Below are 72,089 nucleotides of genomic sequence, written 5' to 3' on the forward strand. Positions count from 1 at the left end.
TTATCAAAAATAAAATATTAAAAGAAAAAAAGTGAAAATAAAGGGTATCCAAAAGTAAAAAAGATTAACTAGGTGGATGTGGTGAACATAAAACGTGGAAGGGTAGATTGGAAGCTTCTAAGAAGGTGCTTCCTTTAAAATTACCATTAATTCTTTTATTTAAAAAAAATACCATTACTTCAATTTATTAATTCTTTTCAATATTTCATTTGATAATCAATTTTAAAATTTAGTTTAGCAATAAAATAAGTCCCATAAAAAACAATAATAATAGGGAATAACCTTATAATAATAATAATAATAACAACAACAACAACAATGACGACAACAACTAGCCTTTGAGCACGTGCTCATGCGTGTGCTCAGAAGCTCTTCTATTTTTTTGGGTAAAGGTTAATAATTTGCATCTATTATAATATAGAAATATATTTTTTTAAAATTTTCAAACAAATAAAAATGATAAACTTTTGAGATAAACAGTAACTATAATTTCTTTTTTGAACGTGAAGGAAAAAAAATCCTAAATTTTAGGAGTTCTCTTTTTGAATTCAAAATATAATTTATATCTATTATAATTTAGATTTTTTTTTAATTTTTCAAACAAATAAAAATGATAAACTTTTGAAATAAGTAGTAACTATAATTTCTTTTTTTTTGAACGTGAAGGAAAAAAAATCCTAAATTTTAGGGTTTCTCTTTTTGAATTCAAAATGAAATTTTTTATTTGACATTTATGACTCTATTTCTAAATGAAATTACCCTTCGTTAATGAGGGTATTTTTGAATCACAAAAAAGTCTAGTTGAAAGAGGATAATCCTCTTATATAATAATAATAATAATAATAATAATAATAATAATAATAATAATAATAATAATAATAATATATTCTATTCATAATTTTGAAACAATGCAAAGCACACATGAGTACCGTAATATTTTGTTTCAGTAGCCAATCTAAAACAGTATCCAAAATAGAATTCAAAACCTTGATATGGATGCTTATTTGGAATTTTTTTTGCCTATACTACGCCCCCCCTAGCTTGAAACCCTAGGTCCATCCTTGGTTTAAAGTCTTTGGTATATAAGTTGAACATCATTATTGTAATATTTGAGTTTATTAATAATAATCCAACTAAGAATGGCATGAGAGTAATACACTTTATATCATTTCAATTTCAATCATGTACTTTTATTAAGAAGGGCACAGTAATAATTTATTATATATCATTCCAATTTTCAATCCTCTCTACTAAGCACACATGATATAAAATACTTTTTTTAATCCTCACAACATTTTCCATACTCCCAATCAAATAGAGCAAAGGTAGGTTATGAGTTACGCTATAAAAATTTCATCTACCTCTCTTATTCTCTTTACTCACCAAAAAAAAAAAAAAAAAAAAAAGGGGGGCTATAGTAAAGTCTTGGAATACATTAATTACTTGTGTTTTAGAAGACTTCTTGTCATTGTTTGCAAATTATAGATTAAACAATTTTTGTCCTGCCATAAATAGCGTACACTCATATAATTGTCAAATTTATTACAGTTGAGAAAAAAAAAGGGTGAAAAACAAACTCGTGGAGGCACATTAAGGGCTTGTTTTGTTTGAGCAAAAAAGGGGTGTATGTTGTATTCATTTTCAATTTTTTGTGGAACCAACTACTAAAAAACTTAAATTTTCACTTTTAGTATCCAAAAAAATAGGATTCAAATATTGAATACAACTTTTTGATGTTTTCATTTTCTTGAAAATGAATAAAATGACATTTTCATTAAAAAAAAAAAAATCAAATCTGTGAGTCCCATTATTATTGACTTGTCACATAAAAAAAAAACACACACTCTCTCTCTCTGCTCCTCTCATCTCTCTCTCGTCTCTCCTCTCTCTTCTCTCTCTCTCTCATCTTCTTCTTCTCTCTCTCTCTCTCTCTCTCTCTCTCTCTCTCTCTGTTGGTGGTTGTCAAGAAAAAAAGTGAAGGGAAGACAAAGTAGAAAATGATGCCAAATAAAAAATAGATGGGAACAAAAAATAAGTACAAGATTTGAGTATAGAAAATGAGTATTGAAAATGAAAATGGAAATGGAAAATAAATACAACCTCAATACAAACCAAACAGACCCTAAATGCATCTTTCTTTGTTTCTTTCTTTTTTCCCGAGTAAGAAATTTGCATAAAAACACAAAATAGGAAACAAAATACAAAGAGGATCGAACCCCATCTCTAACATGTTCTCAAATCGGGAACAAAAGAGATGGGTGTGTTTCCCTCTTTACAATTTAAAAGGGCCCATTTGACTAAAATATGGGCAACAAAGCTAGAGGCTGTTTGGTTAGCTAAAAAAATTAGTGTTTTTTTTGTTTTTATTTTCAATTTTCAGTGGGGTCCATTGCAAAAAAACATATTTGGCTTAAGAATTTGTACTTAGTTTTCATTTTCAGTATCTTAAAATTTAGATTTGAATAAAAAAAATGAAGACACATTTTCAACATTTTCATTTTCATAGAAAACGAATACAGTGGAAATTCTGTAAATATTGTAAAAACGCAAAGAGTCTTACCTGACTAATGTGAGTATGTGTAAGTGGCAAAAGTAACTTAAAAAAAAAAATGCTAAACCCGGTATGATGTATTTTATATCCAAATTGCGTATTCAAAATAACTTACCAAACACTCTCAAATGTAAAAATAGTCATATTTTCTATATTCAATTTTAAAATTTGAAAACACAAAAGAGAAAATGAAAAGTGAATACACCACTTTTTAGAACCAATTTTGTCTCATCAATAATATGTTTAATCGCCCAATGAGAAGATGACCTAACGTTCTATAGGGGAAGAACTACATTCAAAGCGTCTCCTTCACAAATTATGCGTTTGCACCTGAACTCCGCTGCCCTTGTTGTTGTTAGCCTAGTTGCTTTAGCTTATGCTTTTTGCTGGTCTTGGTCTTATGTCAACTATGTCCTTACAAAAGTAATTATTTCTTCATTTCTTGTGTTCTACCGATCACTACTAAGCAAGCTTTCTCCTTATTGATGGTTGCATCAAAGTTTACTTTCTGGATTCCAATAAATACTTCTAGATATCTCCTCACCTGCAAACTCCTATGACAATAGTTTGACATTGCATGTTTTGCTAATTTCACTACTTAAGAGCATAGGATCATGAACTTCCCTGTCATTTTTCCTCAAGATGTGATTTCTTTTCATCCAAATTATATCGCACTAAATTGCTGTGAATAATATAAAGTCTCTCTATTCGTCGTTTGGCACCTTCAAAGTTGCATCTAAAATGTAGCACACCTCAACCCATTCAATAATGGAATTAAAATACAACTCAAAGAATCTGAATGACAAAGGTGATTATACTCATACTATTTTAGCAATTGGACAGCCTATAAAGAGGTGCTTCATGTTATCTTCCTCAGCCCCACTCAAGATACATCCCTTTCATTAATGTTCATTCTTCTTGGTCACGTCTCTTGTAGGGATAATTTGTAGGCCATTTTCCCAAAAAAAAGTTTTAATCTGTCTTGTATTCTCAATTTCCACAACTTTTTTCCAATATTTGGCTTCGAATGGAGTTTTCTTGTTGGGATTGAGGCAAATGGATCGGGAGTATTTTTCTTGCAGATTCACTATCAAACGTGTCTCTAATCTTCCTTTCATCCCATATAACTGGATTTTGCATGATAATTTTCAAGACACAAGTTGGGTTATTTTGGATATTTATTCTAGATTTTGGTTTTAAAAAGTTTGGCTCAGGGACCCATGGAGCATTCCAAGTGTCTAATACCATACTGTTTCCAATCTTCCAACATGCCCTTTTTACAGCGCTTCTCTCGATTCCCATGTGGTTTTTTTCCTTCATTATTTCCCAACCATAAGTCTCTTAAGTTTTGAGTCAATTTTCTCGCATGCTTTTTTTTGGGAATCTAGATGACAGCATAATTAGGTGCCTGCAAGCTGCAACTACTGTTTTGAGGTCCGGTCAATTGGTGCTTCAGGATATTTGTTAAAAGATTATTTTAGAAAAGTTTTAATACTATTTTTATAAAAAATATAAAAAAAAATTATTAAAAAATTAGTTACTTTTTTCTTTTCTTATAAAAAAATTTTAAAAAAAATTTCCTAAATTAACACCCTTAGTAAATCCATTAGTTTTCCCATCTTAATTAGGCAAGAACTAGAGGCTTAGGAAAGTATTTTTTGTTTCCACCCTTGTACTTTGTGTTGTACTTTTGCAATAACTTGCTCTAGGGTGTTACTATTTGAGACATGTGATTCAGAGGGAGATAGATATCTAGAGTGCGAATCCGTTGAACATTATTTTTGCTGAACATTATTGTAGATTTCTTGAAATTTACCATTTGGCCAGGCCATTCCTTATTCACTGATAAGCATTCCCAATCTTTAACTACATTTTCATGTGTGGCCTCAACAAAAATGATTAGATTATCCGCAAATGGTAAGTGACCAACATCTAAGATTCAAATTTCCCATTGCCTTTTGTAATTATCAAATTATAAATAAAATTTTAAAAATTAAAAAAAAAAACAAAAACAAAAACAAAACTATAGGGAACCCTAGGGCTAGGTTAAACTTGTTCCTATGAACATAAATTAATAGATAAAATGAATTTCATAATTTACAAACTTATACTATAAATTATAATATCCCACAGAAGATCAATTTCACCACAAGATGGAGAAGAAAAAAAAAAGAAAAAAAAAAAGAGATGTTACCTCATTGATACTTCAACATATCTTTTAACATGAAAAATAGAAATGTTATTGTTAATTCCATGAGTTTGTGGGTGACCAAGTTGATGCATAGACAATGTTGCTTTCTTGAGATGATATGTGTTGTTTGCATAATATTTTATCAATCGATGCAACAAACTTTTTAGAGACACCATCTCCAAGATACAATAACTCGGCCACCCTTGCCGTTATTTTACTAATCTGGACTACTTAGTAAAATAGCACTCTCCTTCATACTCAGAAGTTTTAAATTTTTTTTAAAAAAAAAACTAGGTTTTACGTAAGGAATTGGAGTGAATAACACAAGAAACAAGAATATATATTAGACTAATGGTGTATCTATCTCAATAGGTGGAGGAGAAGAACCTTTTTTTCCCCCTCGGAGAAAAGGAGGAGACGAACCTATTTATAGGTTTAACGGATTTGTTAGTTACAAAGAGATTAAATAGGCCAAATAAATTTAAAACAATGGGCATAAAACTATGGATTTAATATGGTTATAAATCTTAAACCTCAATCTATGTGTAAAACCTCATGGTCAAATTTTCACTTAAATATTAGTGGGGAAATAAATTATAATTTTATTATTATTATTATTATTATTATTATTATTATTATTATTATTATTTTTAAAACACACCAACAAAACCCCTTAATGATACCTTCCTATTTTGGAGAAGTCTCAAAAGGACCTCAACCCCAAGGATAAAGAGGAATGGAGAAACAGGGTCTCCTTACTTCAAACCTCTTTAGGAATAATCATACCTAAGGGTGAACCATTTATCAATTAGAATGTGGTTGAGACTTAAAATCCATTCCTTTACCATATTAATCCATTCATCAAAAACCCCAATTGTCTCCAAAATGAAATCTCATTGCATTTTATCATAGGCATTTTCCATGTCAAAATTTTAGAGTCATAAATCCTTGCTTTCGTTTCATTTTTCTCATTGCCAAAGTTATCTCGTACACTATTATTTATATTGTTGTCTTGTCTAACTCTTCCCCATACAAAGGCTCCTTTAAGGGGATATCATTTTAGGGAGATTTTTTTAGCCTATTTGCATAGGCTGATAAGTTTATAACCTTCCACTTTGGCAATTCCCTCAACTTTTGGAATTAAAGTTATGAAGGAGTGGTTAAGTTGTTTTAACATATATTCTTTTTTTATTATAGAAAGAACATATATACTCGTAATCTTTGTGGAGCTCTTCCTCTTGCCTCCCAATCATGTGGATAACAAATGTTAAGTCTATGTTTTCTGTTGGCTTAATTATGTGTCAAATTTACTTATAATTCTACTTAATTTTCATGTATTTTGGAATTACAATGTAATTGGATATATGTACTTGAGTCTTGGTCAAATTTGTTGTGAACAAGAAGTTGTGACCAAGTCGTGCTCGCAAGATTCAAGCCTTGCATGCAAGATGGGAACATGGCAGACAAAGAAGAGACCTTTTTCTATGCAAGTCATGACCAAGTAGCGCTCACTATTTGCTCGAGGATAGAATCTAGCAAGTCATTCTTATCACCTTGGCCAGTTCATTCCAATCAATCTCAACGCATTCCAATCTGCACATACTATGTGAGAAACCCTAGAGAGTAGATTGTGAGAGCAACAATGTACTCATCCCTTTGAGAGAGAGAGACAGAGAGAGAGAAAGCCTATGTTCCTTGAGTGAATCTCTACCATTCTCTTTTCTCTTTTCTTTTCAAAACTTCCATAGCTTGAGAGGGGATTATCCAAACATTCCATATTACCTTTGAGTGATTTTTGGTGATTGATTGATGTTGGAAATCATTAGAGAAGTAATACCACAAATCCAAGAGCACTTGGTGCTTCTTGTTGATCACTCAATGTGTGGACTTTAGAGACTAAATGAAAAAAGAACTCAGAATAATTGGTTGTTAGCTAGAGCTTAAAGGGCTCAAGTATTAGGATTGCTTTAGGCTTAGAAAGTCTATTGTAGACTTATACTACAACTATTCACTAGTGGAGATTTGATGGTGATGCCCTAGAGAGATTTTTTTTTTCTTTTGTGTGTGTGAGAGAGAGAGAGAGAGAGAGAACTCCAACTTTTCTCTTTGAAAACAACTTCGTTGTTTTTATGTGTTTTGCATATTTTTGGTCCGCTTTTCATATTGCTTTATTTTCTTTAGTTGATATATTAATATGCATGCAATATGAAATTGATTATTCACTTATATTGGGACTTAATGTTAGTTTAGGTTAAAAGTGATTTTTCAATAGAGAAAACTTAATCTAGGAGTATTTAGGTAGTATCTTTCAATAGAGAATAGACCTTCAACAAGACAACTTAATCTAGGAGTATTTAGGTAGATCATAGCCCTTTTTCCTTACCCAAATGGCTAATACAATATTGATAAAAAAAAATTTTGTTTTCTATTTTTTCAAAACCTTCATTCACAAAATATACACACATTATGAGTGTTTTTTTTATTAAAAAAAAAAAAAAAATATATATATATATATATATATATCTCATCCATACAAAGAGTTATTAGAATCATTATCTTTGAAAACCTTACTATTTCTAGAGGTGTGTGTAGTACTTTCGTCTCACTTACACTAGATAATTATAGAGAAAAATCCTTGGAGGTGGTTCTAAAATGTTGACTAGAGGTTTTGAAACAGTTCAAAATATTGGGTTATTCCAAACCCAAATAAAGTGTGCCGAATAGTGGGCACAGTCCAACCTATTGCAAAATGTTGTTTATTGACAAAGATTTGCATCTCTTATCTTTGTACCATTTGGTTGTCTATATAAAAGGGGTTAAGGATCATTGGTGCAAATGATTGAAATAAAATTAACACATAGCATTGCATGGAACAACACCAAGAGAAACATATCTCAATCTTTCTTATCAACTTCATAAAAGCATATGGGATTGTGGATACTGTGTGTTTCGATCTTGTAACAAACACCACCATTGAAATCTCAATTTGAGAAAGACATTGATTTTCAACATTAGTATCGGAGCTAACTTTCGATCTTAGAACTTGTGGGTTAAGGACCTCATGGATCTCATGAGACCATAAGAACCATTGAATCTAGACCAACCCCTTGGGGTTCTTTCTTATATATAAAAATTTCACATTTTCCCCATAAAATATACGAAAGTAACATTTTAAATCGTATACGTATAGTTTAATGCATAATTAAATCTTGTATTTTTATTTTTATTTTTTTATATACAAGATAGAAATTATACTTTAGTCTAATCTAAATATATATGTATGTGAAACTCATTTTTGAAGACTTGAATCTCGACCATTGTCCCTCACACCCCACAAGCATTTAAAATTGTATTTTCAAAAGTAACAAATTAAATCCTAATGTTTCAAAAACTAACAAATTAAATACCAACCCATTTAAGTGGAATAATATTGTCTTTTAGATTTATTTTATTATTTTATGAAATCTTAGAATTTAAAATTTGCTAATTTTGAAATTATATGGTCTAATTTGTTGCCTTTTTTTGGAGATAAAAGATAATAATTTATTACTTTTAAAATTACATAGTTTAAAGAAATCTTATAATTTAAATTTTGTTAATTTTGAAATCATATATTTTTTGGGAAGAAAATACATTATGTCATATTATTAAAGAAGATTGTTCAAATGAGTCTGAAGTATATATGAAATGTCTAGTGGAATATCTTCCATCTAGACTACTAAATAAGAAGAAAAAATAGTTCTTCGTGCTAGTAAGTATGCAACTGTATTACAAAGCATATGTACATGAGAGAAATTAAATCAAATCATATGGTTTATACTTTAGGGGTTTACCATATAAGTTCCCCAAAAAAAAAGTTTTCCATATAATTCAAAAGAAAAGAAAAGGTTTACAATATACTGCTTTCTACACACACACATATATATATATATATATATTTTTTTTTTTTTTTTAAAGAAAAGTAAAAACAAAAGTCGTGGAGACAGTGAGACACATTAATGCCCTGAAGCTAGTGGACAACAAACCTCCAACATTAAAGGAAGAGTTGAAGCAACTGTAACCTGCTTGGCGGATTATAACCTCTTTTCCATACCCGAATTGCTAATACCCCAACGTCATTTCATAACTAAAATTAAAAAAAAAAAAAAAAGAAGAAAAAACCAATTCCTCTCTTATATAAATAAAAAAAAAAAAAAAAAAATCACTTCCTATGTAAAAAAAAGAAAAAGAAAAACACTAAAATTAACCAAGAAGACCCTGTATTATATATTAGGGGAAATTATTATTCAGCCGTATTCACAGCATCTCTATTCATTTCCCTTTCCATTTCCATTTCCATTTCCAAACACTCACTCCCGCGATTGCAGGTGTTAGGTTCTCTCTCTCTCTTTCTCTCTCTCTCGCTCGCTCGCTTTCTTTCTCTCTCGTATTCGCTTTGTGGATTCGATCCAATTCCATTCGAATCGGATTCTAGGGTTTTCGTGTTTCGATCATTCGCGCGCGGCGATTCATTGGGCTTCGCCCTAGGGTTTCCGAGGCTACGTAGATCTGAGACTGGTTCGTTCCCTTGGGGGGAGATTTCACTCTACAATTCCAAGATGTTTTGGCGTATGGCGGGCTTGTCCACGGCCTCTCCCGTGAGTCCTCGGTTTCGTTTCAGTTTCGGTTTCGTTTTGCATTTTTTGTGCGCAATGAGATAATTTTGATTTGTGTGGATTGTTCCCTGATTTTTTATGTTTGGTTGCTGAGAAAATGTAGGGAATTGAATTTGTGAATCTTGTTTAACAATGCGCACTTTACAGCTATTTAGGAGTCATTGTAGATTTTGAGTCTTTATTTGTTAAAAGCGTTATTTGTCTTCTTAGGGAATATAACTCAATGAATATCTTTGGTTTTCTTTTTTGGGGGTTGAGGTTTAGATTGAATGGTTCTTTCATTAAAGGTTGGATTTTATCAGAACTAAGGTAAATTGGCAGTTGGAAAGAACTTTTATGCTTTCGGAATTCTTTGTGAGAGTGACATTACAATGTGGTACTGTGAGGGAAGACTAAATTTAGGTGTTTTGTTCATGTTCTTGCTTTGATGGGTGTCACTGCAATCGTTGCCCATTCAAATTTGAGGATAGTGTTGGTGAAACTTGGTTGGTACAAAAAGTATAGATGGGCTTTGATAATGGGGAATTATATGAAGCTGAGGAAATGGTCAAGGCAGTATGTCAGTTTTTGAAATTTTAGCACACAATATGGAACAGATACATTTTTAGTGTGTGTGTGTGTGTGTGTGTATGTAGAGAGAGAGAGAGAGAGAGAGAGAGAGAGAGAGAGAGAGAGAGACGGGCTTTATAATGGGAAATTATATGAAGCTGAGGAAATGGACTAGGCACAGTATGTCAGTTCTTGAAATTTTAGCACACAATATGGTACAGATAAATTTTTATATATATATATATATATATATATATTGAAATTTTAGTGCGCAATATGTGTAAAATATGAAAATAGTAAAATTTATTTTGAAGCTATAAATAACAAAGTCCACATGACCTGTACTTGACATACGTAGATATTGAAAATATGAATGTTTCTCACTTTTGCATTCGATCCCATAGCTTACATTTAAGCCCTCTTTTGTTTTTTGGTTAATGAGAATCCAAAAATTACTCCCAAACATATCCATGCTGTATCCCCCAATTTGGTTTCCCCATTTCCCCATCCCTTAGGGCAGACACTAGTTATCAAAAAAAAAAAAAAAAAATGCCATTTCTCAATCATATTCAATCTGTATCCTACCTACCATATCCTATGAATATTTTTTTTTTTAAAATTATTTACAGCTATGGATCCAAATATGTATTTCCATCGTTCCCTGCATATATGTACAGGATACTTACAGACCTCTCTCTCTCTCTAGAAGATTCAAAACTTATTGCTGACATATCCGCACAGTATCCCAGTCATAGTCAAGTTATATCCTACCATATCCTGATAAAGTTATTATTTCTACTTACTGGTAGGTTTTGAAATGTGTATTTTCACTGTATATGCATTTCTGTATTTGATACTTAAACTTTTTTTTTCCCCCTTTAAAGACTTAAAAATTGACCACTAAACATATCCATGCATAATTTCATCTGTAATATGAGCAGTATCCTTATTTTGATAAAATTACGCTTTGTTATTTACAGGTACATATTTAAATATATATTTTTATTGTTACCTGCACATGTGTGCTGGTTACTTATTAGATTTGGTAATGATTGGTACTTTTGAAGTAAGTACGCCTCTTAGTGTGGAACACTTAAACAAATAATGAGAATTATGGATTGTGCTTATAATCATAATAATGAATATAACCAATAAAAATTCAAAAAAAAAAAAACATAGATTTTTTAGAAGTCCATCATCACACAAGTATCCAACCAAAATGTTACTTATCAAAATGTTTCTTGTATTTGTTACTTATTTATTTAAAAGTTCCCTGTATTTGCTTTTGCAGTTCGACTCTATTGCGACATTTTTGCAATCGCTGCCCTTTTGTACATAATTTTCTTTGTAATTCTTTAGGTTTATTCATGTTGCTCATGAAGTAGTCTCTTTTTAATTGAATTATTCTTATCTATCAATGTATATATTGATAGGTAAATAAATTCATTAAAATAAAAGTGCAATCCCACTACACAGGATGTTTAGGATGATGCTTTTTGACGCACGTACTTTACACTGATATGGTCTTACTTATCAAAACATTTACACCAATATAGTCTTAGTTGATGATATCAAAACATTGGAATGTAGGGACCTTTGGTTAAGTAGGATGGGAATGTTTGGATTGCAATTTTTTTTAGCCCTATGCTCTAACACGAGTGGAGGTGTTAAAACTTTATTAGAGAGGAAGAGACCTAATAGTGATTATTTTCAATGTGTTAGAATAATCATTCTTATTGAAGGGGAAACTGAGTAGGATTTTACCTTGAAGCAGGGTGGATGATGTGTCTAGAGTGGTGTCATATAGCTACAGTGGATATAATCCTTTCACATGCTGGAATCTGGATTCCAATTGACCCATCGTGCTGATTTTATATAAGCATTCTCCTTCATACTGATGTAACATTGTATTTTTTAAACGATGAGAATCTGAAGAGCATATGTTGGAATAGCCTCTTTAATTTGAAAGCTATGTAATTGAGTTATTGGTACTTGGCTGTGCAATATTGGTCTTTATTAACCTAAATTTATGGAGTTGAGGCTTCATTTCCTACAGTCACCATATGTATGGATAAAGACTAGTTTGTTTGTGTTTTTATTTTATTTTATTTATTTATTTTTTATATAATATATATTGGAAGTCATAGACTCATCAAATTTTAGAGGATAGTTTTTTTTGGTGTTTCTATTGTAGACTTCCTGTGTACTAGGGTTGCACCTTTTTTGTGCTTATTTAATGCATTATAAGCAGAAATTAACTGCTTATAATAAAGCTTAGGAGAACGGAGTTTCATTTTATGAGTAAACCTGAGAGCACACTAGTAGGGTTGGCAATTTTGTCATCTCAACTTTTGTCCGAACCTAGGAGTGGACTAATAGGGTTATCATTTGCCATGCCTCTTGTAAGAGGGCTGGATTGATTTGCTGAAATAACCTTTGCTTGTTGCTAGTTTTCTGTTGAGGAATTTCACCCGTCCTTTCTTACCTTACTTGGTTGTTGGTAATTTGGATGGTAACATATATTCTTTGTGAATGTTTTTTCCAAATGTGATTCTTATTCTTCCATTGTCTTTGTTTTCGATATATGCTCATTGCAGGTGGAGACTATATTGGATAAGGAAAATTTTACATTGGAGGAACTTCTTGATGAGGACGAAATTATTCAAGAATGCAAAGCTCTTAATGGCCGCCTTATCAATTTGTAATGCTCTCTTCATTTTCACATTTTTCCCATATCTTTTAGTGTCAAGATGTACTGTCTGTCAATGAGTGATTGATGTCCGTACTATGTTTTCTGGTGAAAGGCTTTTAACAGGATTTTGTATGATGTGACATTATGCTTTGATAATTTGACTATAAATAATGAAGGGTTAAAATTTTATAGTGTAATAAATTGCCCTTTTGCCACCTGTTTTAATAAAAAGATTATAAAAAAAGTGACAATATTCAAAACAATTTTTTTTTTGATAAGTGACTATAAAATACATTCATACAAGTATTGCCATTTATTTATGCATTTTGGGAGCAGTTTGTTTTTTAAGTGATCAATTTTTTTTTTTTGATAGGTAATATGAGTACTATTATTGATGAAATCATAAAAAAGAAACATACAATGTGTTCATGAGGATGAACAACAGCAAAGCACAAAACAGAAAACAAAAAGAAAAACAATCAGGAAAATAAACTAAGAGAAGAGAAAAACTGTAAAAGAGAAGAACAATCTGTAAATTCCCAGAACCGAGACCAATTAAAAAGGCTACGTTGACACAAGCCTTTTAACTCAACCAAAGACTTCTCAGAATCTTCAAAGTAACGATGATTCCGTTCCATCCAAATAGTCCACATCAAACAACTTGGAATCAAATTTCAAATATCTGAATTATGTTTCCCAAGCCAATGACTCCAACAAAATAATACTTCCGCCATAGAGCCTGGCTGGACCCACTGAATACCGAAAGCCTAACCCATAAAGAATGCGCTACATGACAGTGAAGAAGGAGATGGTTTGAATTCATATGGTAAAAGTAGTTGAAATTGTAGACTCTCATGGTTTGAATTCATATCTTGTCAAGTGGATGAAGATTATGGTTTTCTAAGTATGTGTTTGAATAAAATATTCTGATTTTAAACCAATTAAGGATCCAATTATTTGTTAAATTAATTGTGATAATAATTTCCTTTGTGTGAGGGACATGATTATACCTTTTGTAACAATGTTGCCATGGTCAAAATTTTCAATTAAGGCAAAGAGCCTTGTAACTTAACTGACATCTCCTAGTGTTTTTAGTAGAGCCGTCTATGGTTAAAATCTCCTCTCCCCCATTGTAACTATTGAATTATCAAAAAAAAAAAAAAAATGTCAGTTAAGGTTATTGGATGGCTGTGCCATTACATGATTAGATTTTTTTTAACAAATAGCTTATTTTTTTCCGAATGCCTTCTAAACTGACAATTATGGCATGTTAATGACAACAAAGCTTATGTAATGGCACAGCCATCCAACAACAACTTATGTAATGACACTGTCGGTTAATTTTCACAGTTCGATGAGCACTTGCTCTAGTGGCACATATTTCCCTTGTAAGAGAAAGATGGATGGTGAGGTTGTGGGTTCAAGATCAAGCTATTACATTTGTAACTTACCAATAAAAAATAAATAAAGAAAAATTTTACTCAATTTTTTAGTAGAATAGTGTTAATGATGGTCAGATGTTAAATTACTTTATCAACTGAATTTTGTTTTCATCCTTTTTTTGGCTTTATTTGATATTCTTGTACTGTGTTTTCCACAGTTTGCGAGAAAGAGCTCAAGTTGAACAGCTCATACGATTTATCGTGGAAGAAGCTCTTGAGGATGCTGAAAAGAGGCGAACTTTCAAGTAGGGTGCTTTTGTTTCCCAGATGCTCTTCTTTACCCTGATGAATCCTGTGATTGATTTTGTCAAATTATTGTTTTCACAGGTTTCCTTTTATTGCCTGTGAGATTTTTACTTGTGAAGTTGATATTATACTCAAAACACTGGTGGAGGATGAGGAGGTGAGAAACATTAATCATATAAGCCCCTTTTTCTTTGAAACTATACTTCTATTACTCTTTGAAAACTTATTTCTGTTACTGATTTCTTTTGATCATTGGTTGTTGGCAGTTGATGAACTTGTTATTTTCCTTTTTGGAGCCAGAACAGCCCCATAGCACACTATTGGCTGGGTATTTTAGCAAGGTTGTTCTTTGTTGAACTTTTAGAATCTAGTTTATCTTCTACTTCAGTAGGATGGTCTTTTTGTAGATATAACTTTTACTACGATGCATTCTATTTTAGCCCTGTTATATCTTTAGTTTCTTTTTTGTTTCAAAGGAATTATCAATAACATATTACCTGGGTCATTTGTGCCCTAATTTCCTAATGCTAGGTTGTCATATGCCTGTTGTTGCGTAAGACAGTTCCTTTTATGCGTTATATTCAAGTAAGTGTAATGTTTCTTCTTCTTTGATGTAATTATCCTTAGATTTCATGGATTTTTTGTATATTAGCTAGCTTTTCTTTCTCTATTCTTTCATATTCTTCTTTTGTACTCTTTTGTGTTATTTAAGTACACATCCTATGTATTGGGTATTCACCTTTATTTACCTATCCAAAAAAAGAAAAGAAAAGATAAGGGTTGAATTGTTCTTTTTGTGCATTCATCCAGGCTAATCAGGATATTGTCAAGAAGCTAGTTGAGCTGATTGGAATTACATCTATCATGGAGGTTGGTTGTTGATACCGTCCATTTATTGCTTTTGATATTAAACTCCTTGCATAAGTGTTTATTCATCTTCAGTTGCAAATATATGTTATCTGCAGTCTCTGTACATGTGTATTCTTGTGGCGTTATTGACTATTTGTGGTTTATATATTTTATTTTTATTGTTTGTATTATAAGAATTAATATTTGCACATGTTTCATAATTATCATCATCATCATCATTATCATAGTTTATTTTTTTTAGTTTGCAACTGAATTACTGAATTCACCTCCTCTTATCTTTTAAAGTTAAAACAATGATTGGCATTTTGAACTTTTGACCCCATCAGCTATTAAAAGAAGCTGTTAAAGTTTTAGTGTACTTTTGATTGACTCTGCTCAATTTGGCAGTGTAGTTTCTGAGACCTATTTTCCTGCTCAACAGGTTTTAATACGTCTGATTGGTGCTGATGAACATATGTATACAAACTATATGGAAGCAATGCAGTGGATTGAAGAAACAGATGTGCTAGAGATGATAGTGGACAAGTTTAGTTCTTCAGTAAGTAATATGCATACCAAGAACCTACAGATGTGAATGGTTCTGTCTCAGTGCTTGGTTGATCTCTTTTTATTTTTTATTTTTGTAATTCAATAGTTACAATGGGGGAGGGGGGGTTTGAACCCTAGATGTCTCAATTGGAAACATCAGGAGGTGCCAACCAGTGGAGCTACAAGTCTCTTGGCACTACTTTATACATGTTACTCTGTGTTCCATTTCTTGTTCTCATTTTATTTCTTTGCACTCTGATATCTAGCTTAGACATTTTGAAAAACAAAGTAGCCTTTATCCTTCCTGAATTTAAAGACCTATCTGCAATCACAGCTCAAAGTTCCTCAGGATTATAACCATTTTCCAGCACTCATTGCCAGCACTCATATCCATCTCAGTCTTAGCCTTTCCTTTCATATCATCCCCATATGCCATACCCTTTAGCATTCTTTTCTTATTTAAGAGATTTGGTGCAACAAGGTTTATTTATTATTTGATAGTCTTTTAAGTAGGAAACTTAGTGAAATTGGATGGGTTAGATAACCTGCCTATAAACTTATGAGTGTTTATATGGTGGGCTATGGTTTGTGATGGCTACCTACCCATGATGGATGGGGTTCGCCTGTTAGCCCATGGGCGAGGAAGACGTACCAACAAGCCAGCCACATCCCAGTGATCACCTTGGCAAATCTAACATAGATCCAACCACTTTGATGCCCCACTTGCTGACAAGTCTATATTATCAGGCTCAGCAATCTGAGATGTTTTAGTTTAAGTGCTTGGAATTAGAAGAATGTGCACATGGTTTGTAGATTGATTACAGGTTAGAAAATATATGGAACAAAAGCAAGAGGGGTTGTTCCTCTAAGAAATCAAAATGCTGAAAATTTGAAAAATGTAGCTCATTAGAAGGGTTTTTGAGTATGATTTAATAGAACATTTGGTGGCTACAGTCTGGGGAATTAAGGGATTTAAATGATTAAGGAATAGAGTTCTAGACTTTAGCTAACATGATTGCAAGAAAGATGGTCTTGGAAACTGTAATTAGTGCTTTGAATGTGAAGAGGAGAGAGAGGGGGGGGGGAGAGAGAGAGAGAGAGAGAAGCCAAGCCCAAATTTTGGGGTTGGCTATGGGTCCTCAACAAATTAGTAAGGTTAGCCACATGTACGTAAGCACAATTTTGGTGAGTTGGTGTTGTATGTGCAAAGGGGCTGGGGAGACTTGAGATCATTTGTTGCTGCATCATGCTATTGCAAAGGAGTTATAAAATAAATAATAATAAATGATGTAATTGAAATATCATGATATTTAGATATATTGTTTAGATATTTCTGAGTACTTGAAATATCTATAACTTTTATATACTATTTTTTAGGTTTGATTTGCAAAGACAAGATTTTCTATTCAGTGATGCTGTGACTGCAACATCACTTGGATTTTAAATATTCTTTGATTGAATGTAGATGCTGTACTGAAAATTCAATATAGGATATGAATATGTCATGAGTGTGTCTATCTAGGATAAAGGAGTTTTGAATGAATTGATGGAAATTTGATGTTACACGTTTATAAACCCATGTGCTCATGTATGGACACTTGAATTTGGTATGCCTCTTTTTGTAAATTTTGTTTGCTACTACCTGCTGATCCTTCATTGCACTAAAGTGCTGATGAAACTTCCTTTTAGGAACCAAAATCTGGTTTCTTAAGGTCTGTAACTGCAATCTTTGCCCACAAATATGAAGAACTGAGGCAGGATAATCTTCTTGTCAGATAGTTATTTGGTATCATGCCAGCATATACTGCGCCTTTTTTCCTGTATTGCTTGTCTCATTTTTAGGATAATCTGTTTAATGAGTGTGATTTATTTTTGTAAGAACTTTGTACTGATGTTAAAGAAATGTTTGTGGGACATGGTTTTTACAGGACTCTCCTGAAGTTCATGCTAATGCAGCAGAAACACTTTGTGCTATTACACGATTTGCTCCACCTGGGCTGGCTGCTAAAATCTCCAGCCCAAGGTAGGGTTTGCTTTTGTTCTCATGTTGCATGGAAATATGTATAATTCTACTCTGGCTTTTCCATTATTTATTTAAATTTGTCTTTCTGGTTGCAGTTTTATAGGAAGATTATTTCGTCATGCTTTAGAAGATGCACGACCAAAGTCCGTTCTGGTTAACTCTTTGTCTGTATGCATATCTTTGTTAGACCCTAAAAGGCTAACCTTGGGAATATATCATCATACATACAACCGCCAGATAACTCAAGGACCTCCTGTAACTGCTAATCCTGAGACAGTTGAAGGCATGCTGGAAAGCTTAGGTAAGGGTACCTCTTATATGTTGGTGTCTTTTTTCTTTTTCTTTTTTAATTATTTAACACTAACTTCCCCTACTTCCCTTATTCCTCCTCTTTGGGAATTAATCTCCTGGAAATCTTATGAGCATTTTATTTTGTTAAAATACCTGTCAGCAAATCAAGTATTGATCAGATTTATCCCGCAGGTGATTTACTCAAGCTTTTGGAGGTCTCATCTGCGGAGAATGAGTTGTTAACTACTTATGGAAAGTTACAGCCACCTCTTGGAAAACATCGTTTAAAGGTATTGTTCATATGAGTATTTAACATCTTTTTTGGTGTGTTAGGAGTACTGACTATTTCGTATGTTTTCTTTCGTATATAATCATGGGCCGTTTTTTATGTTTGATTGTCTTAATTTGTTTGAATTTTGTTATTAACAGATTACCTGTACACATATGGTATTGATTATATTAACAGATTACCTGTACAAATATGGTATTGATTATATTAACAGATTCTGATTAGGGATTTTTGCATTAACTGGTAATCACTGAGCATAGAATTTTTTTTTTTTTTTTTTTTTTTTTTTTTTCAGATTGTAGAGTTCATCTCAGTCTTAGTGACAGTTGGTAGTGAAGCTGCTGAGAAGGAATTAATTCGCCTTGGAGCTGTACAAAGAATTTTAGACTTGTTCTTTGAGTAAGTTAATTTCTTTTTAAAATTTTAAATTTTTATTTATGAAGGGTGGCAGGACTCAACTCTTATTTATTTCCTTGCTTGTGAAGGTACCCATACAATAACTTTCTGCATCATCATATAGAGAGCATTCTAGTGTCGTGTTTGGAGAGTAAGAATGTTCCTCTTATTGAACATCTTCTTCATGAATGTAATCTTGTTGGGAGAATTCTTGAAGCTGAAAATAATTACAAATTGGCAGCTGATTTGAACAAGGTAGTGGTGCAGTCATCTATAAATGATTAATGTCTTCATGGCAGTACAGGCCTTAGGATTTTTGTTTTTTCTTTTACTTCTTTTAAATCTAAATATTCTGGAGATCTTGTTCCAGATGTGTAAAAAGTATTTGACACTATATTTGTTTGATTCTTTTCTGCAGCCAACTGTCCCTTCTGAGGGTAGATTGCCACCCAGAATAGGGAATATTGGCCACTTGACACGTATATCTAACAAACTTATTCAACTGGGGAATAACAGCGCTAAGATTCAGGCATATTTGCAGGTGTAGTCCTAAATCTCCAGTAGTTGTTGTTGACATATTTATCCTACCAATATTTGTGGGGCTATGATTCAGTGTAAATGCTTTTGTTGTCTATCTGACATTTTGTTTTTTGATAAGTAATAAGTTTATTGATATCAAAAAAGGGGGAGCACCCTAGTACACAGGGAGTGTACAAGGGTCAAACAATCAAGAACAAAGATTACAAGAATCTAGGAAATCAAGAAAAGATAAAAATGATTGGTTCCGCAATGCAGCCAACCAATCCATTAAAGTTCTAAAGAAAAATAGCTTCAAGTCTGATATTGATCTCTCCTTATCTTCAAAGCACTTACTATTTCTCTCTCTCCAAAGACACCACAATAAGCAATGGGGAACAATCAACCATATATACCCATTTCGATGACAACCAAATCTGCCTTGCCAACATGCGAAAAGCCCCACTACAGATTGCAGCATAACCCAGCTCACTCCAAACAATCCGAACATCATAGCCCACATATCCATTGCAACCGGACAATGAAGAAAAAGATGATCAACCGATTCACCATTACACTTGCACATTTAGCACCAATCCAATATCCAAACCTTCATTTTTCGTAAATTGTCAATCGTTAAGCACTTCCCCAAAGTAGCAGTCCAAACGAAGAAAGCTACTTGAGAAGGAATCTTCTGTTTCCAAATACTTTTCCAAGGAAAACAATAGCCCACTAAGAGACTATAATAATCTTTAACCAGAAAGCCCTTCTCTCTATCAAGTTTCTAGCACATCTTATCCTCACCAAACCCTTTCACTGAAGCACCATAAATGGTATCCATGAAACTGGCTAGTGCCTCTAATTCCCGAGCATGCACACCCCTAAAGAAACTTACATTCCAAAAAAGGACTCCATTATCAAGCTTCATAAGCTCAGCCACACTAACCTCCTTGTCTCGGCAAACTCTAAACAATTCAGGATAGCTAACTACAAGAGAAGTCTCACCACACCAATGGTCTTGCCAAAATTTCACCCTAGACCCATCCCCAATATCATATAGAATGTGGTGAGAAAAAGAAGGCTATCCCCGAGTAATATATTTCCACAAGACAACACCATATGGACCATTAATAGGCCTAGTACACCAGCCACCCCATTCACAGCCGTATTTCACCTCTATCACTTGCCTCCAAAGGGCAGCCCTCTCCATCCCAAATCTCCATAGCCACTTCCCAAGCAAAGCTTCATTAAAAAGTCTTACCTTCCTTATCCCCAAGCCCTTGAAGCAATGGGACTGCAAACAGTAGCCCATTTAACCAAATGGAATTTTGGTTCATCTCCAATGCCACCTCACAAGAAATTTCTTTGAAGTTTCTCAATTCGGTTAGCCACAACTGTAGGAATAGGAAATAGAGATAGAAAATAAGTGGGTAAATTAGATAGAGTGCATTTAATTAAAGTGACTCTACCTCCCTTGGATAAGTAGAAACGTTTTCATCTTGCTAATCTCCGTTCTATCTTCTCCAGAATTGGGTTCCATATTGCCTTATCCTTGAATTTAGCTCCCAAAGGAAGACCCAAATACTTCATTGGAAGTGTACCTTGCTTACAGCCAAGGACATTCAACAATAAGTCCAAATTATGCACCATACCAACAGGAACCAACTCTGATTTACCCAAATTTATCTTTAGACTAGAGACCGCCTCAAACCAAATGAGGATCATGTGGAGAAATAGAACCTGATCCAGATCAGCACCACAAAAAATCAAAGTGTCGTCCGCAAAGAGAAGATGAGACACCGCCAATGATCTTCCCTCTACACAACCCACACCAAAGCCTGACATGTGACCATCATGGACAACTTTATCCACAAAAGTCATGCTTTAAAGTGAATTTACTTTTGACAGGAAAATAGCGAGTGGACTGATTGGCACACAAATGTTCTATCCAAGCGGAATGCAGTGGAAAATGTCTTTCAGTGGGCATGTGGGTATGTTTTCTTCATTTCAAATGTTGCAACTCTTCTCACATCTGCAGCTCCCAATATTCTGATTCAAGCTTAAGTAAATGAAATTAAAGTACTTTCATATAGTTATAATTATTCCATGCATGGCCCGGACAGGCAAGTTTGATATTCTGATGAATCACTCTGCACTGGACCATGCATGGAATAACTTGAACTATATGAGAATACAACCAGTCGTATTGCAACTAGTGGAACAGCTTGTTGAAAACCACACTATGCATGTGCCAATGAGCTCTTGCTTAAATGGCAATAAATCTTCAAATAAGAGCAGGGTGGAGGGTCTTGGGTACAAAGACCCAATAGATGCTATTGTAACTTACTAATCTAAAAAAGAAAAAGTATCTATTGTGTGTTTTGTGTCTGCGTATTGTAGTATCATTTAGCTACATATGTATGGAGCATAATTGTTATAATCGATTGTATCATATATCGTATCAAACAATGGTATGGAATCATTTGTAAAATAATTTTAAATCACTTGGGTGTATCAAAAAAGCTCTCAAATCATGTTATCCGTAAGGATGCGTTGTCACTTTCTCGTGAGTCTTTTAAATGTGAAGTGTGAATTATTTACTTTATGCATTGTAACTTGAAAATAAAATAATTTTCTAAATTTTGAGTGTGGTAATATATTTTCATGAATTGAAATTAGTTTTTGTGAAATATTACTGCATTAATGACCATAAAATAAGTGATTGATTGATTATGTCTGTAGTTTGTAATAAATGTCATTTGTACTTGTGTATCTATTATTTTTATTGTTTTCATGTACTCTACAATATATAATGCAAAATATGCTAATGATAATGTTTAAGATGATTTGGTTTGTCGCTTTGCCATTGGAACTTCAATGGTATGTCAGAGCAGCCACTGATGCTTGCAAAAGCCAATTTTTTTGTTTTGTTTTTGGTGTGTTGCCACTTCTTCAGTTGGTTTTCTAGTTATTAGATTTACCTTTTGCTTTGCTCACAGTTAGAGCTTTTTGTGAGGCAATATTGCTTTTCTCTCATGAATGGTTATCAATATTTGAGAGGTATATCAGGCATGGGTTAGAGCCTTAAATAACCTACTGAACGGTAAATATTTCATGCTTTACTGTAATCTCTGAGACTTATGAGGTGAATGAAATTGGAAGTGAGCTGGTCATATCTTATAGAATAATGAGCCTTTTTTTTTTTTAATTATTTATTTTTTAAATTTTCTCTTTCCACATTTACTTTTATATTTATCATGATTTAATCATTTTTAATAGGCGGCCAACAGCACTGCAAGATCGGAATAGGGATAGCGACGACGATGATTACCAAGATAGAGACTATGATGTTGCAGCTCTTGCAAATAACTTAAGCCAGGCTTTTCGATATGGAATTTACAGTAATGATGATATTGATGAGGTTCCTTTTAAAACTTTCACATAATAGCTCATTTAGTTTTTTTTTTTTCTTGGTTTTCTTTTTAGATAAGAAACATATATGTTAAGTGGAAGTATGAGAGGTACAGCAATTTCTTATAATCTCATTATCATTTAAAAGAAAGGATTTTACCATAGCGGCAAGGAATAAAACAAGTTAGCAACAAAACGGGATGTATGAGGTATAAGTCTAATAAGATGGGCATACCTCAAGACCAATCTTATGGCTATATATTAGCTTTTGGGCTAGGATCCTGAGGAAAAGATTCAGTAGAGATTTGTGAAATTAAAGTTTATGTATATAGAGTGACGAATGATTCTGCAAAATCATGTGAACCATGGTCTCTACAAAAAATCTAGAGATAAACAAGTAGTAAGCATAAACTAAAATAAAAAGATAAAAAATGTGGCTATCATCCCAAAAGACCAGCTAAGCATCAGTGGCTTGGTCAGTCTTTACCTGTTTAGCTAATATCACAGTGTGTTGTGTTTTCTTCCCCTGAGCTTTTATTGAACAGCAACTTAAGATTTTAATAATTTTGTATGTTACTCTTGGTAATAAGAATTTAACCCAACAAAGCGTAATCAAACTTTCTGTTTACTTTTATTTCTTAAACAATCATTGGAAGGCCAGTGTCCACACTAAATGCAATTTCAAGTACTCACTTTAACTTATGGTGTGTTTGGATAGCAGGATTTGTGGATTTGGATTTGAGTGATTAAAATCCAAATACCTTGTTTGGATAGCTTCAAAATATCAAGGATTTGGATTGGACCATATCTACCAGGGATTTTAAACTTTTAAAATCGTTGGATTTGAAATAACATCTAAAATCAAGGCATTTCAAATCTATTGATTTAAAATCCAAATTCAAGTTTCCAAACGCAACCTTAGTGTATTTTAATTCAGTCCTACTGTCATACTATTATCATGTGTACATTGCTATGTCCAGTTACAGTTCATTTGGTTGATAATTGTTCATTTACTTATTTGACTTCTTGTTCATACTTTTCAGGCTCATGGCTCACTCGAACGAGATGACGAGGTATGAGATATATTAGAAACTTAACTGGTTTTAGTTAGAAAGTTATAAGTATATAACATGTTGGTTTTGTATGTTGAGTGCTATGTTTTATCATTAGCCTAGTGCCTCATTTGGAAATGATCTTAGGTCTGTACAAGGGATCATCTTTTGGCAGCCTATGAATATCTTTTGCTACTCACATTTTCAGTCAGGAAGGTTGATGTAGTCATCGGAACTGTACATTAAGAGACATTTTAGCTTTAACTTAAATTTAATATAGGAAGAATATGTCTTTAGTTTCTATGAATTGCCAAGTACTTCCAGAAGAGGCCACTGTCTTTCATTTTTCTCTGATTAACTGAATTTAAGTAGTTCATACTTCCTCTTTGGGGATTGACTAGGACATTATTCATTATAAGTTATTTGCTTAACCCTTCTCCTGGGGAGCTATATACAGTTTTTTTTTTTTTTGGGGCGGGGGGGGGTGTGGAAGGGGGAGGGATTAAATGAATAGGAGTATACTCAATTTATATGTTCTTTATTTAAGTTGGAAATCGTACAATTTGATCTTTACTGAATTGGTCTTTTGGGATGAACGCAACAATGTTGGCTTGAATGTGTTGTGCAAAAATTAAATGGGAAATACTACGTTCACAACATTTCCACCTCAAATCCTAGGTGGCAGGTTGTTAATTGCTGTTATTTTTTGATAAGTAATATTAAAACTTCTATTAAGAAAATAAAACAGCCCAAGTACACAGGTTGTTACTTGCTGTTATTGGAGGGCAAGAAAGTAAATTGGGTCATATTATCTGCATTTGTGTCATGGTGAGCCATACATGAGTCATGTTTCTCAAGTCACATGGACAAGAACTTAGATAGGTTAAAGAATTATGTTAAAGCTTGAGTTAGATTACTTAGGTTGCAGTTCAATATGTATTAATGTTAGCATCTCATCCCCGTAAGTGGTGTTTCTGTAACTGAGTTATCAGAGCAGTCAAATGTTTTACCCCTTTTTTTTCATTTCTGAAGTGATTTTTAATATTGATTTTTAGTTTTGAGAAAGAAAATACAAGAAACTTGGTGCATGGTTTGCATGGTTTTGACTGATTAAGATCTCACTTACGCATGCATATCATATGTAGCTACTGTTCTATTTCTTGGTAGCAGGCTGTTTTTGTGGGAAACAGAAGTTTTGTGAATAATAGAAGTTTCTTACCTGGATATTCTTGGCAGGATGTTTACTTTGATGATGAATCTGCTGAAGTTGTCTTATCTTCTCTACGACTGGGAGATGACCAGGAAAGGTACACTTCAATTCTTTATTAGAACTCAGTTTGTTTTGTCGGCTGCGAAGCTGGAAGTTGTCTTTCATCTTTGCTTTCTGTTTTGTTGGATTTTTTTTTTTTTATATTGCGTGTATATGTATCTTGAGAGATGGGGGCAGTGGGTGATAGGTGACAATTTATGCATGTAGGTTAGTATTGTTAGAAGCTCAAGGTGCAGTTAAGCATAAGAAAAAAGAATTGACTTGCGTGAAGTGAAATAGACCATAACAGCGAAGTGAGTATTACAAATCAATGGTCAATCTTAATTGGTTGCTGAGTGAATGATTATTTTTAATTAATAAATCTCATATACTATTAAAAAGTGGCCTTACTACGTAGTACCTTAAGAAAGAGCATGTGCCTAATGTTTGCATGTGCCTTTTGTTGAATTTGATAATGGTCTTAACAGTCCAAGTACAGAGAAGAATGGTTGGCCTTTCGAAAACTAATGTGTTAAACTGTTGATCAGGATGGTAGGGGTGCAGTGTGAATTTCAGCTTGTACCTCAATTGGCAGGGGAGCTATTTTAGAATTTTCTGGAATATTTTGAACCTTAGTACTGGCTAACTTGTGATTTTGGCTTATATGCACATTGAAGATTTAGCGGGCTAATTCTCTTTGGTGGGGCCTGTAATTCAGAGTATAACCTGCTAAATGATATGTTGGGAATTGAGTAGTGTTTTTACTATGCTTTCATTCTTTATATTTTATTCATCTAAACAATGCTGTCTTGGTTCAAACCCTCTGTCCGTATTCTATTTATAGAAACTGCTAAATGATTTGTTGCATTTCTTGGGGTGTGTGCAGTGGCTCACTCTTTACAAATTCCAACTGGTTTGCTTTTGAGGATGACAGAGTTGCCAATGAACGCTCAACTGGCTCACACGCATCCCCATCACCCAACACTGAGGAGATGTGTGTAATTAATGGTGGCAGTGATGATAATGTTATTGTTGGTGAAGATGACGACTTGGTAGACACTGCAACATCTTCTCCAGAAGCAGGGACAAAGTCAGAAGACACTACACATCTTGATAACACAAGAGAAACGGGACACACTGAAACTGATAAACCTCCTGAATGGGTTGAATGGAGGGAGACTACGGATTCCAGTGACCCGACTGATGTTCTACCCAATGGTGAGATTCAAGTTGGATTAGAACTTAGCGAGGCAGATGCAGCTGAAGCTTCATCTTCCACTGATGGATTGGAAAAGAATGATGAAACCGCTGCAGGACATTTGCCTGAATCAGCAGATGCAAACCCAAGTCCTGATCCTTCTGAGCAGTCGGAATCAGCTAATGAGAATTCAAGTTTAGACCCAACCAATTCTGATGATGTGGCGGTGGCTGAAGGAGCAGAAGGCAAATCTATGGCAGAAGAAGAAAAAAAGGAAGTTGATGAGAAATCGGGTTTAGGCCCCACTGATTCGGATGATGTGGTTGCAGCCGAAGGAATGGAAGTCACTTCTAAGGAAGAAGAAGAAAAAAAGGATGTTGATGAGAAATCGGGTTTAGGCCCCACTGAATCAGATGATGTGGTTGCAGCCGAAGGAATGGAAGTCACTTCTAAGGCAGAAGAAGAAAAAAAGGATGTTGATGAGAAATCAGGTTTAGGCCCCACTGATTCTGATGATGCGGTTGCAGCTCAAGCAATGGAAGGCACTTCTACAGCAGAAGAAGAAAAAAAGGATGTTGATGAGAAATCAAGTTTAGGCCCAACCAATTCTGATGATGTGGTTGTGGCTGAAGGAATAGAAGGCACTCCTAAGGCAGAAGAAGACATAAAGGATGATAACGAGAAATCAAGTTTAGGCCCAACTGATTCTGATGATGTGGTGGTGACTGAAGAAAAGGAAGGCACTCCTGAGGGAGAAGAAGAGAAGAAGGATGTTAAGGAAGCCGGCAACTAATGTAAATTTGCAAGAACCAGTTTTATTGGGCTAACTCATACATTGCAACATTGAGCAGGTCGGAAGATGGATTCTGGAGGTTGGGTAGGCGACTGTTACTTTAAGAGCCTTCTGTACATCATCAATGGGGGCAGTGTTTGTTATATAGGGCTGATGATTCTTTACCCCCATCCATGAAAGTTCTCTCTCTGATTTAGGAAAAACAGAAAGAGCAGGTTCTGATTTTCAAACTTTTCTACCAAAAAATTCGATGTTTCATAAATCAAGTACCTTTGTTAGGTGATACAGAGACTGAATTGTCACGTGTTGCCACAAGAATCTGTCTATATTGTACGATTGTCCTTCCTCCAAGAATATCAAGTGTTTATTATTAGAAATTAATTCCACATGAATGTCTTGATTATCGAACTGTACGAAACAATGGCTTCCTAATAAAATTCTGGATTTCAGTCCAGTTAAGGGTCCGCTATAGTTTTTGGTTTCCCCGAAGTTGTAATATAAAGATGTTTTGCGTAATTAGCAAATTATTTAAGACCCTCCTGCCTAGGTTTGTGGCCTATGAGCATGGTTCACGAAATGTGGCACATAATAATGACTTGTTCTTCCCGTGACAGATTTTTCTTAATTTTTTGACTTCCCAAGAGCTCAGGATTTCACTGAAATTGGCTGATATCTCTTCCTTATATTTATTTGTTTATTTGGTTCCTGGGTTTTAGTCGGGAAAAACATATATTCTTTGGGGAATTAATTAATGGTTTAGCAACCGACATCCAATCTTGTGAGGTCCTGTTGTGGAAGACTTATGTCATCAACTTGCAATATATCCAAAAGTGAACAAGTCCTGTTAACACATGAGACAAATATTTTACCCTTGCCCTCCTACGGATTGATCATTATCTTGCATTATATTCACACGTGATCAAGACTCATGCACTCACGAAATATAGGTTCCCTTGCCCTTCACCGATTGATTGATCCGTTAACTACCACCAAAATGAAAGTTGCACAAAGTAACAAATACAAGCTGAAATACAGGACAATACAACTTGCCAAAATAACAATATTACAAGCTGCTGGATCATTGGTGCACAACCCTTATCGATAAAATCTCGTAAATCAACTGCAGTATCTAAATCGGCTTTCAGGATCCAAGCCTCCATGTAAAACAGAAAATGGGATCATTAGGATTCAGTTCTTGATATTTCTACAAACTCCCTTTCTATACCAAATATCATCCCATATCTATTTGAGAGGCTTCTTCCTCTGTCAAGAGTCTTCCATTGTGGAAAAAAATCCTATCAAATAGACATGCATATAACACATGATGGCATATTCTTAAAGTAAGAGAATACTCAAAGAATACATATTTTTGACTCTCAATTAGACAATTAAACGAATAGAAAATCTCCAGTGTAACTCCATTTTGCTAGAGTAGAGAGCCTATCCTTCAGTGCCAACCAATAAATAAATAAATGAGTGCTTAGTAATGACTGTTGAAAACCATATGAGCTTTCACCATTTAATTGTCACAGGCTCAAAGCCTTACTCTTTATTTCATTCTGTGATAAGTGGCAAAGAAACCTCCCTGATTTGGATGGAATCTCATACGCCTTATCTTCCTGATCAAATTTAACTTGGTAAGATTATATTGGAAGTCCACCAGATCATCCAATGTAGCAGGTATCCAATATCTTTGCCCGTCTCAAATGAAAATTGAAATTTTAATAGTGGTAGAACTTCTTGAACCATGCATGTATCACTCTGAATCCATTTTTATGAAGTACAGCACCATTGGATGCTTGTTATCATGCCAAAGAAGGATTCTATCTCCCCTCCCCACCCAAAATTTGATTAGAGGTCTAGCTATTTCTCTTACTCGTTGCATTTTCCCCCTCCCCATGAATTGGCTAAAGGAATTTTGACCTTCCAAAAGATTTTTCCTCTTAATAATTACCTATATGTCCAAGCAACCCATATAGAGCTAGACTGAGAAAATAGGTTTGGTACAGGCTTGAGAATAGCAGCTTTATTCCATAATTTCCATTCTTTGATTCTTTTCATGTCTAAACCTTCCTTCATATTGGATAGACAAAGTTCTTCCAAGCCATGTTTGCTCGAACGGGAGAACCTTGCTTACCACTTCGTAGAAAGTAGTTAAACCTTTATTCAGTAGCCATTATGATCTTCATTGGTAAGATAAAAATGTTGGTCCAATACATTTAGATTTCTTAACGCACAAATTGCAGCATTTGAAGCTTCCCTCTATAAGAGAGTTTCTTTTTCCTCTCCTATTTAGGATGTTATCCTAACTGTAATCTTTTCAACTAGCCTACAATCTTAAGCTTTGAGTTTAGCTGAGATTAGAGGCAATACAAGGTATTACTAACAACCTACCCTCCTTGAATGCAAGATAGAGTGACTCTAAATTTTTGGTTTCTTGTGACATCCTAGCAAAGAACACTGCATTCTTCACGAACAAATTTCAAGTGAGATTTAATCTTTCACGCCCCAGTATGAAACTTAAAGCTCTTTACTTTCACAGCAACTTTCATTAACATTCTTGTAAATACTTTCTTGAATTCAACAAACAAATAAGAATATAAAGAATATCCTTGTATTATTCCTTTTTTCCCCTTTGAAATACCCCACTAAACTTCCATGTATTGCAAGAGAACCTAGGAGAAGTGATGCATTCACTCGTCCACACTACAAATATTTTAGGAAAGCCAATGATAGTGGCACAATTCAGAAAAGAGCTACTGTTTTACAAAATCATATGCCTTCATTGTATCTAGGATCAGGGTGCATCTAGCAAGGCCAAGGATCCTGTGATAATTGATCACCAGCTCTTGAGCAAGGAGTAAATTTTCAGTTATGCCCCTTGCTGTTATAAAAGCTGTATAGGTTAGGCTTATGAGATCAGTCAAGCACTTATCCAACCATTTGGCTAAGATGTTTGTAATTAAATTTTAGATTATGTTGAAACAAGAAATTGCTCTGAAGTACTCATTTTCTTAGGGGCTACAAACTTATAAACCAATATGATACTGGTGGCATCAACTTTCCCAAGTAGCCTGCCTGTAGTGAAAAAGGGTTTTAACTGCTTCAATAGCTTCTTAATGAAGCACATACCATGCTTTTTAAACAAATGGGATGAATAGCCATTAGGAGTCTTGTCCCCTTTCAATGAAAGATAGTCTCCTTGCTTTCTATACCAATCACACCTTTTTGTAGAAAATTCATTTCCTCAGCTACTATAGTAAACTATATTGTTTGATCTAGGCCAGCTTGAGTGATGATTTGATTCTAAATACAACTCCCCAACAACCTTTGGTCGAACTCAATAACCATATCTTTTATCTGCTATCCATCAACAGTTTTCACTCCTTGATCATTATATAAGCATCTGAATATACTTTTTGCATTTCTCATCTTAACTAGTTCCCTTTTCATTTTTTCTTTCTTTTTGTTTCTTTTCTTTTGGGATAAAGGGTCTTGACTAGTTTATAAAAACTAATCAAACTCTGGTTTTAAACTTCAGTCACTGATTCTTGAACCTATGTTGTGAAAATAGCTTCCATAGCTCTTCTTATAGATGAGTAAGCATCATTTTTTTTTATTCTCCTCCATTACGTATATAATCTATACTTGAAACAAAAATATTTTATTTTTGTGTTGCTTCCAATCCCTCCCTTGCCTATTGAACCCCTCAAGAAAGATTACCAAAATTCCCTATGTTAAACTTTTTCAAAGTTAGTTTGAATCTATCCAGGTTTTTATACAATCTGAACGTTGCTGGTTCCTTCTCTTTGGAGTAATCCTTTTTCTTTTTTTCCACCTCTTTTACTTTCATTCTCAACCCTTTGCTTTAGGAAAAGATTTCAGGAAATATTAAGTACAATTCCTTAGATGTTGTATATTTTCCAAGGAGAATTAAATTCAATGCAACAATGTTTTGATTTTAATGAAAGAACTTAATGTACTACACTTACTAAAGTGTACTCTATACTAAGTTTTACCCTTCTTTATATATTCAGCCATAATAGATAAGAAAGTAGTACCACAAAGACAGCTTGGATCAAGTTTTTATAATGTCTGCAGACATTTTTATCATATATACATTAAAAATAAATATACAAGAAAAAAAGAAAGAAAATAAATTAAGTTTTCATATTTGGAAAGAGTTGGACTTTGGTATTGCAACTCAACTTTTCCAATTGAATTCAACCATGTTGAAAGCTGTATACACAAGGAAATGCATTCAGTACCTAGTTTTTGCCAATCTAGAAATGCCAACTCTTCTTTATTTTTTTGGGTCAAATAATTATTAATCATACCATTTGCTTCTGGGAATGCAATTTCGATAATCATTTGTGATTAATCATTGGTTGTTTGGCATGGTGGTGTTGAAGGACAAGTCGGCAGAAGTGGTGCTATCTGAATCCCAAATTGAATCCTCAGGCTCAGGCGTTGGAGAAGCAGGGCCTGTATATTCAACAATGGGATAGTTGTATTCACCAGAAGGACCCACACCATCCTTGCTCTCAGCATCTGCACTCTCTTGCAGTTGCAGTGCATGTTCAAGCTCTATCTCCACTTCACCCATTGTAGGACGATCCACTCCCTTAGTTCAAATACAAGAAGTGGCAATGTCCGAGTATATCTTCAAACACTCTGGAGCTATCTTCCCTATCAGATACGGATCAATCATCTCATTAATGTTTCCTTCTTGTATGCGCTTTCTGGCCCAATCAACCACATAGGATGCTTTTCTGCAACAGAGTAGTTGCAGAAGTACCACACCAAAAGAGTAGACGTCAGATTTTTCAGTCAGCACCCCACTCACAAGGAACTCGGCATCCAAGTGTTGTACCATAGTACCGTGAATCAAAGAAGTTGTATCTTCCCCCCTGTATACAAAACGAACTGTTGACAAATTCGGGGGACACATTTTTGAGGACATGAAATCTGACAACTTGGCCTCCCATTTCTCGTCCAACAGAATGTTGTCTAGCTTCACGTCATGGTGGATGATAGTATGCTTTACCCCAGTGTGAAGGTAGTGTAGTACACTCGCCACTTCAACACAAATCTTTAGTCTTTGTTTCCATGGGAGTGGATCTTTGTCGTGGTCCTTGTAGAGGAGTTTTCTGTAGAGGCATCCATTGACCATGAACTCGCAGAATAGGATATTCTCGTCTTCATCAATGCAATATCCAATAAGAGGGACAAGGTTAGGGTGGCGAAGCTGACAAGGCAATAACACCTCAGTCCTTAATAAGTACTCAAAGCCCTGTCCTGACTTGGTAATCAACTGCTTTATTGTAATGGTTCTGGTACAGTCATCAATAAATCCCTTATATGCTCTGCAAAACCCCCACTGGTGAATGACTAAATCATTATCGAAGTTATTGGTAGCTATCTTGATCTCTGCCAGTGAAAATCAACGGCATAATTCGTCAGGAAGAGCTGAAGATTGTTTTGGTCTCCTCAATAACTTTGATATAGACTGTGAAACAGATTCCATTGGCTGGCTGCTCATAAATTAGAAATAGAAATCGCTTCAAACAATTGAGAATTTGTCCATAATAAACATCATTCATGAGCATAAGGAGTTATTCTTCTCCATGACTATGAATGATTGAGAAAACATTAGATTTAGATATGTATGTTGGCCCATAGGTCAAAATGATAATGTCACGCAATGCAATGATGCCATCATTTTAAAAATAATAATAATATGATAAATTGATAACAGAAAGACTTACAAAAGGAGTAGTTTTTTCAAGAAGAGTTTACAAGATTGAGTGGCAATAAAAGATTCAGAGGCGGATCAAACTGATCAGAAAATTCTCAATCCATGGCAACTTCCTGGTCCTCTGCGGGTAGCACCAGCTGTGGCTCCAGTTACACAATGGTTTGGGTTTTAATTTTCTCAAGATATTATTATTATTATTATTTTTTTAGAATGAATTTTCTCAAGATGTTGATTGAATAGAATACTAACAAGAAATTTTATATATTTTTTGATAAACTAGTTCATATTAGCTGGTACAATTACTAAAGAATTAATTATAGATCTAGAGTGATTTAGGAATTTCTAACAGTTATAAAAAAATATAAATAAAAAAATGTACATTGACAATTCTCATTCTGAATTGACCGCAATTTTTTAATTTTAGGATATGTGCTGCCACTTCAACAACTTTGGAAGCTTCTCATCAGTTGACATAAGCATAAATGGAAGCTGCTTCACAGTCTATTTCAAAGTTATTGAGGTCCAGCAGGATGGGTGCAAACAATCTTCAGCAGCTTAGCTCCACCTTAAATACATTGTTTCTAAAAAAAAGTTATTAGTTAAATACAAGGATGACATCCTAATGTGCTATTAAGGGTTTCTGGTAAACAAAACTTTAACACAAGAAAAAGATTTTCTGTCAACAAGCCAGAATTCTCATTGAGCTTTAAATCAAGATCAGTGGTAAAGCGTTTCACACGACCCCAATCCGTAGAACACAAGGTCCAACTCGTGAGTTGGCCATCAGAAGATCTTGAATTTCATTTCAAGTGCATCTCGATGGATTGAACAACATATGAAAAGTTAACATCACATGGTCATAGATCTTAGGTATCGTGAGTGAATTTCTTGATGTTGCACCCACGAAATATAGAAAGTTCCAAATATTAGGAACTATTTAGGAGTTAAGAACATGAACACCCAAGAATTTTTATTTAACCTAAGCGACAAAATAAAAGATTTTTCCATTCTTTTATTAACTGATTTATGTATAAGATTCCATTCACCTTACATCTTAGAAAGGACTGCATTGTGACTAACCACCAAAATTCTCATCTGATTTCACAGTTCTTAAGGTCCTTCATAAACAGTCTTGATTTATACAAATCCCCTTAAAAACCTTTAGCTTGTCAAATAAATAGAATAAAAAACTTACAACATTTATATGTTTATCGACCAATAGTAGTGGAGAATTTGTAAAAATCAACTCAGCAGCCTTGTTAATACAATGCTTTATAAATTCCTTTACAAGTACATTAGTCTACATCAACAGTATAGTCCCCCGGATCTGTTCAATCTTCCATGAATTTGAAAAACAGATTGTCTTGTTTCTTCTGCTATTTGGAGAAGTAATTAATAGTTTAGCAACCAACATCCAATCTTATGGGGTTCCGTTGTGGAAAGAAGACTTATATCACCAACTTGCATTATATTCAAGTGTGAACAAAACTTATTAACAGATGAAACAAAGATTTTACCTTTGCCCTTTTCCAGATTGATCATTAATCTCACATTATATTCACACGTCAACAAGACTTATTCACACACGAAACAAAGATTTTACCCTCGCCTTCACCGATTGATTGATCCGTTAATAACCAGCAAAATGAAAGTTGCACAACTAAAAATCAACAAATACAAGCCGAAGTACAGGGCAATACAACTTGCCAAAATAACAATATTACAAGCAGCTGAATCATTGGTGCACAACCAACTCAAACATAATCTCATAAATAATTGCAGCAGCTAAATCGGCTTTCAGGATCCTGGCCTCCAGGCAAAATAGAAAATGGGATCATTAGTCTTTCACATAAAATCCTATTTAGGATGATATTTCTACAAAATCCCTTTCTATACCAAATGTCACCCCTTAATAATTGAGAGATTTCTTCCTCTGTCAAGAGTCTTTTATTGTGAAAAAATATCCTATAAACCAGACATGCATGTAGCACATGATGCCATATTCTTTCAGTGAGAAAATACTCAAAGAATATATGTTTTTGACTCTCAATTAGACTTCCACATTAAACGAATAGAAAATCTCCACTATAACTCCATTTTACTAGTCCTCCACGAGTTGAGAGCCTATCCTTCAGTGCCAACCAATAAATAAATGAGTGCTTAGTAATAGTTGTTGAAAACCATATGAGCTTCCACCCTTCAATTGTCACAGTCTTACTCCTTATTTCAATCCCACGATAAGTGGCAAAGAAACCTCCCTGATTTGGATGGAATCCCATACACCTTATCTTCCTACTCAAATATAACTTGGTAATATTATATTGGAAGTCCACCAGATCATCTAATGTAGCAGGCATCCAATATCTTTGCCCATCTCAAATGAAAATTGAAATTTTAACGGTAAAACTTGTTGAACCATGCACATATCACTCTGAATCCATTTTTAGGAAGTACGGCACTATTGGGTCCTAGTTATCATGCCAAAGAAGGATTCTATCTCCCCTCCACACTGAAAATTTGATTAGAGGCTTTTTCTCTTACTTGTCACATTTTCCTCCCTCCCCATGAACTGGATTAAGGAATTTTGACCTTCCAAAAGCGTTTTCCTTCTAATAAATATCTATATGTCCAAGCAACCCACACAGAGCCAGACTGAGAAAATAGGTTTAGTACGGACTTGAGGATAGCAGCTTTTTTCCATTCTTTGATTCTTTTCATGTCTAAACCTTACCACTCTAAAGAAAGAAGTTAAACCTTTATTCAATAGCCATTATGATCTTCATTGCTAAGATAAAAATGTTGGTCCAATACACTTATATTTCATAAAGCACAAATTGCAGCAATTGAAGCTTCCCTGCAAAGGAAAGACTTTTCTTTTCCTATTTAGGGTGTTATCCTAACTGTAATCTTTTCAACTAGCCTACAATCCTAAGCTTTGAATTTACTAGGGATTAGAGGCAATCCAAGGTACTTTACTAACAAGCTACCCTCCTTGAAATGCAAAAGGAAAAAGTTTTGCTTCAAACATGTTTGAAGTTATCTTGCTCCAACCTACTATGTGAAAATTGAAGAAATTATCCATGTGTAGTTTTAGTCACACGACTTTTTAAATGAGTTATGAGACTTGTTTAAATAATATACATAGATAGTCTTATAATCCGCCACGTAATTGGTTGAAAAAGATGGCTCCAAACATATTTAGAACCAAACTTTTTACGAAGCAAAATAGAGAGGATCTAAATTTTTGGTTTCTTGTGACATCCTAGCTAAGAACACTTCATATACATTTTTTTTGCTCTCTCTCTCTCTCTCTCTCTCTCTAAACTAAAAAAACCTTTCCATCATTTACTAACCAAAAAAAGTCTTTCCGTTTTTCAATCTCTCTTTTTCAAAAAGTAGCTCTTGCAATTGTTCACCACAAACTCCCCCCCCTTCCCCTCTCTCTCTCTTTTTGGAGCAATCCTTTCCCTCCCCCGCTTTTACAATTCCTTAGATGTTATATATTTTCCAAGAACAATCAAAATTAAATTTTTTTTTTTTATAATTTAATTAGAGAATTTAATGTACTACACTTGATGAAGGGTACACTATAATAAGTTTTACCCTTCTTTATATATTCAGTCATAAACTCATAGTAGATAAGAAAGTAGTACTACAAAGAAAAACTTGAATCATTTTTATAATGCCAGCGGACATTAAACATAAATATATAAGAAAAAAGAATTTATATTAAGTTAGTTTTCATATCCAAACTTAGGTACTGCAAATTAACTTCACCAATTAAATTCAGCTATGATATAAGTTGTAATTATGAATATGAGAGCACATTCTGTAATCTGTACATGGTTTTTGTAATTCTAGAACCATTCAAATTGCTTCTTGGAATGCGAATTTTGATCATTGTTTGTGGGTAATCATTTGCCGTTTGGCGTGGTGGTGTCCAAGGACAAGTCGGTACTTTTGATCACCAACAGGAATCAGGATCCACATCCTTGCTAGCAGCATCTGCGCTCTCTTGCAGCTCCAATGCATGTTCGAGGCCTACTTCCACTTCAACCATTGTGGGACGATCCTTTCCCTCCTTTTGCACACAAGAGGTCGCAATGTCCACATATATGTTTAAACACTCTGGGGCTATCTTCCCCGTCAGATGCGGATCAATTATCTGATTTATGGTCCCTTCTTCTTTGAATTTTTGGGCCCAGCCAGGCAGGTAAGTCTCTTCTTCTCTCTCCACCGAGACTTCCAATAGCATTCTGGCACAGAGCACTTCCAACAGTACCATACCAAAAGAGTAAACGTCAGATTTATCGCTAAGCCGCCCCCTCTTGACATAGAAATTCTCCGCCACAAATTCCATTTTAATTGAAGCCTTTGAAAAACTAGGGGGACCCATCTCGGAAATCGCGAAAGCTTCCAACTTGGCCTCCCATTTCTCGTCCAGAAGAATGTTTCTCGGCTGCACGTCAGGGTGGTAAATACAACACTTCAGCCCAGTGTGAAGGTAGTGCAGTCCACGCGCCACTCCAATGCAAATCTGGAGTCTTTGTTTCCACGGGAGGGTTTAGTGGCGTAAATGTGGTCGCCGAGGTTTCCATTCACCATGAATTCGTAGACTGTGATCATCTCGCATTTATCGAAACAATATCCGATGAGACGGAGGAGGTTGGGGTGGTGTAACTGGCAAAGGAACAGCACCTCGTTCTTACCCGACCTTAAATCCGTACGCTTTACTGCAACGCTTATGGTACGGTCATCGATAAACCCCTTGTATACTTTCTTCCCATAACGATCCTTACCAATTACTAAATTATCATCGAAGTTATTGGTAGCTGTCTTGATCTCAGCCAGTGAAAATCGACGGCATGGAAGGTTTGTTTCGACTGAACTTCTCTTACCGGACGACCTTATTAACTTTGATATAAACTCTGAAATACCTTTTGTGGGGACCGTTCGATTAATGGGCCCATAGGGCTCAGAATTGATTCAGGATTGTTGGGCCCGTGGCCCATCCGAGGACGTGTACCCGTCCAAGGACACCATAATCCTCGGCAGTATGCGTCCGAGGACGATAGCGTCCGAGGACGATCGGGACGTGGTCTTACTGCGTTCAGATCTCAGAATTAGGTCACCGTAAAGGATAAGATTAACCGACTAAGGATGAAAGAGATAAGGCAAACAAATATCTGTCACTACAGCTGCCTCCGCATTAATGACCTCTCAACCAACCCTCTGACCGCATTAATGTGGAGGTGATACCTGAACAGTAAGGAAGCAGCCTTACAGCTGCCCATAGGAAGTTCCAGGAGATGCCAGATGGGACAGAAAGAAATCCTCCGGACCCAACCTACACGTGTGCGGTAAGGATGGAGCGCAAAGGGGAGTATATAAACAAAAAGAGGAACATGAAGAAGGAGGATCGGAACAGAAAAAGAAAAGAAAAGAACAAACATAAGAAAAGAAGGAGAAAGGAAGAGTAGTAAAAAGAGTGTTGCCCTGATCACTGAGAAAAAGATTCATTGTACCAACTTTAAACCTTTAACGTTCTTAAGAGTGAATTTTTGGGAAGGGAGACCAGAGTTAACCTAGTTTTTTACACCCACGCTCTACAAATCATATTGTCTGGGCCTTTTATGTGCGAACCCACCACTGTTTAGGTTCGTTGCAAAATCGTGTCCTTACAATTGGCGCCGTCTGTGGGAAGAGCTTGTGTTAGCTTGTACAACTTCTGCTACAACGTTTTTCGATGGAAGGAGTGGAACTACCTCATCCCGCGGCAGGACCGCATCAGGAAGATGTCAACCTGCACTAGGCGGAGTCAAGGGGCTCTCAGCATGGTGGTCCTCGAGGGAGTCCTGAACGGAGGGAATTCCGGGAGGGGAGTGTACATACAACTCATACCACCAGAAGCCATTCACGTGGGAAGAGTCACGTCTCCCACGTGAAGCATGGTGAGAATCTACAACGTGAAATCGCAGACTTGAAGAGAGAGTTGCGCCATGCACGGCGGGAACGTTCCCCAACCTGCTCTGAACTATCATCTGGGGAGTCGGATGGAACTAGCTACAGGCGGAGGTCGAGAACTCCGCAAAGCGAGACTTTCTCTCACGAAGAGGAACATCGCCATAGGCGTAGGCGGAGAAGTCTGACTAGCAGGGGCCTGGGGAACGATGCCATGAACAAAGCTCTGAGTCAAATTTCCAAGTCACCCTTTACGAGAAAAATAGACGATGCTACCCATCCTCGGCGGTTCCATCAACCTACGTTCTCTCTGTATGATGGCCATTCAGATCCGGTAGAACATGTGAGCTATTACAGTCAGAAGATGGCTATTCACTCTAGGAATGACACTTTGACGTGCAAGATTTTTCCATCAAGTTTGGGCCCAACGGCGATGAGGTGGTTCAATGGTTTAAGGGCCAATTCTGTTGGATCTTTCAAAGCACTGACTCAGGCTTTCGGTGCTCGCTTTATTACATGCAGCCGGACTCCCATGCCTTTGGGATCCTTGTTGACATTGTCTATGCGAGAGGGTGAAACTCTCAAGAGTTATTCAGATAGGTACTGGGAAATGTTTAACGAGATAGAGGGGAAGAATGATTCTGTGGCTATAACCACTTTTAAAGCCGGTCTCCAAGCTGATCACGACTTGAGGAAATCCTTGACGGGTAAACCTGTCACCAGTGTGCGCCAGCTGATGGACAGAATAGAGAAGTACAAAAGGGTAGAGGAAGATCAACTTCAGGGGAAAGGAAAGGTTAAGATGGTCCTTCAGGAGAGGAGGGACTTCAGGTCGGATCGTCATAATACCAGCCGGCCGAGGAGGGACTTTGCTGGGCAGTCAGGCTCGGTGGATGCCCAGGTTGTTAACGCAGTCTTTAGGGAGCCTGTTCAACAGGTTTTGGAGAAGATAAAGAACGAGCCATTCTTTAAGTGGCCGAACAAGATGGCAGGAGAGCTTAGAAAACGCAACCCGAATTTGTATTGCCATTACCATCAGGACCATGGGCACACGACGGACAACTGTAGGAATTTATGGGATCACCTGGAGCAATTGGTTCGTGAGGGGAAACTAAAGCAACTCTTGCATCCCTCCAACGGAAGAGCGAGCCAAGCAGGTTCCGAGGTGCGGGGGGATGCCTCATCAAGGCTCCCCTTGGGCACGATTAACGTCATCTTTGTGTCCCCGGGAAGGACTGGGTCTTGCCCCTCGAGAGTATTGTCGGTGTCCCGGTCCCCGGCCGAGGACCACTTTCCGTCGTTGAAGAAAACCAAAAGGCGCGTCCCATTGATTTTGGGTTTTTCGGATGAGGACCTGATTGGGACCATACAGCCCCATGAGGATGCCTTGGTGGTAACATTGAGGATTAGCGGATACGATGTCTGAAGAGTGATGGTTGATTAGGGAAGTGCTGTGGATGTGATGTATCCAGATTTGTACAAGGGGCTAGGTTTGAAGCCAGAGGACCTAACAGTTTACAACTTCCCTCTAGTGAGTTTTGAGGGAAGATTGGTCACTCCTATGGGGCTAATCAGACTGCCCGTACAGATAGGCATGGATGTGGTGGAGGTGGATTTTATTGTTGTAGACGTTTTTTCTCCCTACACGGCTATTGTGGGTAGGCCTTGGCTTCACACCCTTAAAGCGGTTTCCTCCACCTTACATCAGAAGGTGAAGTACTCGTCCGGGGACCAAGTGCTGGAGATTGTAGGGAGCCAGGCGGCTGCTCGGCAATGTCAAGTAGCGGCTATACAGCACCGGTCAGAAGCAGAAACCTCGGCTACCGCCGACAATGAGTTATAGCAATTAAAGCCCTCATCAACAAGCTTAGAAGTGCCAAGCAATGGGGTAGAATGTGAAGAGCTGGAAAAGGCAGTGATCGCTGATGATCCAGAGAAGTTCTTCCGGGTTGGGGCCAATTTGCCTTCGCAGGAGAAAGCAAATTTGTTGGAGTTCCTCCGAGCCAATGTAGACGTTTTTGCATGGGACCCGTACGAGGCCCCAGGGGTGGACCCGAATTTCATTTGTCACCGACTCAACGTGAACCCTTCCGTTGTCCCAAAGAGGCAACCTCCTCGACGACCATCAAAGGAGCATGCCGAGGCAGTTAGAAGCGAAGTTGCCAAGCTCAAACAGGCGGGGGCTATCGAGGAAATTTTTTACCCTCAATAGTTGGCGAATACAGTGGTAGTAAAGAAGAAGACCGATAAATGGCGGGTGTGCGTGGACTTCACGGATCTTAATAAAGCTTGCCCCAAGGATCCATTTCCTATGCCGAAAATTGATCAGTTGGTGGATGCGACCGTGGGTCACCCTAGAATGAGTTTCCTGGATGCTTTTCAAGGGTACCACCAAATATCGTTGGCCGCCGATGATCAAGAAAAGACTGCTTTCGTAACCCCGATTGGGAACTACCACTACAAGGTGATGCCTTTCGGGTTGAAAAACGCGGGATCTACCTATCAACGCATGATGACGAAAATGTTTGAGCCACAACTGGGCAGAAATATTGAAGTTTATATTGATGATATGGTTGTAAAAAGTAAAGTAGTGTCCCAACATGTGGAGGACCTCACTAGTATCTTCGGGATACTAATAGAACATAAGTTGCGTTTGAATGCTTCGAAGTGTTCCTTTGGTGTAGGTTCCGGGAAATTCTTGGGGTACATGGTGACCCATAGAGGAATTGAGGTGAATCCTGACCAGATTAGGGCCATTAACGACTTGCAAGCACCTCGGAACCCAAAAGAAGTGCAAAAACTGACTGGGATGACTGCTGCGTTGAACAGGTTCATTTCCAGGTCGGCTGAAAGGTGTCATCCTTTTTTTCGTCTGTTACATAAGTGGCAAGGATTCGAATGGACTGAGGAGTGCGCTGAGGCATTCCAACAGTTGAAAGACTATTTGTCCAAACCGCCGATCATGTCTAGCCCTGAAGTGGATGAAGTGTTGTACGCCTACTTGGCGGTAGCCCCTCACGCAGTCAGTTTCGTCTTGATTCGAGAAGATAATGGCGTCCAGAGGCCAGTTTATTATGTAAGTAAATCCCTCCATGAAGCCGAGATGAGATATCTATCATTAGAAAAGGCCATTCTGGCAGTAGTCCATGCAACGCGTAAACTTCCGCACTATTTTCAAGCTCACATTGTGGTTATTTTGACCCAATTACCTTTTAAGTCCATACTTAGAAGTGCTGACTACATCGGCAGGATTACCAAGTGGGGTACGATTCTGGGTGCTTTTGACATCAAATACCTGCCCCGCACCTCGGTAAAGGGTCAAATTCTCGCCGATCTGGTAGCTGAATTCGCTGAGTGCCCTGAGAAAATTAGTAGAGATCAAGATCACATGGATGAAAAATCGGTTGGCATGATATCCGCACAAGGAGGCTCTGTATGGAAAGTATACGTGGATGGGGCCGCAAACCAACGGGGAGCTGGATTGGGATTGGTTTTGATATCCCCTGAAGAGGTCATCATCGAGAAGTCGCTAAGACTAGGGTTCTCGGCTACTAACAATGAATCAGAGTACGAAACTTTGATAATGGGAATGAGTATGGTCCATAAAATGGGTGGAAAGGCGGTAAAATTGTTCTCGGACTCGAGGCTGGTCGTTGGCCAGGTGACCGGAGAGTTGGAGGCCAGAGACCAGAGGATGCAAGGGTATCTGGACCGGGTTAGGCATATGCGAACTGAGTTCGAATCTTTCGACGTATTACATATTCCACGAGGTGAAAATACCCACGCTGACTCCTTGGCGACCCTTGCCACCTCCTTAGTATGAAATTTCCCTCGGGTGATTATCGTCGAAAACTTGCGTACTCCCACGTCACCAGAAAAGGAGGTTTGCCAAGTCCGTCAAATTAATTTGTCGCCAAGCTGGATAGACCCCATATTAAATTTCTTGAAAATGACATATTGCCCGAGGATAAGGTGGAAGCTGAGAAAGTACGAAGGAGAGCTCCTCGGTATTGGTTATCCGAGGATAAAAAGCTGTACAGACGGTCCTTCTCTGGGCCATATTTACTTTGCGTACCTCCTGAGACAGCAGAATCAATCCTGGAAGAATTGCATGATGGAATTTGTGGAAGCCATACAGGAGGGAGGTCTTTATCATGCCGAGCACTAACTCAAGGTTATTGGTGGCCGAATATGCATAGAGAAGCGTAGGAGTACGTTAAGAAATGCGATCAGTGTCAAAGATATGCTCCGAATGTCCACCAACCGGGAGGAGTTCTTAACCCTCTCTCCAGCTCCTGGCCTTTTGCGCAATAGGGGCTGGACATTGTCTCACCTTTTCCTAAAGCCATAGGAAACAAGAAGTACTTGCTGGTCGGTACTGACTACTTTACCAAATGGGTTGAAGTTGAGCCCTTGGCGAACATCAGGGACGTAGATGTGAAGAAGTTTATCTGGAAAAACATTGTTACACGTTTTGGAATCCCACGAGCTCTTGTTTCGGACAACGGGCTGCAGTTCGATAGCAATGCCTTTAGAAAATATTGTTCAGAACTGGGAATAAGGAGCAGATATTCCACTCCAGTTTATCCGCAGGGCAATGGGCAGGCTGAGGCTGTTAACAAAGTCATCGTCAATGGGCTTAAGAAGAGACTGGATGACGCGAAAGGAAAATGGGTGGAAGAACTGCCACATGTGCTCTGGACGTATCGGACAACACCCCGACGTTCGACGGAGAAAACTCCCTTCTCCATGACCTATGGGGCCGAGGCTGTCATTCCCCTGGAAACCGGATTCCCAACTTTGAAAACCAGTGCATTCTCTTCGAGTAACAATGATGCGATGTTGGGAAAAAGTTTAGACCTGATTGAAGAACGAAGGGAGAGCGCGATGGTTCGATTAGCTTATTACCAGCACAAACTCAAGCAAGGCTATGATAGCAATGTGAGGATGAGGCCGTTAGCTATAGGAGATCTGGTGTTGAGAAAAGTCCTAGGCGCCACTAAAAATCCAAATTGGGGAAAACTGGGACCCAATTGGGAAGGGCCATATCGGATTACTTCTGTAGCAGGAATAGGTGCTTACTATCTAGAGGACCTAGATAAAAAACCTGTACTCCATCCTTGGAATGTAAATAATGTCAAGAGGTATTATTATTAGTAAAGAAATTTCAATTCAAATATTCTCTTTTAGCTTACGTCAATTATGCATCCTGTAACATCTTGCATCCTATCATATTGAATTGTTAAACAGAAACTAAGTTATGCCAGGTCCTCGGATCGCAAACCTAGTGGAAATTAACATCCTATCATGCTGAATTGTTAAACAGAAACTACGTTATGCCAGGTCCTCGGATCGCAAACCTAATGGAAATTAACATCCTATCATATTGAATTGTTAAACAGAAACTAAATTATGCCAGGTCCTCGGATCGCAAACATAGTGGAAATTAACATCCTATCATGCTGAATTGTTAAACAGAAACTAAGTTATGCCAGGTCCTCGGATCGCAAACCTAGTGGAAATTAACATCCTATCATATTGAATTGTTAAACAGAAACTAAGTTATGCCAGGTCCTCGGATCGCAAACCTAGTGGAAATTAACATCCTATCATGCTGAATTGTTAAACAGAAACTAATTTATGCCAGGTCCTCGGATCGCAAACCTAGTGGAAATTAACATCCTATCATATTGAATTATTAAACAGAAACTAAGTTATGCCAGGTCCTCGGATCGCAAACCTAGTGGAAATTAACATCCTATCATATTGAATTGTTAAACAGAAACTAAGTTATGCCAGGTCCTCGGATCGCAAACTTAGTGGAAATTAACATCCTGTCATTCATACTGTATTGTTAGACAGAAACTATGTTACGCCAGATCCTCAGACCGCAAACGCGGTAGAAATTAACCTTTTAAGTTATGTATTGAGTTATTAAATGATAATAGGGTTGTGATGAGTTTTCTAAATCATAAACCTGACGAAAATAACGCCCTATGAACATTCATTAAGGAGTCAGAAAGAGAGAGCTTCGAACGCAAGATTGGCGTACAATGAAAAAGGTGGTTGACATGAACCCATGCAAAATTGCGACAACAAAATAAATGAGTGTAAAGATAACTTGGAGACGTCAGAACGATAAAAAAGTGAGAGAAAAAGTCCTCTATTAAGTGTCTGTTTAAAAAGTTACAAAACAATTTTTACTTTTTTACTTTCAATTGGTAATGCCCCCAGTTGACAGAACTGTGGAGTCCAATTCTTGTTGAAAACCCTGTGAGGCCGTCTCTGCCTTCGAAGCAGTGGTGGGCTTGTGTGGGGAAGCTCCTGGAGGGGAATTGAGAGGCAAAACCTCCTCGATAGGGTTAATAGCTGGGGAAGGAGTATCAGCTAGGTATGGTTGAGGAGTTGAAGAGCGTATCGCTTCGGGGTAATATATGTTCTCTGGCTTACGTAGCTCAGATAGGGCTTTAACCCCAGCACGGTTAAGAGCCCCGCTCCAGGTTCTCTCGCAGTAGATGCGGCACACCTCTGGAACCTCGGCTCTTAAAGCTTTCTCAGCTTCAGCTATCCCAATTTCGTAGCCCCTCTGCTCGGCTTCATTCATTGCCTGTTCGGACTTGATTTTCGCTTTCTCGGCTTGTTCTCTGAGCTTTTCAGCTTGCTCCCTTAGCTTCTGAGTTTCTTCTAGATGCTTCTTAAGAACAAGAACTTGCTCTTGAGTCTTCTTCAGTTCGGCATTCGCCTCGCGCAGAAGCTTTGCTTGTTTCTCGGCCTGCTTCTGGTAGCCTTCTGATATTGATTCAGCGCTCTTGTGAGTTTCTTCTTCGACTTGTAGTTTTTTCCTTGCGTCGACTAAATCCTGTTCAGATTTGGATAAGGTCTGTACAGCCATTACCCTTCTTTTCCTTTCACCATCTAGCTGATTGGAGCAAGCATTGAGCATCTCATCTAGCTTGAAAGTATTTTGGATGATCTATAAAAAATGGGGGGGGGGTAGTTCCATTATAATTAATGAAAAGTACGCATTAGTAAGTGACAATCATAGAATGAAACAGTGTAAAAAGACAGCCTCTCACCATGCCCAAGTATCGTTTGTTGTCAAGGATGATTTGATTCTTCCTCATACTCTTTATCTCAGCCATGTCTTTTGGGAGCAATAAGGCCTCTTCTATGGCCGAGGCTACATGACACCCAATGCCGCTGTTAAAGTCCCTTATAGAGGCATTATCTCGCAGGGGCTCCCCACCGAGCATAGGAACTGGCAGCCACGCTTGTGACTCAGGATGTGGGGAATCGGATTTCTCTTGGCCCCGCATAACGGGTTGCCTAGTTTTCTGCTACTTTGCAGCTCGTTGGACATCCTCCTCTCGAGTGGGACGAGACTTGCTCGCATCTGCTACCTCCTTGCCCTTCCGTTCCCTGCGCTTTTCCTGCTCGGCAGCACTGGGCGGCTCTGGTTGCGGAGATGATCGAGGAGGATGGCGAGGAACTGGAGGAGGAGACCTGGCTGGAAGAGATGAAGCCTGGGATGGTATTGTTTTGGCAGGTGCAGACTTTCCCGGTTGACCTTCTATTAGCTCCATCAAGCTTTTTTGGGGTTTCCTTTGTATCCCCATCTCCTCAGGATTTTCCTCGGGGCTTGTGGGCTGATCGAAAACCCCGAAATCGTCCGCGGATTCAGATACTGTTACAACGACTTTCTCGTCTTTTCCCTTTTTCCTTCCCCTATTGGTTCCATTTTTCTTGAGGGAAGATGAGGGTGAAAAAGGTCCCGCCGAGACGCTGGCCACGAAAAGAGACTCTGTGTGTGGTGTGTATTTGGGAAGTAGAATACCCTCTGGAACAATAAACCCTTCGTAGGCAACACTGATACGGCGAAGCCGAGGATCGCGTGCCCTAATCACGCACTTCGGCGCCTGAAAGCCAAAAGAAAGGGGGGTATAGCCAAGAATTAGATGTGCTGCTCGTAGCTGACCATCAGCCTCGTTCATGTATATTTCAGCTTTCAATAACCTATCTAGGCTCGCTTTGTTGACTAATCTGAGATTGGGCTTCGTATAGCGTCTATCTGCAAAACCGTTGATTCTAGAATTAAAGTTGTAAAACATGAAAATAATAAAGGTAACTAAAATGTGTTCGCGAGCTAAATAGCATAGGTCTATAACTTTGCACCCACCTGGTGTTCCCTTTACTGTCGGGCAAGGTAGACCATCGTGCCATTCCCCAGAAAAAATAAGAAAATCTTCTTTTAGGTTCTTATTTGAAGTGGGGAGGCACTGAATTAGCCTTACTTCAGGATATCTCGACTTGAGATAGTAGTCCTGGTCAGCTAGGTGGTGAAGGCTGTACACCCAATTCACGTCGTGATGGGTTAGCTTTAGATCCATTCTCTGATTCAGAGCGTCTACACTTCCCAGGACCCTAAACATGTTGGGAGCACATTGGGTGGGGGATAGCCTAAAGAAGTTGAGGTAACCCCTAGTGATACTACCCATGGGGATAGTCATCCCGCCCTCAATAAAGGCGATCATGGAGATAACTACTTCCCCAGTTTGCCTGGCATCAACCCACTCCTCTTGGGCTGCATATCTCATCCCTACTGTTGGGGGGATTTTGTACTTAGAGCGGAAGTTTCTAATACCCTCCTCGGAGTCAACGAGACATCGAAAAGGATTCTTCTGTTTCCCCATTTTTCTAAAAACTTAGTAGAAAAGACTTTTTGGCTTTAAACAAAAATGGTAAAAGCTTCAAGAGGACTTACAGGATCAAAGGAAAGACCTCGGACAACGGACGATTATTTGTAGTCGCTAGGAGAATAGCGAAGACTGGAAGAAGGCAGATTCAATGTATAAGCTCTGGAACCATGTAATCATCAAGGGTAAGGTGCAGGTTTAATTAGGGAGCGCCTTTATAGTCATGTGAGGATTGTGAGCGGTGAAATTCCCGCTCACAAAACGAGAGAAGCCCCTTGCCGTTTAATTTAGATCTCACCGTCGAACGTGGGAGACAAGGGAGTTGTCAGAATTTAATGCTGCCAAAATCGGGGTGCTGAAGCGTCAGGGGCATGCCCCAAAATGCGCACAGGTGCAGGCTTATGACGTCAAAATCCACCTTTTCTCCCGAGGAGTCGAAAAGTAGGATTTTGAGGGGCTATTGTGGGGACTGTTCGATTAATGGGCCCATAGGGCTCAGAATTGATTCAGGATTGTTGGGCTCGTGGCCCATCCGAGGACGTGTACCCGTCCGAGGACACCATAATCCTCGGCAGTATGCGTCCGAGGACGATCGGGATGTGGTCTTACTGCGATCAGATCTCAGAATTAGGTCACCGTAAAGGATAAGATTAACCGACTAAGGATGAAAGAGATAAGGCAAACAAATATCTGTCACTACAGTTGCCTCCGCATTAATGACCTCTCAACCAACCCTCTGGCCGCATTAATGTGGAGGTGATACCTGAACAGTAAGGAAGCAGCCTTACAGCTGCCCATAGGAAGTTCCAGGAGATGCCAGATGGGACAGAAAGAAATCCTCCGGACCCAACCTACACGTGTGCGGTAAGGATGGAGCGCAAAGGAGAGTATATAAACAAAAAGAGGAACATGAAGAAGGAGGATCGGAATAGAAAAAAAAAAAGAAAAGAACAGACATAAGAAAAGAAGGAGAAAGGAAGAGTAGTAAAAAGAGTGTTGCCTTGATCACTGAGAAAAAGATTCATTGTACCAACTTTAAACCTTTAACGTTCTTAAGAGTGAATTTTTGGGAAGGGAGACCAGAGTTAACCTAATTCTTTACACTCACGCTCTACAAATCATATTGTCTGGGCCTTTTATGTGCGAACCTACCACTGTTTAGGTTCGTTGCAAAATCGTGTCCTTACACCTTTCATACCAACTAACTTGAAATGATGCAGTAGGGGAGTAGATCCCCTTCCAAAAATAGACAAACTAACAAGGGAAGGAGAACAATGAAATATAATAACTCAATTAATAAATGAGAATAAAAAGCTGTCTTTTACAGTTGAAAAGAAAATAGACAAACTAAAACAAAGAAAGTTTATTGCAGTTGAAAAGTTTAGGATATTATCTTACTTTTTATATATATATATATATATATATTAAATGTGTTTAAAATTAAATTTTTTATTTTATACTAATTTTTTTTAATTTTAATTAATTTTTTTTTTTACGTTTAATAATTATAATTTACTATCTTCTTTTATTTTCAAAATTCAAAAAAAGAAAAAAGAAAAAGGTAAATGCAAAATAAATTATATCGATACAATCATTTTTTTTTTTTTTTTTAATAATGCTCTAGAAAGTCAAGATTTTTTCCCTTTTTACCGGCTGAGAAGGTAAGGGTAGGTAGGCAGCTCTGCTGTATGCCACCGTGCCATAACAAGTTAACAGGGAAATATAGAGAACTCTCCCGAACAACGAGTGGGGGTGGGCTGTTGGCTACTTCAATTAGTAAATTTTTTTTCACCCATCTAAGAACTATCATCAAAGCGTACACAATTTAAATTTAAATAAATAAATTTATAACAAATAATAATAACAACAATATAACACTTTCATTTAATGATATGACATTTTTTATTTATTTATTGCTGGTGATCTGATCTATTGCAATTGGAGCTTCAAATCAAGATTAGTGGAAAAGCGTTCTACATGACCCCAATCCGTAGAACACAAGGTCCAACTCGTGAGTTGGCCATCAGAAGATCTTGAATTTCATTTTGAGTGCATCTTGATGGATTGAACAATATATGAAAAGTTAACAAAACATGGTCATAGATCTTAGTTATCATGAACGAATTTCTTGATGTGGCACCCATGAAATATAGAAAGAGCCAAATATTAGGAACTACCTAGGAGTTAAGAACATGAACATCACCTAAGAATTTCTATATAACCTAAGCAACAAAATAAACGATTTTTCCATTCTTAAATTAACTGATTTATGTATAAGATTCTATTCGCCTTACATCTTAGAAATGACTGCATTGTGACTAACCATCAAAATTCTCATATGATTTCACAGTTCTTAGGGTCCTTCATAACAGTCTTGATTTATACATACTCCCTTAAAAACATTTAGCTTGTCAAATAAATAGAATTAAAAACAGAACATTTATATGTTTATCGACCAATATTAGTGGAGAATTTGTAAACATCAACTCAGCAACCTTCGTAATACAATGCTGTTAAATTCCTTTATGAGTACATTAGTCTATATCAATAGTATAGTCCCCGTATCTGTTCAATCGCCCATAAATATTTGTTCAAGTCGTTTTCCATCTTTGCTTTCTGTTTTCTTGGATTTTTTTTCTCTCTTCATCTGTGTGTACATGAGTCTTGAAAAGTGAGAGAAGGTAAAAGGGGGAAGGGGGCGGGGGAGAATTGATTTGATTGTAGTGAAATAAACCATAACAACGAAGTGATTATAACAAATCAATGGTCTATCTTAACCCGTTGCAGAGTGAATGATTATTTTAATAAACTTCATGTATTAGAGCCTTGAACACAGTTTTACACACCCCATTTTTTAGCTGAAACTGTGATTTCCAAGTTCAAAATCATGACTTCAAATCACAGTTTCAGCTCAAAATTGGATTGTGTGTAAAATTGTGTAACAGTTTGTGTGTATTAAACACAAATCTGCTTTGCTTAATTGAAATGCAGCTCGCTTTAAAAGGTGCTTTTTCCCTCCACTCTTCTGCTTTGACATGCTTTTAATAACACTTACAGGCTACAACCATACATTTGTAGCCTTTTGTTGAATTTGATGATGGTCTTCACAACTCCAAGTTCGTACAGAGAAGGATGGTTGGCCTTTTGAAAACTAATGTGTTCACTGCTGATCAAGATGACAGGGTGCAGTGTGAACTTCAGCTTATAATTATACATCAATTGGCCAGGGGAGCTATTTTAGAATTTTCTGGAATATTGCAACCTTAGTGCTGGCTAACTTGTGATTCTGGTTTACATGCACATTGAAGATTTAGTGGGTTAATTCTCTTTGGTTGGGCTTGTAATTCAGAAAATAATGCTTTTGTATTTCAAACTCTCTGTCCATATTCTATTTCTAGAAACTGATAAATGATTTGTTGCATTTCTCTTGGTGTGTTCAGTGGCTCACTCTATACAAATTAGAACTGGTTTGCTTCCGAGGATGACAGAGTTACCAATGAACGCTCAACTGGCTCACTTGTTTCCCCATCACCCAACACTGAGGTGACTGGTGTAATTAATGGTGTCAGTGATGACAATGTTATTGATGGTGAAGATGACGACTTGGTTGACACTGCAACATCTTCTCCAGAAGCAGGGACAAAGTCAGAAGACACTACACATCTTGATAACTCGAAAAACGGGACATGCTGAAACTGATAAACCACCTGAATGGGTTGAATGGAGGGAAGACTACAGATTCTGGTGACCCGTTTGATGTTCTACCCGATAATGAGATTCAAGTTGAATTAGAACTTAGCAAGGTAGATGCAGCTGAAGCTTCATTATCCACTGGTGGATTAGAAAAGAATGATGAAACTGTTGCTGGACATTTGCCTGAATCAACAGATGAAGACCCGAGTTCTGATCCTTCTGAGAATTTGATTATCGTACCTTACGAAACAATGGCGCTTCCTAACAAAATTCTGGATTTCCGTCCAGTAAAAGGCCGGCTATAATTTTTGGTATACCCAAAGTTGTAAAAAAATGACTCTTGCGTGATAAGAGCAAATTATTTAAGACCTTCCAGCCCATCTTTGCAGCCTACAAGCATGATTCACGAAATGTGACACCTAGAAATGACGTTATTCATATAGTGATATATTTTTTCCTTTATTTTTGATGACTTCCCAACAGATCAGAAATCCACTAAAATTGGAATTCCTTTTTTTCTTCTTCTTGTTTTTAGCCTGAAAAACGGATTGTCTTTGTTTCTTCAGCCGTTAGGGGAAGTAATTACAGGCTGAGCAACTAACGTCCAATCTTATGGAGTCCCGTTGTGGAAGACTGATGTCACCAACTTGCGTTATATCCGCACGTGAACAAGACTAACTCATAAAATAAAGATTTACCTTGTCCTTTACTGGATTGATTATCTTGCATTACATTCGTACGTGAACAAGACTTGATCACACATGAAACAAAGATTATACCCTTGCCCTTTACTGGTTGATGGACCCATTATTTACTAGCAACTATGTGAAGTTGGACAACAATCAACAAATACAAGCTGAAATATACACGAACCAAAGGACAATACTACTTGTTGAAATAACAATATTACAAGCAGCTGAGTCATTGTTGCACAACCAACTCAAACCAGAACAAAATCTTCTAAATCAATTGCAGTACCTCAATTAGCTTTCAGGATCCAAGCCTCCATGCAAAATAGATACAGGGATCGCTAGTCTTCCACTCAACATCCTATTTAAGATTCAGTTCTTGATATTTCTACAAACTCCCTTTTCTATACCAAATATCCTCCCTTATTGATTGAGATATATCTTCCTCTGTCAGGAGTCTTCCATTGTGAAAATAATCCTATCAACCACACATGCATGTAGCACGTAATGCCATGTTCTTCGAATAAATGTTCTTGATTCTCAACTAGATTTCTGCATTAAACTAATAGAACCTCTCCACTATAACCCCATTTTACTAGTCCTTCAAGAGTTGAGAGCCTATACTTCAGGGCCAACCAATAAATAAATGAGTTCTTAGTAATAGCTGTTAAAAACCATATGAGCTTCCACCATTCAATTGTCACAGCCTTACTCCTTATTTCATTCAATGAAAAGTGGAAAAGAAACCTCTGTGTTTGGATGGAATCCCATACACTTTTATCTTTCTGCCCAAATTTAACTTGGTAATATTATATTGGAAGCCCACCGGATCATCAAATGTAGCAGGCATCCAATATCTTTTCCCATCCCGAATGAAAATTGAAATTTTAACTGAGGCAGAGCTTGTTGAATCATAGAATTTTATTGGGATTCTGAATCCATTTTTGGGAAGTACAGCACCATTGGGTGCCAGTTATCATGCCAAGGAAGGATTCTATGACTCCCCACAGAAAAGTTGATTAGAGGTCTTGCTATTTCTCTTAGTTGTCATATTTCCTTCATCCCCATGAACTGGCTTATGGGATTTTGACCTCCCAAAAGCTTTTTCCTCTTAATAAATACCTGTATGTCCAGGCAATCCATACAGAGCCATCTGAGAAAATAGGTTTCGTATGGGCTTGAGGATGGCAGATTTATTCCATTCTTTGATTCTTTTGATGCCTAAACCTTTCTTCATATTGGATAGACAAATTTCTTCCAAGCCACATTTGCTCCAATAGAAGAACCTTCCTTACCACTTCATAGAAAGCAGTTAAACCTTTTGTTCAATAGCCAATATGATCTTCATTGGTAAGATAAAAATGTTGGTCCAATACACTTAGATTTCATAAAGCACAAATTGCAGCAATTGAAGCTTCCCTGCAAAGGAGAGACTGTTCTTTTCCTATTTAGGGTGTTATCCTAACAGTAATCTTTTCAACTAGCCTACAATCCTAAGCTTTGAGTTTACCAGGGATTAGAGGCAATCCAAGGTACTTTACTAACAACCTACCCTCCTTGAAATGCAAGATAGAGTGGATCTAAATGTTTGGTTTCTTGTGACATCCTAGCAAAGAACACTTCATTCTTGCTGTAATTTATTAAGAGGCCAGAAATCTCATGAAACTCCTTTGACATTCTTTAAACTATTCAAATGGATTGCAAGTAAGTAGCAATGAAGATCATTAAGTCATCAACAAAGTTCAAGTGAGTTAGATTTAATCTTTCACGCCTGCTATGAAACTTAAAGCTCTTTGCTTTAATAGCAACTTGCTTCAACATTCTTGTAAATACTTTCATGAATTCAACAAACAAGTAAGATATAAAGGAAAAAAAAAAAGATGGCAGCATTACTAATTGAATTCAATTAGTAACTGTAACATGATTATATACTAAGAACAATTTAGGGATACAACAACAACCCACCTCACCATATTCCCGAATTCATATACTACCCAACACAAGGTCTAATGAAAATAATATAAATGCAGAACCTGCTTAGCATATGGGAGTGCAATTTTGATATTTGTGGTGAATCACTAGTCATTTGGCGTGAAAGTGTTCAAATGTATTCCCTCAAGCTATCTGAATCCGAAAGGAATTCCTCAAGTTCAGGCAGAGAAGAACTAGAGGTATATTCAACAATGGCTGGAGAAGCGAACCCCCAAAAATCATTACAGGTATATTCATCAATGGGACAGTAATATTCACCATCCTTGCTCGCAGCATCTGCACTCTCCTGCAGTTCCAGTGCATGCTCAAGGCCTACCTCCACTTCATTCATCGTGGGACGATCCTTTCCCTCATTTTGCACACAAGAAGTTGCAATGTCCATGTATACCTTAAAACACTCTGGAGCTATCTTCCCCTTCAGATAAGGATCAATTTTCTTATTGAAGCTCCATTCTCGTTCCCCTTTTTGGGCCAAGCTAATCAGACGCCACTGATGCATTTTGCCGAGTACTACTTTAAACAGTACGACACCAAAAGAGTAGACGTCAGATTTATCGGTCAGCCCACTGGTAATGCGACATTCGGGATCCACGTATCCCAAAGTATCGAGCATCGTAGAATCACTGACAAACCTGGAGAAATCTGACAACTTGGCCTCCCATTTCTTGTTCAACAGAATGTTGGCCGGCTTCATGTCACCGTGGATAATAGTATGCTTGACCCCAGTGTGAAGGTAGTGCAGTGCACGCACCACCCCAATGCAAATCCGGAGTCTTTGTTTCCACGAGAGGCGATCATGTTCATCGTGGTCCGTGTAGTAGAGTTTTCTGAAGAGGTTTCCGTTGACTATAAACTCGTAGACTAGGATATTCTCGCCTTCATCAATACAATATCCAATGAGAGGGACGAGGTTGGGGTGGCGTAGCTGGCAAAGCAACACCACCTTGGTCCTTAAATCCTCGAAAACAAGACCCTGTCCCGGCTTGAGTTTCAACCGCTTTATTGCAACGGTTTTGTTACAGTCATCAATAAACCCCTTATATACTCTACCAAAACCCCCCTCACCAACTAGTAATTCATCATTGAAGTTATTGGTAGCAATCTTGATCTCAGCCAGTGAAAATTGACGGCATAATCCCTCAGGAAGAGCTGAAGATGGTTTTGCTCTCTTCGCGGACTTTCTGAATAACTTTGATACACCTTCCATTGATGCTTTAGACAACTGAGAAAAAAAGCTGTTGAAGCCGCTATTGCAAAATATGGTTAAATAAACAAGTTTTGATTCAACAATACAAACCCTAAAAAATTAGCAATGACAAAAATAAATAGATAGAGTTAGAAAGATCTCACAAACTATAGAATCACGCAAATGCGTTGTCTTTAAAGGTTGATTCGTGCCACCCGGAGTAGAACTCGGTGTGAATGGCTCTCTTGGCCGAACAACCCCTCAAGATTAGACTATAATAATTTCTTCAAGTTGATCACACACTCAAATAAGAAGAACTAGGAACAACCTTAATTTGCCTTTCCTTAAAACTAAAAATTTATGCTGAAATTTTTAGTGAAGATGAGCAAAAAGAACAGAGGGAGAAGGTGGCTGCTGTAGTTGAAAAACTTAAGAGCTGTAGAGGGGAATATAGGGTTTTATATACTAACTCATGAAAAACTTAAGAGCTGTAGAGGGGAATATAGGGTTTTATATACTAACTCATGTAAGGGCTAAAGGGCTGTAGTAACAGTCACTGTGCAAGGGTTTTATATACTAACTCATGTAAGGGCTAAAGGGCTGTAGTAACAGTCACTGTGCAAGCCAATGGGCTGCACATTAAATGCCCCAACGGGCTGCTCATTTAATGCCCAATGGGCAGAACTAAGATGGGCTGAAAGCAAAAGATAAGGAAATGGAATGAGGCCCAAGAGAGACAAGCTTAAGTCCAACCCAAGCCTAACTCCAACCCTTAACCCATTGTCTTTCAAGCTATCACTTAAGAGATGCAAAGGTTTATAAACATAAAAGCAAACTCATCTCTAACCAATGTGGGACACAAGCATAGTTTAAGAGTTTGAAATACACATACTCCAATCCCCCACATGTTACAAACACTAAACTAGGAAAGGCAATAAACTCAAGAAGACATGCATCAATATGGTACCCTAAGGTTTTAACCATACTTAGGGTAAATAAGTAGGAATTACTAGACAATGGTAGAGTTGGACTCTTTTAACCAAGCTATTAGATAATCAAACTTATCACCCACATACCTTTCTTTACCAAGGTTGTTCCATAAGCAGGTTGGCGTCTTATACAGGCCATGCACCATTGGGTTTCATGAGAGCTCTAGAGACCTACCCAAGTTTCATAGAAAAGCAGCATAACTTCCACTCCCACATAGGTGGCATCCATTAAGAGTGTGTGCACTACACCCCATCCCGATAGGTAGGGACTATGGATCCATTAAGAGCTAGCTCAACCTCCAACAATCTACAACTTAGCACTGTCTCACACCATAGGGATGGACTCATCACTAATCTCCTCAATGAGATAGCGGAATACATAATAACTGATAATGCCCATATGGACCACAAATGACCTTTATCCATTTAACCCCTTGCGTGGAATCACCCATCATAGAGGTTGGGCATTGGCCATAGTGTTACAATTTGGGTATCAGTCCTATTCCCCTCGATGTCTCACTCACTAGCCTTCTTGCTAGTGGCTTGATCAAAGGATCGGCCAAATTCCTTTCTGACCTCACAAAGTCCAAGGACATTACACCATTATCAATGAGTTGCCCACAATATTGTTCCTCCATCGGATATGTCGACTTTTCCCATTATAAATTTTGTTATTAGCACGTGCTATGGCAGCCTGGCAATCACAACGCATGCAAATGGAGGCAACTGAGTTAGTATACAATGGTATATCAATTAACAAACTCCTAAGCCACTCAGCTTCGGACCCAGCCTTTTCTAAGGCTACTAACTCTGATTCCATAGTAGATCTTGCTATGCAAGTCTGCTTGGATGATTTCCAAGAGACAGCCCCTCCAACTAGTGTGAACACATATCCACTAGTGGGCTTTACCCCATCTATATCAGAGATCTAATTAACATCACAATATCCTTCTAATATAGCAGGATAACCACAATATGATAAATCATAATCAAAAGTACCCTTTAAATATCTCAACAATCTAGATATTGCATCCCAATGTTCAATACTAGGATAATGAGTATATCTACTCAATCTACTAACAGCATATGCAATATCAGGGTGAGTACAATTTGTCAAAAACATCAAACTACCAATAATTTGTGCATATTTATCTTGTGAAACACTATCACCACGATTTTTAAACAAGTGCACCTTTGAGTCAAAGGGAATAGACATAGGTGACATATCAAAGTGTTCAAACTTTTTAAGAATTTTCTCTACATAGTGAGATTGTGATAGTGTAATGCAATCATTATCCCTAAGGATCTTAATGCCCAAGATTATATTTGTCTCACCCAAATTTTTCATTTCAAAATTAAAGGCAAGAAAGTGTTAAGCATCATGCACAACATCAAGGCTAGTTCCAAATATAAGCAAGTCATCAACATATAAACATATAATAACACCTTCATTATTAATAAACTTGCTATATATGCATTTATCGGCACCATTGATCACGTACCCATGTGTAAGCATAACATTATCAAAATTTTCATGCCATTGTTTAGGTGCTTGTTTTAAACCATATAAAGATTTAACTAACTTACAAACTTTATGTTCTTGTCCAAGAACTACATAACCCTCGGGTTGCTCCATATAAATCTCTTCTTCTAAATCACCATTTAGAAAAACAGTTTTAACATCCATTTGATGTACTACAAGTTTGTCAATAGAAGTAATGACAAATAAAATTCTAATAGATGCAATTCTAGTAACCAGAGAATAAGTATCAAAATAATCCACATTATGTTTTTGCTTATAGCCCTTGGCTACTAAGCGAGCTTTAAACTTATCAATTGTACCATCCGGTTTTAATTTCCTTTTAAACACCCATTTGCAACCAATAGGTTTAATCTTGGGTGGAAGCTCAACTAATTTCTAAGTATGATTAGACATAATAGATTCTAATTCATTATTAATTGCTTCCAACCAAAAAGCTGCATCTATGGATTTAATTGCATCATAGTAACTTATAGGTTCATCTTCAATGACATAGGCAAGAAAATCGTTACCATAATCATTTTCCTTCCTAGCTCGTTTGCTCCTTCTTATTTCTTACACATCATCAACAAAGTCATTAGAAATTTCAATATAATCATGCAATTCTTTTTCCTTATTTTTCAAAGGAAACACATGCTCAAAGAATATGACATTTTCGGATTCAATAATAGTGTATGATTCTAATATATCACTTTTGATGACAAGAAATCTATAGCATGAACTATTGCACGCATAACCAATAAACACACAATCACATGTTCTAGAACCAAGCTTTCTCCTTTTAGGCTCGGGTAGCATGACCTTAGCCAAGCACCCCCACACTTTGAGGTATTCCAAGTTAGGCTTACGCCCTTCCCAAAGTTCATAAGGAGTTTTATCGGTTTTCTTATAAGGTACCTTATTTTGAATATGGCAAGCCAAAAGAATGGCCTGCCCCCACATGTTGGAAGATAGTCCAGAACTAACAAGCATAACATTTATCATCTCTTTAAGAGTTCTATTTTTCTTTTCAGCTATTCCATTAGATTCCAGTGAATAAGGTGGAGTTACCTCATGTATTATGTCATTTTTTTCACAAAATTCCTTAAAAGGATTAGACTCATATTCACCACCTCTATCGGTTCTAAGTTTTTTAATCATTTTATTCTTTTGGTTCTCAACTTCACTTTTATACTTTATAAACATCTCCAAAGCTTCATCTTTGGTTCTTAGGCTGTGTTTGGTTCAATGTAAAATATTTTTCCGGAAAATAAATATTTTCTGGAAATGCTATTTTCGGGAAAGGAAAATATTTTCAAGTGTTTGGTTACATTATGAAAATTGTTCTAGAAAATATTTTCATATGTTTGGTCACATTCTGAAAATGCTATTTTCCACCACCACCCACACAAAACCCACCACCACACAACAGGAAAACCACCAAAACACCACCACCCACACCACCACAACAACAACAAAAAAATCAGAGATCAAAGAGAGAAAACCATTTTCCTACAAAATGCTATTTTCGGGAGGAAGAGAGAGTGATCGAAAACTTCAGGGATAAAGAGACGACGACGAGATCATTGGTGCGATGAGATCGAGACGACGAGATCGGCGGCGTCGATGAGCCTTGGGTCAAGAACGAGAACGAGATCGGTAACGACAACGCCGATGAGCAACGAGAACGAGATCGGTAACGATGATGCCGATGAGCAACGAGAACGAGATGGGTAATGACGGCACCAATGAGCTTTGGGTCGAGAACGACGGCGCCGATGATCTCGATGGTGCGAACTCGACGGTGCGTCTAGGGTCGGGCACGATCTAGCTCACTTTCTCTACTCTCTTCTTTCTCTCTCTCTCTCTTTCTCTTTGCGCTTGTGAGCCTGGAAATGGTTTGAAGGTAAAACAGAACTTGCATTCATTTTCCAAGTCAAAGGCCTTAATTTTACGGTCAAAGTAAATGATTTTCCGGAAAACTCTATTTCCATGCGCAACCAAACAGATGAAAAGATGTAAAAGGATTTCCAAAAAACGTTTGAAGCCAAAACAAACGCAGCCTTAGTAAATAAAGTTTAGTGAATCTAGAGTGGTCATCAACAAAGATCACATAGAATCTTTTACCACCTCTAGTCATAGTGTGTTTTAAATCACCCAAGTCATTATGTACCAATCCAAGAAGCTCGGTTTCTCTTGTTATGGATTTACAAGGTTTCTTGGTGATTTTAGTTTCGGCACAAATTTCACATTTGTCCATATTAGCTTCACTTAGTGAGTTAATAATTCCGCATTCTTTTATTTTCTTTATATAGCCAAGATTAACATGTCCAAGTCTACCATGCCAAACATCAATGGAATCAACTAAGTAAGCACAAGAAGATGAACCTTTTTCATTAATAACTTGATCAACATTAAGTACAAAGAGACCTTCATCATCACAGCCCTTACCAACAAAAACTTCATTCTTAGTTAAAGTAACTATGCCACCATCAAATAAAACTTTAATACCGGCCTTACCAAGCAAATGTACCGAAATGAGATTGTGTCGAAAGTGAGGTACATGAAGGACATTATTGAGTGAAAGAGTTTTACCAGAAGTTAGCTTCAAGAGTACCTTCCCTTTACCACTCACTGGCACGGATCTATTGTCCCTAACATAGACACATTCGTTGCCTTCCGCCATAGGAGTGTAGGAGCTAAACTCTTCTTTGAATGCACCAATGTGTCTTGTGCAAGCCGAGTCAACTACCCATCCCTTCACTTTTGTCACCAAGTGTGCCTCACACACCACCGCCGCAATGATCTCTTCGGTTTGCACCACATTTGCCTTATTTGATGTAGAGCCTTTGTTGTTGTTCTTATTGTTGTTGAAGTTGCCCCTCACCCTACATGTTGTCGCATAATGACCTACCTTGCTACAAATAAAACAATTATTCTTTTGGATTTGAGGATTTGGGCCATTTTTATTATGAAATTTTTCTTTTCCCTTAAAATCATGTTTCTTATTATGTTGTGGAGATCTAGAAGGTCCTCCCTCTACAACATTAGCCTTGGAAGTAAATTCCTTAGCTCTAGAAACTTTTTCCGACATCCTATTCGTTTCTTCAATTTGAATATCAACGATAGTTTGTTGAAGATTTAAATAGGTTCTATGGTGGCTATGCTGATGTTTATACTCTTTCCAAGAGTCCGGCAACTTAAACACTAGGCCATGAGCCACAAACCTCTCGGGTAAAACATCACCTTCTTTAGCTAGGTCGGATACTAATTTTTGAAAATCTTCAATTTGGCTAGAAACACTTTTTTTCTCAACCATTTGAAAAGACATAAATTAAGCCGTAGCAAATTTTTTAGCACCCTCATCCTTAAACCCATAACGACCATTAAGTTCATCCCATAAATCTTTAGCACAAGTAAAATGACAATAATGATCAAACAACTTGTTAGATAAACCACATTTAATAGTATGAACACACAATTTATTTGTTTTTTCCCACTTTGCTATATTTTTAGGATCTTCTTTGGGTTTAGGCTCATAAAGAACCTGGTCAAGTTCGGTAAATTCCAAGATGGGCAAAACTCTTTCTTTCCAACGTTTAAAATTATTTCCATCAAAAGCCTCAAGCTTTGTAATTTCCGAAATGACCTTAAGAGAATCAACAACTTGTTTCTTCATTTTTAAAACACAAAAATCAACCTTTAAAATTGTTGGAAAATATGGCTAAATAAACAAGTTTTGATTCAACAATACAAACCCTAAAAAATTAGCAATGACAAAAATAAATAGATAGAGTTAGAAAGATCTCACAAACTATAGAATCACGCAAATGCGTTGTCTTTAAAGGTTGATTCGTGCCACCCGGAGTAGAACTCAGTGTGAATGGCTCTCTTGGCCGAACAACCCCCCAAGATTAGACTATAGTAATTTCTTCAAGTTGATCACATACTCAAACAAGAAGAACTAGGAACAACCTTAATTTGCCTTTCCTTAAAACTAAAAATTGATGCAGAAATTTTTAGTGGAGATGAGCAAAAAAAGAAAAGAAAAAAAAAGAGCAAAAACAGAGGGAGAAGGTGGCTGCTGTAGTTGAAAAACTTAAGAGCTGTAGAGGGGAATATAGGGTTTTATATACTAACTCATGTGAGGGCTGAAGGGCTGCAGTAACAGTCACTGTGCAAGCCAACAGGCTGCACATTAAATGCCCCAACAAGCTGCTTATTTAATGCCCAACGGGCAGAACTAAGATGGGCTGAAAGCAAAAGATAAGGAAATGGAATGAGGCCCAAGAGAGACAAGCTTAAGTCCAACCCAAGCCCAACTCCAACCCTTAACCCATTGTCTTTCAAGCTATCACTTAAGAGGTGCAAAGATTTATAAACATATATGCAAACTCATCTCTAACCAATGTGGGACACAAGCATAGTTTAAGAGTTTGAAAAACACATACTCCAACAGTCCCTACATACTGTTTTGGGTTTGAATTTTCTCAGTTCACTTAATCGTCAGTCAATGGAAGGACTTGAGTGTGTTTGTTGCATGATAAGATTTTGGCTAGTTTGTTAAGTAGCACATTGAGTCTTTAAGATTTTTTTAATGATAAAATTAGATGATCCTGAGTTTCATAAGCATATCAAGACGCACTCATGAATGTGTGTTTAGGATTAGCTTATAAGCTAACTTTTTGTTTTTAGCACACTTTTAACAAAAAGCTAAATAATTTGTTTCCAAACATAATATAAATCGTATCAAACATTGGAAACAGAATATAGATCGAGTCAAACATTGGAAACTACCTCGCAGGAGTAAAAAACAAGAACATAGTCTAAGAATATCTACATAACTTAAGAAACAAAATAAAAGCAGTTCCCATTCTTTTATGCATAGAATTCCATTTGCCCTTACATCTAAGAAAAGGTTGCATTGTGAGTTTGTGATTGACCACCAAAGATTCCCATCTAATTTCACAGTTCTTAATTTCTTATGGTCCTCAGTGGACAGTCTTGTTTTACACAAATTCCCTTATAAACCTTTTGTTTGTGAAATAAATAAAATAAAATACAGAGGCCATTTATATGTTATCCATCAATAATAGTGAAGAATTTGTAAATCAACACAGCATCCTACTTAAGACAATGTTGTATAGATTCCTTTACAAGTACGTTAGTCTAGATCAAGAGTTTAGTCTCACATATGTGTTCAATCGCCCTTCCCCTGATTTGTTACATAAATATAACACATCCTAGCAACATATTTAAACATTTTCAACTAATTTTCAAAAAATTAAAAAATATCACCCAGAATTTAGTAAAAACTAAAAAACAGAATTGGTGAAAGAATTGTAGTTTGATCATGTTGAAAAGAAAGCAAGTAAGCATGAGGAAGCATTTTCTCCAATTAGCACTGTCACTCATTTGCCGCTCAGCTGGTGGCATCTGTCACTGATCCGAGACAGTGGTACCTTGGTAATCTTCCTGACTTTTGCTTTCTTCATTTCTGAAGTTATTACCAGCACCATTTTGATCATCATGGTGAACCTTGAATCCATGCTAACATTGTGAGTCATCATCTGGTCCATAACCTGGACTCAGCATCTCTTGACCCTGCTAAGATCTAGCATAGGAAACCCATCAAGTGTAGCAAGTCCATAAGATAACCCATCTGCACCTATCATAACATGGGGAAAACCCTACATCCCTGAGATAGGTTTGGCTCCACTTGCCAGTGGCATGGGAGGGGGCTACATGTTTCCCCTACCTCTTCTTCCTCTTCTTCTTTGTCATCGAATGGGACATTATCTAGATTGACTCCCGTAGCTTTCTCCTCCTCCTATTTTGATTCTGTTGCAATTGAGATTGCCTATACCAAAGGAAAAAAGATGGCAACAACTAGATTCTGCCATTTCTTACCATTTAAATTGCATAAAAGAGAGTACATCTTGAAGTGCAATGCAGATTCTTGTGCCGTCTACATCCACTTCTTCACAAAAAGGTTTTAGTCACTTGCTGGCTTGGAAATCAGATTAATTGAACTAATGAGATCTTACTGCCAATAACTAACTCTACAAATGTTTTATTTTACAAGGTTAGCAAACTGCTTACCTTGCAACAGGACCAATAGATTTCCCGAAATGCTTCTAAGACATTAAAGAAAAAACAAAAATACTATACTTATATGAAGATCTAAAGACATAATATTTTAGAATTTCATGTAAAATTAAATATCAACAAAATAGCAGCAGTTTTTTTTTATTGGTAAGTTACACACACCCAATGGATTTTGAACTCACAACCTCACCATCCATTTCATTGTTACCGGAAGAGGAAAGTATCAGTTGAGCTATAGCTCATTAGCAACAAATAACAGCAGTTTAAGGATACATAATTTGATATTATATTCCTAAGTATCCTAATAACCACTCATTGATTTCCCAAGCATTGCCAATAGAAGTTCCCTATGCAGATACTGATTGTCCCATTGGGTCCATATTCCACATGATCTTTAATGTCATTCAATTTTCTTTTTTATCCACTTAGATTATCGAATAATTTGCTACTGATATCATGTGATACATGCTATACCATTTCCTAATATTACAAGGAAATTATATCAATCCAAATAAACCATTCTAACACTAAACTTCGACTATGTGTAATTTAGTTTCCACCAAGTAGTCTAATCTGGATAATTCTCTCCGCTGAGTTCCCCCCCTGCCAAGCAAAGGGTGGAGGCATGGGTAGAGTTCAACTGCACCTTCCCCCATCCATAATGCAATGCATCATTCTCTATTTTATTTCTACACAAGCCTATGCATTACTCTATGTTCTTCTCACTCAATGGCACAATGCCTATCGCAAGGGGAACAAACTAGTAACATTGGGATTGGCATTATATCACCATTTGTTGTGTGTTCTCTCTTATTTCTTACAAGACTGCAAACTGAGAGATTGCATCACTGTTGATGATTGCTGTGCCATGGACACTACTCTTGTTGAAGTAATTTGTCTTTGACTTTTGACTTGGGGTTTTCATTTCTATCTGTCCTTTCTATAGCAATAACTAGACTGCAGAGTGCCACCAAATCACAATTTGTCACCTTGTTCTTGTGCAAGGAAACTAACCGATCTACTCTTGACAACTTTTCCTCACTAACCTGTTTATGAAAACATACACACTTTAATATTCCTTTGACCTAAGAACCACTCATTGTATTGTTTTTTGTGGGATTGAGAGGATTTGAACGCAAAATACATACTTCAACATACCAAAAAATCCAGTATTGTAGATGTGACAATATCTAAGTTTTCATATCTGAAATACATCTCTCTCATTGGAGAGCCTCCAATTGAAGGTTTAATATATAAGGACACCACTTAATTCAAAAGCTTATGCCTATAAGTTTGGGTCCAACTAAGTTAATCACTCTCTCTTATCATTCTTGCTCAACGTGGAATTTTACTCACACATGTATATCCATTAAGAAGTCTGCAACTACATGAAACTCAATGGTAAAATAAATTCATTTACATGTTGCAAATAACAAACTTTTCAAATTTTATTCTAAAGACGTTGAACTCAACCAAATTACAAGGAGTTCTCGCCAATCTCTTGGGATTCTGAAACACTTTTACTATAAATTTACCTAAAGATGAATCTAACATGATTTACTAATTAACAACAACTAGTCACAGACCCACGCGATATGCAGAAAAATTTGACATCATATACTTTTATGTTAAGTAAAAAATGAAAATAGTGGCTAAGACTTATAAATAATAGTCCCAAACCCATCTCACAATAATGTGATTACACTATAATATATAATATATATTATATAACTAAAGAAGTCTATATCTTGATTTTTTGTATAAATATATTTTTTTGCCAAGGAAACATGTTGTGTTTTATTTTTAATTATTATATATGACAAAATATTTTGTAATACGTTATAGTATAGTGAGATATGCACCAAAATGCAACACAATAAAAAAAAAATGTATAATTTTTATTAGAACATGAAAATGAATCTTGATGATGTCATATGAAAGCTAACATTATTTTGCATTTTTGGAGATGTTAATGAGCAATTTATCCAAACTTTGTTTTCATTTTTTCGCATAAGAACTATTTAACAAAGTTATAACAATTTATATTTCGATAATCACTAAACTCATATATGAGAATCAACTATTACAAAAAAACTTCTCCCCAAAACATATATTGATTTATTTTTTTCCTTTACACACAATTTAAAATTTTTGAAAAACTAAGGAAGCTAAATGTGTAGTATTTTTTTTCTTTTGAGAAGAAGCTAAATTTGTAGTTGATTTTAGTCAATCAATAAAAAAACATAAAAGGGGTAGATAAAAGCAAACATATTCATGATATAATTGTTTATACATGTCCATATTTGTTTTTTCTATACCATGGAATCACCTCATTATGTTAAGCTACTGAGAAATTTATACATTTAATACTCATGTTCTTTAAAAGATTCATGTAGTAGTTGTACAACTGTATCTTGTTGATCTCTCCCATGTCTTTAACTTTAGCCCAATTCACAGCGTATAAACCAATGATCATGAAAAAAGAACCTAGCAAGATGAAGCCAAACACAATTTCTAAATTTTAACAAATTAGCAAAGAAAATAGTAGGAAAAGATCTTGAATTATAAATTATCATGTGTCAACAAACAATGCAATAATCTATGATTGTAGAATTGCTAAGGAAATCATCCAAGTAGATGACTATATATATATGGTCAAGAAAACTTGCTAAAAAGTGTGACCTATGTGAAAGTAAAAAAAAAAAAAAATTAGTAATACAAAAAGTGAAATAATGTAAGAGAATTTGATTAGTAATACCAGCATATAGACAACTTAACAACCATTTATCATTTAAGCTATGTTCTTCAAATTACTTTACTGACATAAAAAACTATTGTTATTATCTTGACAATACTTATCAATCTTCATATATTAACTTTCTCCATTCTAATTAATCCAAGAACTTCTAGAACTTGTAAAATGCCTATCATAAAGCATTAAAACAAAATAGAATGTCAAGATTATAGAGAAATCTAAATGAGAGAGAGAGAGAGAGAGAGAGAGAGAGAGAGAGGTACCTTTGATATGTAGTAGATATAAAAAAACAAACATGTATTGATAATTGAAATTTTTCCATCACAAATACTAAGCTTATTGGTTTTAAAAGAGATAAAAATAGAACATATATATTTAAAATATGTAGGGGAAGGGAAAAAGGTATAAATGATACATAAGCGTCGTGGGAGGGGAAAGGTTAGAGAAGAGGAAGAGACCTTGTATATTTTGGTAATTAAAATTGTATTTGTAATTGCTAAGTTGCATATATGGATGTTTGTGTGTGTGTGCATCTATATATATATATATATATATATATATATATAAACTCATCGAATTAAATGTGATAACATAATAGCAAGTCTAAATAGAGAACTTTTGGACTACCATATTGGTTTATGGAAAATTAGAGACTTTCCATATTCATTATTTTTTTCCCAAAATTTTTTATGTGAGAATGAGATCACATCGTGGTATATGCTTCAAGTAAGAGTAATGGATATTAGTATTATCATGGAAAATATAAAGAAATAGTTAAACATTGTGAGCGTCACAGAGTTGTTTCCTTAAAAATTATAATTGGTAAGAATTTGATTTTTTGAGACAATAAATGGTAAGAATTAGAGATTAGATCTTAAAAAAAAAAAAAAAAAAAAAAAAAAAAAAACACACACACACACACACACACATATTAGTATGTATGACTTCTCGTAAAGTTATTTACATCGTAAAATTAATGAGAAAATCATACAAAGTTAAGTTATAATCTCAAATACAAAGAAAAAGAGGAACACCATATGCTCCATACCTATCGATCATAATATGTAGAAGATTTTGTTTCTTCTTCCAAAGTATCCTAAGAAGTTAGCATAGATTTAAATGAGACTAAAGAAAATTAGCAAGAATTTATGTAGTAAACATAAATAGAACAAATAAGAAAGCCATTCAGAAAATAAAATAAATAAATGGGAGGGAAATGATCATGTACTAAATTAATGAACGCATTCCAATTTTTTAGACTATTTTAATGGTTAAAATGCAATTATGTATAGGAAAATTTTAGACATGAATATAAAGAAATAGACTAACAATTCTCAATTGGAACAAAGAAAAAAGAAAAAAGGAACAATGTATTATGACATCGTAAATATATATATATATATATATATATATATATATATATAGCACAAACCATAAAATTTGTAGCTGAAAAGTAAAGAAGTTGAGGGGGAAGAAAAGAAATAACTGAACTCAAAGGGAGTTTCCAATTCTATTTGTAATTTGGTGACTTATGGGGTGGAAAGAGAGCAATTCAAAATTTATATAAAAAAAAATTAAATCAGTGGGTTTTAAATACAAAAGGAGGCAAATGAATGTTTTGATGGGGAGAGGAGCTATTTTAAAATGGCTGCCATGTGTTAATTGATGACTCCCTTACCTTAATCAATTATTAACTTCTTTATTAGCTGGTCCGTTAAGAATGCTCCTTCAATTGGGCTAATATTGATGAACAAATACCATAACATTAACATCAATACATTAAATGATTTTTATTGTGGAGGAGGCTAGGAGAAAGGTTAGTTTGCCATAGATTTAAAATAAAAGGGAACCATTAAAACTATACTCTTTATTTTCTATCTATGGAATCTAGACATAGTAACAGACAATACAAAATAAAACATTACCAAACCAAAAAAAAAAAAAAAAAAAGAGCTTAATTGTTTCACATGTACTAAATCAATAAAATGCATTTCAATTTTTTAGACAAACAATTTTAATGGTTAAAATGCAATTATGTATAGAAAAATTGTAAACATGAATATAAAGAAAAAGACTAAAAATTAAAAAGTGGAAAAAATAAATAAATAAAAAAGAAAAACAATGTATTACAACATCGTAAAAGAAAATCTAGCACAAACCATAAAATAAGGAGATGATAAGTCAAAAAGAGAGAGAGAGAAAGAGGATTGATTGTTGAATTTAAGGCAATTGAGATTTAATGGTGAAGCCATTAATACGAGAAACATTAGCAATTTGTTTGGTGGGAAGATGATGTGTTTTTTTTTTTTTTTTTGAGGAGAGGAAGATGATGAGTTGAGAGAGAGATATAGATAAGAAGTGGGCTTTATGTTGGAGATAAGGAGATGATAACTCAAAGAGAGAGAGAGAGAGAAAGAGAGAGGATTGATTGTTATGTTTAAGGTAATTGAGATTTAATGGTGAAGTCATTATCAGGAGAAACATTAGCAATTTGTTTGGTGGGAAGATGATGTGTTTTTTTTTTGTTGAGAAAATGAAGATGATGAGTTAAGAGAGAGAGATATATAGATAAGAAGTGGGCTTTATGGTGGAGATAGGGGTGGGATTTATTTTATATTTTTTAGTATTTTAAAATTAATAGAAATTATTTTTAAATTGTTGGACAAATACCAAAAAAAAAAAAAATTATATATATATATATGATGGAAATGACATGGCAACTGACGTGGCTTAACATAAGCGTAGCAATTTTAAATGCTACGCTCCAACTTTTAATATTATACAAATTAAAACTATACTCTTTAGTTTCTATCTATGGAATCCAAACATAGTAACAGACAATACAAAACCAAACATTACCAAACCAAAAAAGAAAAAAAAAAGAGTTTAATTGTTTAACATGTACTAAATCAATAAAATGCATTCCAATTTTTTAGACACAAACAATTTTAATGGTTAAAATGCAATTATGTATAGAAAAGTTGTAAACATGAATATAAAGAAAAAGACTAAAAATTGAAAAGTGGAAAAAAAAAAAAATACACACACACACACACAATGTATTACAACATCGTAAAAAAAAATCTAACACAAACCATAAAATAAGGAGAGAGAGAGAGAGAGAGAGAGGATTGATTGTTGAATTTAAGGCAATTAAGATTTAATGGTGAAGCCATTAATAGGAGAAACATTAGCAATTTGTTTGGTGGGAAGATGATGTGTTTTTTTTTTTTTTTTTGAGAAGAGGAAGATGATTAGTTAAGAGAGAGATATAGATAAGAAGTGAGCTTTATGGTGGAGATAAGGAGATGATAAGTCAAAAAGAGAGAGAGAAAGAGAGAGGATTGATTGTTGAATTTAAGGCAATTGAGATTTAATGGGGAAGTCATTAATAGGAGAAACATTAGCAATTTGTTTGGTGGGAAGATGATGTGTGTGTGTGTGTGTGTGTTTTTTTTTTTTTTTTGTTGAGAAAATGAAGATGATGAGTTAAGAGAGAGAGATATATAGATAAGAAGTGGGCTTTATGGTGGAGATAGGGGTGGGATTTATTTTATATTTTTTAGTATTTTAAATTGTGGACAAATACAAAAAAAAAAAAAAAAAAAAATGATGGACAATGACATGGTACTGACGTTTGGCTCAACAGTTGAGTATAGCACATTAAATACTACGCTTCAGCTTTTTTACCAATGTATATACAACATCGTAAAAAGAAAATCTACACCAAACCATAAAATAAGGAGAATGATAAGTTCAAAAAGAGAGGAGAGAGAGAGAAAGGGATTTGATGTTGAATTTAAGGCAATTGAGATTTACATGGTGAAGCCATTTAATAGCGAAGAACATTAGCAATTTGTATTGGTTGGGAAAGATGATTGTGGTTTTTTTTTTTTTTTTTTTTTTTTTTGAGAAGAGGAAGATGATGAGTTGAGGAGAGAGATATAGATAAAAAAAAGTTGGGGGCTATTATTGTTGGAGATAAGGAGATTGATAAGTCCAAAAAGAGAGGAGGAGAGAAAGAGAGAGGATTGATTGTTGAATTAAGCAATTGAGTTTAATGGTGAAGTTCATTTCAGGAGAAACATTAAGCAATTTGTTTGGTGGGAAGATGATGCTGTTTTTTTTTTTTTTTTGAGAAAATGAAGATGATGAGTTAAGAGAGAGAGAGAGAGATATAGATAAGAAGTGGGCTTTACGGTGGAGATAGGGGTGGGATTTATTTTATATTTTTTAGTATTTTAAAATTGATAGAAATTATTTTTAAATTGTTGGACAAATACAAGAAAAAAAAAATTATATATATATACATATGATGGAAATGACATGGCTACTGACGTGGCTTAATATGAGCGTAGCAACTTTAAATGCTATGCTTCAACTTTTAATATTATACAAATTGAAACTATACTCTTTAGTTTCTATCTATGGAATCCAAACATAGTAACAGACAATACAAAACAAAACATTACCAAACCAAAAAAGAAAAGAAAAAGAGTTTAATTGTTTCACATGTACTAAATCAATAAAATGCATTCCAATTTTTTAGACACAAACAATTTTAATGGTTAAAATGCAATTATGTATAGAAAAGTTGTAAACATGAATATAAAGAAAAAGACTAAAAATTGAAAAGTGGAAAAAAAAAAAAATACACACACACACACACAATGTATTACAACATCGTAAAAAAAAATCTAACACAAACCATAAAATAAGGAGAGAGAGAGAGAGAGAGAGAGGATTGATTGTTGAATTTAAGGCAATTAAGATTTAATGGTGAAGCCATTAATAGGAGAAACATTAGCAATTTGTTTGGTGGGAAGATGATGTGTTTTTTTTTTTTTTTTTGAGAAGAGGAAGATGATTAGTTAAGAGAGAGATATAGATAAGAAGTGAGCTTTATGGTGGAGATAAGGAGATGATAAGTCAAAAAGAGAGAGAGAAAGAGAGAGGATTGATTGTTGAATTTAAGGCAATTGAGATTTAATGGGGAAGTCATTAATAGGAGAAACATTAGCAATTTGTTTGGTGGGAAGATGATGTGTGTGTGTGTTTATTTATTTATTTTATTTTATTTTTATTTTTATTTTTTTTGTGAGAAGAGGAAGATGATGAGTTGAGAGAGATATAGATAAGAAGTGGGCTTTATGGTGGAAGATAGGGTGATATTTTATATTTTTTAGTATTTTAAAATTGATAGAAATTATTTTTAAATTGTTGGACAAATACAAAAAAAAAAAAAAATGATGGAAATGACATGGCTACTGACGTGGCTCAATATGAGCGTAACAACATTAAATGCTACGTTTCAACTTTTACAATGTATTACAACATCGTAAAAGAAAATCTAGCACAAACCATAAAATAAGGAGATGATAAGTCAAAAAGAGAGAGAGAGAGAAAGAGGATTGATTGTTGAATTTAAGGCAATTGAGATTTAATGGTGAAGCCATTAATAGGAGAAACATTAGCAATTTGTTTGGTGGGAAGATGATGTGTTTTTTTTTTTTTGAGAAGAGGAAGATGATGAGTTGAGAGAGAGATATAGATAAAAAGTGGGCTTTATGTTGGAGATAAGGAGATGATAAGTCAAAAAGAGAGAGAGAGAAAGAGAGAGGATTGATTGTTGAATTTAAGGCAATTGAGATTTAATGGTGAAGTCATTATCAGGAGAAACATTAGCAATTTGTTTGGTGGGAAGATGATGTGTTTTTTTTTTTTTTTTTTTTTTTTTTTTTGAGAAGAGGAAGATGATGAGTTGAGAGAGAGATATAGATAAAAAGTGGGCTTTATGTTGGAGA

At 36.0% G+C, this 72,089-nt stretch overlaps 4 protein-coding genes across 5 annotated transcripts; 2 read left to right on the forward strand and 2 right to left on the reverse strand.

Moving 5' to 3' along the window:
* Positions 1–9,021: 9,021 nt before the first annotated feature.
* Positions 9,022–27,413, forward strand: LOC115989008 (serine/threonine-protein phosphatase 6 regulatory subunit 3). 2 transcript variants are annotated; one of them, XM_031112650.1, is made up of 19 exons: positions 9,022–9,379; positions 12,544–12,647; positions 14,239–14,325; positions 14,408–14,483; positions 14,593–14,667; positions 14,858–14,911; positions 15,137–15,196; positions 15,618–15,734; positions 17,653–17,747; positions 17,843–18,048; positions 18,231–18,328; positions 18,623–18,726; positions 18,813–18,981; positions 19,142–19,264; positions 21,148–21,230; positions 22,519–22,660; positions 23,694–23,723; positions 24,939–25,009; positions 25,838–27,413. In XM_031112650.1, exons 1-19 carry the CDS (start codon positions 9,341–9,343, stop codon positions 26,940–26,942), a joined length of 2,838 nt encoding a protein of 945 aa, XP_030968510.1. In that variant the 5' UTR covers positions 9,022–9,340; the 3' UTR covers positions 26,943–27,413. The 2 variants fall into 2 exon arrangements, with proteins under 2 accessions (XP_030968510.1, XP_030968511.1); XM_031112651.1 differs by having other exon boundaries at positions 18,813–18,978.
* Positions 27,414–31,572: 4,159 nt separating this feature from the next.
* LOC115990680 (receptor-like protein kinase FERONIA) lies at positions 31,573–32,115 on the reverse strand. Its single transcript, XM_031114486.1, has one exon. It carries the CDS (start codon positions 32,113–32,115, stop codon positions 31,573–31,575), a length of 543 nt encoding a protein of 180 aa, XP_030970346.1.
* Positions 32,116–40,123: 8,008 nt separating this feature from the next.
* On the forward strand, positions 40,124–40,873 carry LOC115990681. Its single transcript, XM_031114487.1, has 2 exons — positions 40,124–40,461; positions 40,528–40,873. Exons 1-2 carry the CDS (start codon positions 40,124–40,126, stop codon positions 40,871–40,873), a joined length of 684 nt encoding a protein of 227 aa, XP_030970347.1.
* Positions 40,874–53,837: 12,964 nt separating this feature from the next.
* LOC115990682 (receptor-like protein kinase FERONIA) lies at positions 53,838–54,935 on the reverse strand. Its single transcript, XM_031114489.1, has one exon. It carries the CDS (start codon positions 54,933–54,935, stop codon positions 53,838–53,840), a length of 1,098 nt encoding a protein of 365 aa, XP_030970349.1.
* Between the last annotated feature and the right edge of the window lie 17,154 nt (positions 54,936–72,089).

This window comes from Quercus lobata, chromosome 5 (genome assembly GCF_001633185.2).
Source record: "Quercus lobata isolate SW786 chromosome 5, ValleyOak3.0 Primary Assembly, whole genome shotgun sequence".
In the NCBI taxonomy this organism is placed as follows: Eukaryota; Viridiplantae; Streptophyta; class Magnoliopsida; order Fagales; family Fagaceae; genus Quercus; species Quercus lobata.

Excerpts from the sequence above, each read along its gene's own strand:
- LOC115989008 (XM_031112650.1), top strand. The coding sequence starts at position 9,341 with ATGTTTTGGCGTATGGCGGGCTTGTCCACGGCCTCTCCC. Across the intron at positions 12,648-14,238 it reads AATGGCCGCCTTATCAATTT|TTTGCGAGAAAGAGCTCAAG; the intron begins GTAATGCTCTCT and ends TGTTTTCCACAG. Across the intron at positions 15,735-17,652 it reads TGGACAAGTTTAGTTCTTCA|GACTCTCCTGAAGTTCATGC; the intron begins GTAAGTAATATG and ends TGGTTTTTACAG.
- LOC115990680 (XM_031114486.1), bottom strand. The coding sequence starts at position 32,115 with ATGGTCAATGGATGCCTCTACAGAAAACTCCTCTACAAGGACCACGAC.
- LOC115990681 (XM_031114487.1), top strand. The coding sequence starts at position 40,124 with ATGTATCCAGATTTGTACAAGGGGCTAGGTTTGAAGCCAGAGGACCTA. Across the intron at positions 40,462-40,527 it reads GTAGCGGCTATACAGCACCG|CTTAGAAGTGCCAAGCAATG; the intron begins GTCAGAAGCAGA and ends CTCATCAACAAG.
- LOC115990682 (XM_031114489.1), bottom strand. The coding sequence starts at position 54,935 with ATGGAAGGTGTATCAAAGTTATTCAGAAAGTCCGCGAAGAGAGCAAAA.